At 38.4% G+C, this 72,089-nt stretch overlaps 2 protein-coding genes across 2 annotated transcripts; both read left to right on the forward strand.

Annotated features, from left to right (window-relative positions):
- Positions 1–3,466: 3,466 nt before the first annotated feature.
- On the forward strand, positions 3,467–18,949 carry LOC106545707 (vomeronasal type-2 receptor 26-like). Its single transcript, XM_087714613.1, has 3 exons — positions 3,467–3,703; positions 5,035–5,844; positions 18,881–18,949. The coding sequence occupies exons 1-3, from the start codon at positions 3,467–3,469 to the stop codon at positions 18,947–18,949; spliced, it is 1,116 nt and encodes a 371-aa protein (XP_087570739.1).
- A 4,142-nt stretch (positions 18,950–23,091) lies between these two features.
- On the forward strand, positions 23,092–41,277 carry LOC148046248 (vomeronasal type-2 receptor 26-like). Its single transcript, XM_087714615.1, has 5 exons — positions 23,092–23,331; positions 25,710–26,540; positions 27,779–27,988; positions 33,817–33,943; positions 40,379–41,277. Exons 1-5 carry the CDS (start codon positions 23,092–23,094, stop codon positions 41,275–41,277), a joined length of 2,307 nt encoding a protein of 768 aa, XP_087570741.1.
- The last annotated feature ends 30,812 nt before the right edge of the window (positions 41,278–72,089 follow it).

Raw genomic sequence — 72,089 nt, forward strand, 5'->3', positions numbered from 1 at the left:
ATAAGTCTTATCTATGGGCAATTAATCAAGCTCTACTGGCTCGCTGTGCAGCTTACGAAAAAAAATAGAAGAGTGTTAAGTCACCCCTTTTTTAGCTCTTTAGGATTTTTCAAAGGATTTCAAAAAAAAAAAGAAAAAGAAGAAAAAGCATTGTAACGAAGCAGCTCGGCATATTCAGTGCCATCTTTGACTTCTCTGTATCAGAAATAACAAAGTTGATAAGAACAAAGTCTTGTAAACTCTTCAGAGAAGTGAAACTAATTAATAAGAAACTGCTGGTTGGCTGTTCCTCCCTTTGAACTTTTATCACTGCTTTTGCAGAAGAATTAGGAATGTGGCATTGTTACAAAGAATGCACAATCGCCATTTTAGGAGCCAGTTTCTTTTAAGAAAAAAAAGCTAAGTACACGAAGGAAGCTCTTGTAAAAAATGAAGCTAGGATTTTTTTTAAAAAAACAGATAAGGTTCTCAGATACGGACTCTGCTTGTATTAAATTCAGATAAATAGTTCAAATATTGTCCTAAGTGGAGGTATCTTACTTTGAGCCGTGAAGACGACAGCTAGGAATTTCCGGCACGGAGATAATGATTCAGCCTCGGCTGGCCCCCCTTCCCTTCACAGCCGAAAAGGCTGCCAACTTCAAAGGAAAAGCTCTTGCCAGCTGGATCTTCTTTCCCCCTCTTCTTTGCCTGAAGAGTGAGGTACCTGCCAGATATCTAGGCAGATAACGCAACCAGAAACCCGGGGGCAGCTCTCTTAAGCTGCCGCCATCAGCAAGATCCCGCCCAGGGGGCGAAAGAAAGGGTGTATGGAGGGTCGAAGAGGTACATTGGGTTTCTATTTTGGGGGTATTATTGACAAGAGGAATGGCTGTGTTTATTGTTTAATGTTATATGGCCCCGATTCTGTACAGTATATGTGTGACTGTAAGAAAATGAAAATGGAAAATAAAACTATCTATGTAGAAAGAAAGAGGAAGAAGGAAAGAGAAAGAAAGAAAGAAAGAAAGAAAGAAAGAAAGAAAGAGGGAAAGACACACAAGAAAGAAAGAAAGAGAGAGAGGGTGGGAGGGAGGGAGGAAGGAAAGAAAGAAAGAAAGAAAGAAAGAAAGAAAGAAAGAAAGAAAGAAAGAAAGAAAGAAAGAAAGAAAAAGAAAGAGAACTTATGACCACAATTGAGCCCAAAATTTTGATTGCTAAGCAAGAGCATTGTTAAATGAGTTTTACCACATTTTACAAGTTGGCCATGCCCACCTGGTCACGTGACCATCAAGACATGCCAACAAAATAGGCCACACCCACAGAATAGATAGGAAAAATTTTGAAACCCACCCCTGTACATTGTGCTGTATCGTTGTGCAGCTAATTGTAGCTATTTATGAATTTTAATATCTAAACAATCTAAGAAAAATGACTATACAACTGGCTATTGATTCTGTTTTCAAGCCATTTGCTATTATTCTAAATTCAGGTAGTCTGCATGGTCTCGGACAGGGTGCAATGTGCTTTCCAGAAGATATCACCATATTTTAAAAAGCAGAAATGAAAATAAAATGAATGTGTCAACTAGCTTGAATAACACTTCCCTAAATGTGATATTGTCAAAAAAATTATTTCATTATAAGATAATTTATTGGCACATTCCACCATTAGTATTTCGTTAATCATTTGAAAGTTGCAATTTGTTCTCACCATTGTAATTACCAAAAAGACTATTATTAACTTTCCTTCTCCTCAAAGTCCTGATTAACAAATTATACTTGGAAGAATGAGGGCAAAGTACTTGTTTGTCAGCTACATAGTTGTGTGTTTAAGGGCAAATACAATTATCAGAATGTTTTTCTGAACCATTTATATTTTAAGATTCATTAAAGAATGAAAATCATGTGAGGAAGAGAGAGATTCAGTTCAAGCTTCGTCCACATTTGAGAACTCGTAACTATTATATCGAAATGAGAAATTTTTTTGAATTGGGATTATTATTAACTATAATGATATCGATTCTCTTTGTGCTACAATTGCCATGTATAGCTTGTAAAACTCAGTTAAGCAAATGCAGAATCCAAGATCCTACCCCGATTGTTCACAATTATTTACAACCAGGAGATCTTACAATTGGTGCCATTACTTCTTTTGTCTTCATAAACAGAGATATAAAAGGTTTTGAGGAAGATCCTCATCATTTGTTTGCCTTTGAATCCTTGTAAGACATTATTTTTTATATCAATCTATATAAATTCTTTGGTATAGCTATTCTAGGCATCACAATGGGTCGCTGTGATAAAAAAAAAAACTTTCCCAGCAAAAGTTTAAATGATGTTATGCTATTTTTCAGATTATAAAGTATTTTTTGTACTTGGTAAAGAAAAAAACAACAGCTAGAAACTATGTACTTAAATTACATTTTTTTAAATCAAACTAATCATTCAATTTCTCATTGCTAGTAGAGTCAGAAAAGACAGGAATCCCTCTCCCAATCCTCCAATCTCCAATCCATGGGAATTACAGCATTAGCCTTTAAAGTGGCCACAGAAGATTGTGTTGAACTATAGGAATAATAATGTACATTCGGAAATGCGTCATATTTTATATCAGTAAATAAGATTCAGTTTTCTTCATGAATAATTATCTTATGAACTGGAAGAGTTGTTTTGACAGGCAGACTCATATGCTCTCAATATACTTTTTATGGTAAAAATTTCACTTTGCTTTTGATAGTGTTTTTAATTATTTTCTTCCATTTTTTTCATTCTTATAACAATGATTATTGAGACATAAACATTAGATCAGTAACACCAATTTTACAGATGTTGTTAAGGAATAAAATTATTACAGATGTTGTTAAGGAGTTTTGACTAAATTGTGGTTCAGTTTTTTTACTCTACTGTTACAGATTTTAATTTTTTTAATAGAATAGAAAAAGCTACAGTTCACCCATTACTTAGAAAGAGTTTGTGGTACTATGAAAGCATTACTGCTTGTGCTTCAATAATATATGTATTTAATTTTCTAAATATAATGTGCTGAAGTCAGACTAAATTCTAAAAATATGGAATTTATGGTATTTTTGAAGTCACTTAAATTAAAATAAAACCATCTCTTGTGTAATAATTTTCCCCAATTTTACTTTCTAGTTTTATAATGTTATATACTAACAATTTATATCATTTTCATATAGTTAGAATTTCATAGAAATAGCAGACAGTTAAAAAATATATGTCATTATTCCCATAAAAATTAATTCCACAATATTTACACTTAATAATAATATGTAATTCAATTAATAAAAAACAATGGATTTTATTTTGATGGAGCTTAATCTATTACTTTGCAAGACACTGTTTCCCCATGATATTTAATTTTCCCTGCCACATGCAGATTTTTATTTGATACAGTAACTTATTTCCTTTCCAGAGTCTTGGTTAAATATTATCAGCATATCTTGACTATGATATTTGCCGTGAAAATGATCAATGAAAACCTCCAGCTCTTACCTAATGTCACTTTGGGAATTAATATCTATGACAGTTATGGTGGAGAGAACACATATCATGCCTCAATGGAACTTTCCTCCAGTCAGAACCGATTCATTCCCAACTACAAGTGTGGCATCCTGAATAAACTCATATCAGTTGTTGGGACTCTTGATCCTGGAATTTCCTTTGATATGGCAAATATTTTAATTCCATACAAAGTTCCACTGGTGAGATGCGTTAATGATACGTTGTTCACACTTTCCTTTGTATTTTCAGAGAGGGGGGAATTGTACGACCTTAAGATATTTTTAATTTCATGTACATTTCACTATGAAGTATACTTAAGAAAATGTATTTATATATAATAAAGCAATTTGAACTCGTTTAAGAATTTGTTATAATGATAGGGAAATTTCAAAAATTTGGATCTCTGTAGTTTCTCAAGAAAGATGCTCATGTGATGAATATATATATATATATATATATTGTGGAAGTGTGACCTTCCTCCCACACTTGGGCATACCAGGGGTTGTGACTTTAAGTATATACCTCCCACCCTGGCTGGCTGATAAAAGGAGTCGTTCTCTGTAGCTCAAATGGTTAACTCCCTGCCTGGGGAGGCAATAGAGCACAGGTTCGAATCCCAGTAAGGATATGGCTAGCTGATGAGAGCTAAATAGCTTGAAATAGATCTATACTAGTCTTCCTTTATTTATTTATCAGCACAAATAATAACATATATATATATATATATATATTTCTGAATTTTATTTATTTTATTTTCTGACATGAGATTTATATCCATCTTTGATTCAGGTATTCAAAGAGGCATAGGCACTGCCTTCTCCTACTATTGGCCCTTACTTAGTGAGTGGGATACACTATTATGTTTGTCCTTTCCCTCCAATAGCTCTTCGGAGAAAAAAAACCCAGATACTTGAAATGGATTAATAGGAGGACTTTTCTTGGAGCTATAGCACCAGGAAACCCATAAGTAATAGCAGTTCATATAAGTGTGAAATAGGATAAAGCAAAAAGTAGATTGTAAAGTTTCTTTTTTAGAAAGCAGTTAATTTTTTTAAAAAAAACAGAGAGTAAACATTTTAAAAGAGTATAGTTTCTTAACATATAATCCATGTATGTATATAAAGTTGTCATTGTTATTTGGAATTGTATTATTTATTTATCATTTCAATGTTATGCTTTATTTCAGTTTTCCAAGTAGTATGCTGACCAAGGTCTTTTGAACTTGGGCCCAAGAAAAAGTGTTCTAACTAAGCGAGTACATATAATAATAATAAGAGCAAAGCAGGGATTCAGATATTAGTCTCTTTAGTAAAATCAAGTTTAGGGAACAAAATTCAGATAGTCATAGTTTATACATTTGGAAGGAAATAAATGGAACATGTAGTCCAGTTATAGTTTTTTATCCTAAAAAATTCTGTATAAAAATTATGTGAAAAATATGCTGGCATGCTTTAGAGCTTTTAATTACAGAGAATACACATTTTCTTTGTCTTTCTATTTTTTTTAACCTATGTAACTTTTATTTCCATAGTTTCCAAAGGGCTTTTCCCCTTTCTACTACAACATGGCTCCAAGTGAAAACATATTTAATATGGGGATTATTCAACTATTATTGTATTGCAGGTGGACATGGGTTGGGATACTTACGAAAGGCTTTGAGGTATCATTTCAACGCCTAATTGTTTCAATTTTTCCTTTCTATGGCATATGCATTGCCTTCTTGGAACAATTCAGACTTCATTTTGACCAGTTTTTTGATGGTTTGAAATGGCTTGTCAAAAGCTTTCACATTTATGTTAACAGCAAAGCCAATGCTATAATAGTCAGTGATAAGTATCTTCTACATTTAAGATGGTTGTTACGTCTACCTGAAATAGAAATGATTTCTACAAAGCCTAAAGGTAAGGTGTGGATTATGGCTTTCAACGTGGATCTTGCATCATTCTTTTATCAAAAGAGCTGGGATATCCAAGTCCTTCATGGTGCATTGACATTTGCTTACTCAAAGGAAGTTGAGGGATTCCAAATTTTTCTCCAGACAAGACGCCATTTCTCCTCAAAAGAGGATGGTTTTCTCAAAAATGTGTGGGAACAAGCATTTGGCTGTGTATTTCCAAATCCATCTAAGAATGAGAAAAATGATGATGTTTGTACAGGGAACGAGAAATTGGAGAGTCTTCCTGGGGCTTTTTTTGAAATGAAAATGACCAGTCATAGTTACAGTATATACAATGCAGTATATGCTGTGGCACATGCTTTACATAACATGAAGTTGGACCATCAATGTAAGAGAAAGTCAAATGGCAGAAAACACAGTATTCAGGAGACCCAGCCATGGCAGGTAATTTGATGAATAATTAAATAAGTTGCAAAAGAAATTTGAATTGCACTGGTTTTCTATTATCTCACAGCCACTTGACCATAGACAACAGTGATATGCATATGTTGGACAGTCTTTTTTCTTTTATCTGTCCTTTTTTGAATTTTGTAATTTTAATGTTTTTTCATGCTTTGAACATCTTATCTCAATTACTCCCTAGCTGCATTCCTGGTAGGTTATAGATAGTAGGTATATTCTGTCTATGTTGCCTATATCTTTTCCCCCACCCAGATATAAGCAAGAATTATTTACTGCAGAATGTTTTTGTTTAGAATTACAAGAACTGTTTGATCAAGTTAACTTTAAAAACACACTCAGAGAATTTCCAATCAATAAGGGTATGAGTCCAAAATAATAAATACAATGAGAAATTTTTAGTCTTGGGATACATGGTTTAATATTTATTCATCTTTAGATCAGCTTTCCCCAACCTTTGGGCACCAGAGACCAGTTCCATGGAGAGAGGTTTTTCCATGGACTGGAGGGGACATGATTTTTGTGTGCTGACTGCATCCTGCAGATGGGGTTTTGCTTGTATGCGTGGCCCAATTTCTGGCATGCTGTGAACCAGGGCTGGTCCATGGACTTGAGGTTGGGACTCTCTGATTTAGATGAATCAAAGAATATTTGGCAATCCCATCCATACTATATGAGACAAGGATCATGCTTTCAAAAATCCATATTTTAAGCAGCTGTGGAATCAGAGCCTAAAAGATCAATTAAATTAGCACATGAATGAAATGCAAATATATATATATGTTTTTTTATTTGTGCTGATAAATAAATAAAGGGAGACTAGTATAGATCTATTTCAAGCTATTTAGCTCTCATCAGCTAGCCATACCCTTACTGGGATTTGAACCTGGGCTATATGGCATACTAGGCACACTAGGCAGAGATCTTAGCCATTAGGCCACAGGCTCTTATCCGTTATCAGCGAAGCCAGGGTGAAAGGTATCTATTAGATTTTTACAACCCCTGGTAAGCCCCAATTATGGGAGGAAGCTAATTGCTTCCATCATCTGTCAATCGGCTCGTCACAAGAGTATATATATATAAGGCATCTGAAAGGGCATGATATATGTCTAGAAACAATATTTATTATTCTGTTTCTAAGTCACAGTTTTTGCTCATTGTCCTCAGAAACCTAACCATGGTAGACAAGATAAACTAACCAGTCCAAATGGTATTTCTCTTTTTACACACACAAGTAAAAAACAGTCTGAAAATAGAATGAGAGCCAATGTAATACAATTGAAAAGAGATTGTTATAAGAGAATTGTGCAGAGATTAGCCCACAAAAGCAAAAAATATGTATTCAGCAGATTTTTAAAAAACATTTAGAAAAGCAGATTATGCATAAGATCTAGAAAGTGTTCTCAAATGACAAAATTTAACAAACAGATTTTGAAGGCAATAATGTGAAGCCCAACTAGTCTCTTAAACAGTCTCTTGCTGTTTAAAAGGAAAATGTGACACCAAATGTGAGCGAGGAAGAGAAAAGACGTAGAAAAAAGAGGGGGAGAAAAAAAACAAATATAACAATTGTCAACCACACTATTATTCAATCTAAATACCAGACTTGCTCAAACCATAATTGCACTATTTCTCAAAATCCATGTTCACCTATGTGGTCTCAATTTGATTTAAAATGCTTAAAAAATTGTCTTCCTTCATTTCCCATCATTACTGACTGAGTAGAAATGCATGAATTGAGCAATTTTAATACTAAAGATATTGTTGACATCCTGAAAAGTTATTTCAACTCCTTAATTTTGATATTAAACTGGTCTAATTTGCTCTACTAAATTTATCTCTAACAACAATAGAACAAAAGATTCTTAATGTTCTTGAAAACTAATGCAAGCAGATTATTTCTGGCATATTAATATATGTATTTGCTAGGGCTGGGTTACTTTTAATTATTGAAAGTTAGATTTTGGATTAAGGTTGCAAGATATACAGTAGATCCTTGAGGAAGACATTAGCATATTAGAATAGGAGCAGCCTGCCACATATGAAAAATAGTTCAAATAAAAAGATGGAAATGATATCACATATTCCTGTACCATATATAGAACTAAGAGCTTTTGCATATTTTTTCATATTTAGCTACATTTCTTTTTGAAAAGAGTATCATTTAACAACAGTGTTGGAGATGAAATTTCCTTTGACAAGAATAGAAAACTGATTACAGGATTGGAAATGGAGAACTGGGTCACATTCCCCAACCAGTCATTCCATCGAGTGAAAGTTGGGAAGCTAGATCCCAGGGCTGCTGAAGACCAAATGTTCACCATTCACGAGGAAGCCATCACCTGGTCTAGCACTTTCAACCAAGTATGTTCTGAATATGGCTGGTTTTGTTTGAAATGATTGGATATGAAAATAGCTCTATGTTGTTTAATATTTAAAGAGAAATTATCAGTAAGGTAAGAATTGAAAATTTCTGAAAAGCAAGATATCTAACTGATTACATAAAGCAGCAATGTGCTTCCTTTCAACTTCAACTTTCAACTTTAATAAGATTTGTATGCCGCCCACTCCCTTGGGACTCTGGGTGGCTCACAACAAAAGTAATAACATATAAAAAATTAAAAATACAATTATTAAAATTAATATATAATCCATTCAATCAAGTGGGGCTGGATATTAATCAACAGCCCCAGGCCTGCCGGAACAGCCAGGTCTTGGTCACTTTACGGAAGGCCAGGAGAGTGGTAAGGGTCCTGATCTCTGTGGGTAGCTCGTTCCACAAGGCTGCTGCAGCTACAGAGAAGGTCCTCCCTCGGGGAGCCGCCAGCTGGCATTGTCCGGTCGACGGCACCCGGAGGAGGCTCAACCTGTGCGATCTTATCATTGGTCATTGGGAGGTGAATGGCAGGAGGCGGTCTCTCAGGTAACTAGGTCCAATACCATGTAGGGCTTTAAAAGTAACGACTAGCACCTTGAAGCGGGTCCGGAGACCAATGGGGAGCCAGTGCAGCTCGCGGAGGATAGGTGTAACATGGGTATATCTAAGTACACCCATTATCGCTCGCGCAGCTGCATTCTGGAGCAGCTGCAGTCTTTGAACACTCTTCAGGGGCAGCCCCATGTAGAGTGTGTTACAGTAATCCAGTCTTGAGGTGACGAGGGCATGAGTGACCATTCAAAGTGCCTCCCGGTCCAGATAGGGCCGCAACTGGTGCACCAGGTGAACCTGGGCAAAGGCCCCCCTGGTCACAGCTGACAAATGGTGTTCTAACGTCAGCTGTGGATCCAGGAGGACACCCAAATTGCGGGCCCTCTCCGAGGGGTGTATAACTTCACCCCCCAGGCTAAGAGGTGGAATGTCTGGACCATCCTTGGGAGGCAACATCAATAGCCACTCGGTCTTGTCTGGATTGAGTGCAAGCTTGTTTGCTCCCATCCAGACCCTGACAGCCTCCAGGCACTGGCACATCACTTCAACTGCTTCGCTGAGTTGGCACGGGGTGGACAGATACAATTGAGTATCGTCTGCATATTAATGATATTTAATCCCATGCTGGCGTATGATCTCACCCAGTGGCTTCATGTAGATATTGAATAGGAGGGGGGACAGGACCGAACCCTGCAGCACCCCATATATGAGGGGCCTAGGGGTCGATCTCTGTCCCCCAACCAACACTGACTGCGACCTGTCCGAGAGGTAGAAAGAGAACCACCTTAAGACGGTGCCTCCCACTCCCACCTCTCGTAACCGTCGCAGAAGGATATCATGGTCGATGGTATCAAAGGCCACTGAGAGGTCAAGAAGCACTAGGATAGAGGAATGTCCTCTATCCCTGGCCCGCCAGAGATCATCGATCAGCGCGACCAAAGCAGTTTCGGTGCCGTAACCAGGCCTGAAACCCGACTGAAAGGGATCCAGATAATCTGTTTCATCCAAGGTCTGTCGGAGTTGAAAGGCCACCACCTTCTCGACAATCTTCCCCACGAAGGGAAGGTTGGAGACTGGGCGATAGTTGTTCAAAATGGCTGGATCCAACAGTATGTGCTATCAAGCTTAAAAAAAACAAAGAATATGTATGAAGTTTTCACACCTACATTATTGTAGAGAAGCCATTTTGGTGAAAACAGTTAAGACAGAAGTCAAGAGTCCTATTTGAGAAATGAAGCCAATGGGTGATGTTGGATCAGTAACTTTACAGTATGCGTATATTACCAAGTATACTAAGATTTTTGTTATCATGACCTATTTGTGAGGCAAAACAGAACATCGTAGTGCAACAATTTTTGAACCAAGCTACCACAAAAGAGGTAAGTTACAGAACATGTGCAAAACCTGGGAACCATGTGTCCAGAGCAATTGAAATTTGGGGAAGTTGTGGCAGCTTTGGTCCTACTGGCTGCTGCTATATTGCTGAATTACTGCTGCATTCACATGATCCTCATCTTCAAATGTTCAGTGACACTTTCCCAGCCAGTTTCACAATTAGTCATTCCTTTCATAGCCCAGCAGCAGCCACTTACTTGCCTGCTGGGAAGGGAATGAAAGGGGAGGGGAGGGGAAGGAGGGAGGGAGATTTTTGGTGTTCCCTGCCAGTTTCCACACAGAAAAAGCAATCACTCCCACTGCTTTCTGCCCTTTGATGCCCTTTTTGTGGTCATTCTTTGACCACAGAAATGGTCAATGAAATATATCTGAAATGAAATTAAATATATCTGAATAATGACTCAATGGGCTACTGGCTGTCTAATTCTTGTTTTGTTTTATATAAAATTTTTGCATTGTCCAACAATAAGAGTATATTTGCTTCAGTGTCTTCAAAAAGTTTTCACTGTTTCTGGAGTTCTGTTGAAATACTTTCACCTTTGGAAAATAGTCTTATGTAATATAATCTATCTTCCAATTTGGAATACATAAGAATACCTTTAAAACTGGTAAAATATAAAAAGGTATTCAATATTCAGTAGTTTTGATGATGAAGTTGATGGGGGAGAATCCCAGATCCTTACGATTTGCATTCTTTATTTGCAAAATATTGGTCAACCATGATTTTCCTTTTTTGTTTCACAATCCATGACTAACTTTTCTTTTTTTCATTTATTGGGCAGACCCTACCCATTTCAGTGTGTACTGACAGCTGCCCCCCTGGTTATTTCAAGAGAAAGCAGGAGGAGAAACCATTCTGCTGCTATGATTGCCTTCGATGTCCCAAAGAGAAAATGTCAAGCGAGAAGGGTAAGAGACCTTGTGAACCAAATTGACTGATAGTTCCGCAGATCCCCCTGGACAGATCCATGAGCAAATAATTATGGCATCTGACTTATTTTCTTTATTGGTTAATAGATTTCAAACCTTTCAATAAAGAAGGATTTCTCAACACATTGAAAGGAAGAATTCTGACATAGTTAAGGGTTTTAAAAGATCTTAAATGCAATGATTGATCACAAAGTTGCATTTTCATTATCATTACTGTTATAACTGTGAACAATTGTTAAAGTTGGCAGTCACTAAAAAAGGTTTACATGTGGCCCCTTTTCTCCATTTCCCCTCTCTTTGGAATGCTTATCCAAGTGCAAAATAAAGACATACACAAGGACTCTCCATTGGTCTGCATATATTCCCCAAAATGTTACATAAATTTCCCCAATGTAATGCACAGATTATAAATAAACAACTTGAAATGAAGGCATGAATAATCCATTAACATAGAATTCCCATATAACCATGTGTTGCCTTATGTACCAAACACAATAATAGAAAGTCAGATGGATATCAGAGCCAGTCTTGTTTCCAAAAACAAACAATGTAGTCATTCTAAGAGTACTATCAATATATAACAAATATATAAATATATAAATGTATATATTTAATTTTTAGACATGGCTGACTGTTCAAAGTGCCCAGAAGATCAATATCCAAGTAAGATCCAAAATTCATGTCTTCCAAAGAAAGTGTCTTTTTTGTCCTATGAAGAACCAATGGGAATTGCTTTAGTCACTCTCGTACTTTTTCTCTCTGTATGCACACTTATGGTGCTGGCAATATTTTTGAAGTATCACCATACTCCAATAATCAAGGCTAATAATCGAAATCTCTCCTATGTTTTACTCATCTCCCTCCTTCTCTGCTTCCTTTGTTCACTTCAGTTCATGGTTGCACCTGGTAATATAATATGTCTATTTCGACAAATTAGCTTTGGCATAATCTTCTCAGTAGCCGTGTCTTCTGTACTGGCAAAAACCATCACTGTGATTTTAGCTTTCATGGCCAACAAGCCAGGATCCAGGATGAGGAAATGGGTGGGAAGAGGACTAGCCACCTCCATTGTTCTTTCTGGTTCTCTGATTCAAGTAGCCATCTGCATTATATGGCTCTTCATATTTCCTCCTTTCCTTGACACTGACACTCATTCAGAAATTGAGGAAATCATACTCCAGTGCAATGAAGGTTCAGTTATTATGTTCTACTGTGTCCTAAGCTACATGGGCTTTCTGGCAGCTGCCAGTTTCACAGTAGCATTTTTCTCCAGAAATCTTCCCAGTAGTTTCAATGAGGCCAAATGTCTCACTTTCAGCATGGTGATATTTTGCAGTGTGTGGCTCTCCTTTGTTCCATCCTACCTGAGCACCAAAGGCAAATACATGGTGGCTGTGGAGGTTTTCTCCATTTTGGCTTCCAGTGCAGGGTTGCTTGTCTGCATATATTTCCCCAAATGTTACATAATTATTGTTAGGCCAGAGTTGAACAACAAAGAAGAATTAATAAAGAGGAGATAATAAGAAACAAAAAATATTTTCCTTTATTTTTTACAGATGATAATGAGATAGATAGACAGTCACAGTGAGATAGATAGATGATAGATAGATAGATGGATGGATGGATGGATGGATGGATGGATGGATGGATGGATGGATGGATGGATGGATAGATAGATAGATAGATAGATAGATAGATAGATAGATAGATAGATAGATAGGAGAGAGGGGGGAGGGAGAGGGAGAGAGATATGTAGCTTGGATTATGAACAAAATTGGATTGGATTCACATTACTTAAAAATCAAGATTGAATCCCAAAGAATCCCGGTCCTTCCGACGTGTCCTAAAAAGTTGGCTTTTCCAGCAAGCCAGCCTGGCCTGAACAAAACAAAAGAAATTATTGATTACTGTTAATTTTAATTTTAATTCTTTTAAAGAAATGTCATTGTCAATTTTAATTGGGTTTGGGATATCTTATTTAATTTCTTTTTAACTTTTGTATTATGTGTTTCTTTTAATGTTGTACGCCGCCCTGAGTCCTTGGGAGAAGGGCGGCATATAAATCAAATAAACCTAAACCGAATAAATCTAAAAGGAAAAAAAAGTTGTTTGTAGTCTATAATGGGATGATATGATAATGCCTGTATATGTATCATCAAAATATGACAATTATGCATATACCAACATACATGCACATATATGACACAAAGAAATATCTCAATCTAGTCTGAATGTATACATGTACAACGGAAAAAAATTACTGTGAATTTACAAGACGGAAGGAACAAAGCTGTTACAGAATATAGCAGTTCTGCTATAAATACTTTGAAACCTTCTCCCAGAGGGGAGCAACAGAAAAAGATCATAGAATGGGTGTGTGGGGTCTCTAACAATATTTCAAGCTCTAAGCACCTAGTGCTTATAAGCAGTATTCTGAGTAACAGGAAATGAACTTCCTATAGTCTTCTCAGCTGTCCAAACCAGTATTTATATGGACCTTCTATCTGAGGCACTGCTACCACCAAACCAAACAATAATGCCGTTTGTTAAAATGCTCTCAGTCATGCCTCTGTAAAAAGTCACCAAGACAGAAGGAGAAATATATGCTCTCCTCATCTGATGCAGCAAATGAAAATGCTGGTTTTCATGCTTCATTAAAGATAATGTATGAAAAAAACAAGTCAAGATTGATCACCTCCATAATTGCAAGCTTGATACAAAGTGGAATATGACTATGCAGGCTCTTTCTAAAATCAACAATGATCTCCTTTGTTTTGTTAACATTTAAAACTAGGTTATTTTTATTGCACCAGTCCACCAGAAACGGTGATAGGACTTGAATAACTTAACAACCAGTTCTCTGACTGGGTAGGAATATATCTATCCAGTCATGTGACTGGGTTGGTGACATCACTCATCACACCCAGCTCTGCCTCCCAGCCACTCGCTTCAAAGGCAGAGATAGGATTCAGCTGGTTGGGACTAATCCCACCACTGGCTTCCTCCTGCCCTCCCCTACCTTTCAGGCTGTTTTTGGCCATTTTTGTGGCCATCTTCAGGGGATTTGGGGGGGCATTTTCAGGCAATGTTTCAGACCATTTTCAGGCCACTTTTTCGACCATTTTCAGGCCATTTTTGGCTTGAAAGACAGCCTGGAAAATGGCCTGGAAAACAACCCCAAAAATGAATGGGACCAGCCAGTAGTGGCATTTGCCAATTTGTTACACGGAATCTTAACTACCAGTTCACCCAAATTAGTGTAAACCAGAAACAGCCCACCTATGACCAGAGCCTTCACCTCCTCCTTATAAGAATCTTCATTGTCATTCCCAATAAGCCCTACCATTGCCATGTCATCTGCATACTTCTGTAGCAGACTTACCACAACAGTTACACATCCCAGTGGGAAATCGGTACTCAAATAGATGGAATTGGAAACTTTCCTTCTAACCTGCAAAAACTGTGGCCTATCAGTAAGGAAATCAAGTATCCAGTTACATAAAATACTATTAAAACCTAATAGACCCAGTTTGTTCACCCAATGCTGAGGAATAATTGTGTTCAATGCCAAACTAAAATCAACAACAGCATTTGCACATGAGCATTCATCACCTCCAGTTGTGTCAAATTAAGATGAAACATATAAGAAAGTGAACCATCTATAGAGCAGTTATTATAAAGAAATAATAAACAATTAAGTGATAAATTATAAACAAATAAATCAATTCATGTCATGCGAAAGCTTGAACATGCTTGACATGCTTTATAAATGGGTACAATGAAAATAGCAACATAGGAACAAATGATAAATTCTTTAAATAATATTAACTTTGTTAGCTCTTAGATTGAGAGAATTTTGGTGCAAAAAGAATGAAAAAATCTTAAAGCAAAATGGGGTTTCCCTCCCTAAATTGGCATGTGGCCATTTCCAGAGGTTTGGCCTTTGAGTTTGCATAGTGGGGGTGCGAACTCCCACTATGTAGTAGTCCTCAGATGTCTGCCCATCAGCAGCTCTGCTGAACTTTTATTTGCAGTGGGGCACAGAGTGGAATGCTGTCCCAAGAGATAGGCTGCCACCTTGTCCAGCCATCCCTCTTGGTCCATCCACCACCTTGGTTGAGCAAACAGCCCATTCAGCCCGGCCATTGCAAGCAGGATGGTATAGGACAGTAAGGGCATGGTGGATCCCTAGGCCAGCTAGGAACCCCTGGAACCCTGCAGCCGTAAACTGGGGTCCATTATTTGACCCAGTCAACCCATGAGTTTGAATAGTCACCACAGACCCCAGATAGTGGTCTTGGTAGTGGTGGACTGCATAAGAAGAAATTCTACACACTTAGAATAAGCGTCCACCACCACCAGGAAGCTTTGGCTATGGAAAGGTTCTGTGAAATCCACATGCAGCCTGGACCAGGGACCTCTAGGCAGTTTCTGACTGGTGCAGCAGGGGCAGGCAGGTCGAGATTCCTGGCAGGGGAGGCAGCTAGCTACCCATGTCGTGATAGCCTCATCCATCTTGGGCTACCAAACATAGTTTTGGCTGAGGGCCTTCATGCGAGCTATGCCTCGGTGGCCCAAATGGAGGCGGTCAAGCACCTGGGCTCACAGGCTGGGAGGAATCACCACCCTATCCCCCCAGAGGAGGTACCTGCCCTGGAGCAAGAGTTCCAGTTGCCACAGCTTGTAAGGGCAGAACTTGTCTGAGACCTTTCCTAAGGGCCACCGCCTGTATACCCAGTTAATGACTTGGGAGAGGAGGGTCAGCCTTGGAATGATGGGTGACATCCATAGCAGATGTTGGTAGGTCAAGGTCTTCAACTGACAAGACCTTGAGGCCTGGGGGTGGGTCAGGGCCATCTGAAGGGAGGGGGCAGCAGCTGAGGGCATCAGCATGCCACAGCTGCTTTCCAGGCTATATTGCAAGGAGTACTGGTAAACCACCATAAATTCAGTTCACTGAGACATGTACGGTGACAAGATGGGAGGGGTGGGGCAATCACTGGCAGAAGCCCAAGGAGAGGATTGTGGTTGGTAAACAAGGTGAAGTGGCAGCTGTACAGATATTCATGGAACCTTTTGATCACAGATACTGCTGCCAGAGATTCCTTGTTGATCTGGCTGTAGTTTCTCTCCATTGCAGTGGCGGTGGGAGACTAGCATATGCCAGCTTGTAGGAAAGCCGCAAGCTGGCATACTCCACATGGATCAAAGGGGGTGGGAACCTAACATATGCCAGCTGGTGACTTCCATGAGGGAAGGCCTTCAGAACTTCCCTTGCAAAAGCTGTCAGCTGGCATATGTCACGTGGCCGAAAGGGGGTGGGTGGCAGCAGCGGCAGGAGGCTAGCATACGCCTGCTCATGGCTGAAAGTGGGTGGGCGGTGGTGGCTCCAGGAGGCTAGCATATGCCAACTCATGGCTTTCACGAGGGAAGGCCTTAAAAGGAGGTAAGCGGCGGTGGCGGCAGGAGGCTAGAGTACGCCATCTTGTGGATGGAAGGGGGTGGCAGTGACGGTGACGCGACATGTCCGAAAGGAGGTTTCCTGCTTCCCCCTCCATTCCCCAGCCTCGCCTGTGGCGGGCCTAGCTGGCCCGGTTGCCCTTTGTCCCTTCAGTCCAGCTTACCTGCTGTCTTGTCGCCTGCCTGCTCCCTGCTGCATCTAACGCATCGGAGAGCTGCTGATTCTGCCTGCTGGTAAGTGACCCATTATTTTTTATGCTTTTAATGTTTTTTTAAAGAATATTTTATTTTTTGTGTATAGAATTTTTAAAAATCATTTTATTTAAAAGTGTTTAGTATAGAATTTTTTAAAAATGGTTTATTTTAGTTTAATGTTGATAGAATCTTTTTTTAAATTGTCTTAGACTATTTAAAAAAAGATTCTATCACCAATAAATTAAAATAAACCATTTTAAAAAATTCTATACTTGATAGTTTTAAATGTATTGTGTATATAATTTTTTTAATCGTTTTATTTCAAAGTATTGAGTACAGAGTTTTTTAAAATGGTTTATTTTAATTTATTGTGTGTAGAATATGTTTAACTGGTTTTCTTTTAAATTATTGGGTATGGAATACTTTAAAATGGTTTTATTTTAAATTATTGTGTATAGAATATTTTTAAGTGGTTTTTAAGGATTTTTTTTATTATTTATAGAAAATATTTTTAGGGAATTTTTATTTATTTACTGTTTATAGAGTATATTTATTACAAGAAATGTTATTCCTTTTTGCAAATGTTTTATTTGTGATGCAATATTTTGCTTTTAAGTTTGCAAGTTGGTGCATGGTTTTTGTGTCTCAAAGTGGCTGCTTTTCTACAGCCCGGGCAGGTTGGTGCAAGGCAGCTTTGGCAGATTTTGTGTGTTTCTGTGTGATACCTCGTTGTTTAGGTAATTGTGAGATGATTGCTGGTTCTGTGAGCTTCCTGGCATTGTCCTTTATAATTTCCCACAATGTCTTGATGGTTTTTATTCCAGTGGCTTTGTCTTTCCTGTCCTTAAGGTTAGGGGGGAAAGACTGGTTTCGTCTGCAGTCTTTTGGGGAGAAATTGTTATTTTTTGGTGTTTTCCTGGCACTGTCATAGTTTGTGCATGTGGGTGTGTAATGTCCCACATTTATCTACACATTAATAATGATCAAGTACTAATAATATTTCGTTATACATTTTAGTGACTTTTCCCTACATAATTGGTGTTTTCTTTCATACTTTTAGATTTCTAATTTCTGTTTCTGTTAGTTAGCAATTGATAAAACAAATCTCATGTGAAAAAGTATTCGAAGCCTTCTTGATTTTAATTGTCAATTTAGTCACTCCTGCACATACTAATATTTATTCATTTTCATATCTTTGTTTTTCCACTGTTTTGCAAACACAATTCCAGTAGCTGTTAACATGTGTAAAATTAAATATGTATTGTATTCCCTTTGGAATGCCCAACCAAATATTACTGGTTTTAAATCCATATCTTGCTTTACCATTGCTTCTTACCATGACACCACTAACTCTTGAATAGCTACATGGTCTGTCCTAAGTACTGAACCTAATTCATACATTCCTGTTTTTTGAACTGAGAAATAAATTTCAGAAAAAGAAATCTGTATTGCTCTGTGAATCTACCTATGACATTCATTCTTGATCTAACTTCTTAGATGAAAAACTATATCTTTCCTGTTTGTTGGTGGGACATCCTTCCTGAAAAGACTGTACATTGTTGGGTGAAAACAGAGGTCCCTTCTGTTACCTGTTGTAGTCCTCAGTTTACAACCACAATCAAGTCCAATATTGTTTTATTTCTTCTACAGTTAGTATTATTTAACAGGATGAAGAAGCAACAGAGTATGACTATTAGGACAGTTATCTTTCCTTTGTAAGTAGCTGTTTTACTGCTTTGTGTGCTTGTTTCATTGTTAATATAGCAGTGCAAGCAATTAAAATCTTCCTTTCTGTATCTCTTTGTGCAGGCCATTCAGTGGAGCAAGGTGGTCAGTGGGTGACTTCAGCAGACAAAAGGACAGTCATCTTCCTTTTCTATTATTTTGTGTGCTGATTTCATCCTAATGCAGTGCATGAAATGAAAGAGTTCATTTCTGTGTCTCTTCTTTGTGCAGGCCATTCATTTGAGTCAGTGATATTGAAGACTGGCAAGGACAGTCATCTTCCTTCTGTAAGTAGCTATTTTATTGTTTTGTGTACTTATTTTAATCCTTTTTAAGTAGTAAGTACACAAAATAAAACATTTCCTTTTTTATATCTTCTTTTTGTAGATCATTCATTGGGGTAAAGAATTAATTGACATCGTCTTGGCCACTCCCATGCAGTCACATGACTGTTAAGCCATTCCCATCTGATCACATGACTGTCAAGCCACTCCCACCCAGTCACATGGCCATCAGGTTCCCAAAAATTTTGAAACCCACCACTGCCCCCAATCCATATGGGAAGGTGTCACATGTTAACATCAGTGGCAGCCGGTCACTATATTATACTAGGACAGCTGCTAGTATGGATTTGACAGCTGTGAGCACATGTACTTCATTCAGGCCCCAGTGCCAAGGAGCTGCTCTATCAAGCAATCAATGGAGCGGCTTGACTAGTGATGCCTTGTGGGAAGTAAACATTTGAAAGGCCAAGGAACGCCTGCAATTCTGCCTTGGAAGTGGAGGTGGGGACATTCTACACAGCCTTGAGTTTTTCATGAGTGGGGTGGAGACCTTGGGTGTCAATGAGGAAGCCCAAGAATTCCATCTGGGACATTCCTATGTAGCATTTGCTGCACTTCAATTTCAATCTTGCATGCCTAAAGCAGGATAGGATGTTCCTTAAAATTTCAATGAGTTCTGATCGACTGCCAGCAGCAATCAGAACATCATTGAAATAAGGAACGACTCCGGGAAGGTGTTGGAGCAAGTGCTCCATGAGGCTCTGAAAAAGGCCTGGAGCCACGGAAATGCTGGATTGCAAATGGCAGCAGTGGAAAGCTTCCCGGTGGGTGACAATGGTCTGGGTGGCTTTGGCCTCATCATCCACTGGGAGCTGCTGGTAGGCCTGGACCATATCCAGTTTTGTCAATAAGTAGTCCTGCCCCAAAGAGTGAAGCAAGTGCTGCACAACCAGAACTGGATATGGGTTTGCCTGGAGACCTTGTTTATGTTCAACTTATAGTTGGCACAAATCCTTTCGGCCTTATGGGGACCACAACTGGAGTGGTCGATGGGCTCCAGGACTCCTTAAGCCTAATGGCGGTCGAGGTTGAGACTGATGGGAGAGCTCTTGTATTTACTAAGGACCCATCAAAGACATTGGCAAACTCCCTGATGATATCTTTGCTGGCAAGTTGGCTCGGCGAATGTGCCACAGGTGGCCCTTCTTCTGGAAGTGGCAATAGACAAATTTTTTAAAAGGCCAATCTGCGTGGGAATGATTTCCCCTGCAGCTGAGGCAGCCGCTCTGAGAGGGTGTTGGTTGACCAGCTGGTCGCTTACTTGACAGTGACCACAGGAGATCCACCTGGACTTCTTCCACAGGGAATGGCTCCTCTAGCAGGGTGATTTCATCAATGAGGCAAGTTTTAGGTGAAGAATTGTAGCACTGCTGGCACTTTTGGAGCTCATCTGTGGACTGTTCGGACATTTCACCTACCTTGGCCTTGTCCATGGCTGCTTGCAATGTCACCTCCAAGCATGCCAGAAGGCACCACTTCAAATGTCCCTCACTCTGCAGATGAATTGATCCATCAGGGAGTCATCTAAATCTGGGAATTCACACTGAATGGTCGCAGTCCAGAGTGACGCGAGGAATTGACTTACCGATTCCCCTTCCTTCTGCACACATTGCCTAAAAGTGTAGCGATGGGCAATGTGTGAGTGAGTGGGTGCATAGTGGTTTTTAAGTTTGGTTATTAAGGTGCCCCAACCAAGTGAATGGGGCTGGCGCTGGGGCTGACAGGGCACATGTGGTCACAAACATTTCTGGACTGCAGGAGCTGAGGAAAACTCCAGTCTTCCTATCTGCAGGCAGCTCATGGAAGTTGTTTGCTATGAGGAAGCACTCAAAGCATTCAAGGAACCCATTCTGCAGGATTCTTCAGTTGACCCAAAAGGGGCGAATTGAGGAAAAGCAGCCCTCTCTTACAGCTGAGAAAAGCTGAGAAGAGTGGTGAAAGAAAAAAAATCCTTTACTTCTAATGTTGTCAGCACTTCAGGATTCCACTTTCATCACCAGTATTGAAGATTAGATTGAACATAAGCATCAGAGTCACTGAGGTACTTTAACAGGCTTTATTTAACAGAGAACACAAGCTCAGAACAAGAACAGCAATTTCAGCACTTTGCCCTGCTATTTATACAGAAGCTGTCAAGCAGGGCAGCCAAGAGAATCCCGCTTTCAGCCCAGTGCATCTAAACAAATAGGTGTGAGCCTTTGGTTGCCGGGCTGTCAGTGTAAGTCAAGGACTTATGGCTGATCATAAGTCGAGGACCTAAGACCCATCATAAGTCGAGGACTTGTGACTGGTTGTAAGGCAAGGATATAAGACCGGTCAAAAGTCGAGAACTTCACACTGTCAAGCAGCAGATGGTAGTAGACACTGGGAGAGGGGGAGGCCACATAGGCCACAGGGAAGCCAAGAGACAGTAGGATGGATTGGGCAGTTGGACCCGGGAAGCTCATCTTCACATCTATCAGCTTGTCTGTGGCTTTTGCAGAGCATTAGGATCACATGCCTTACCCCTACACTTCTCCCTCTGTCTGCTGCTGGTGCCACTTCCTAAAGAAGAGCCTCCTGTGGCTGTCTACCTGCTCTGACGCTTAGCTTTCCCACAGCCCACACAGCTCATCTGAATCCCATGCCTTCCCCCGCCTTTTCCTCCTGCTGCTGCTTGGACAAGTAATCAACTCACCTGTACTGTGCCATCAGGCTCTGTACCCTTGCCATCTGTGGTGATGGCCATGTCCCCTCCCTAGGCTGTTGATGATTTTCACTAGGTCTTATTTTTGGGATAGGACTTTATTAGGTCCATGTTTAAAAATCAGTCTATGGTTTGTTTTCGGGATAGGTCTTATTTTTGGGGAAACATAGTTCTTGCTTTAAGGTCATGTTTGTATAACAATATTTAAAAATATTTGCATTTAACCTTATGGTAATAGGCAATTACCTTTTAAGTGAAAGAGAACTTTTCCTAGGATTTCATTGTAGCTGTTGAGGTAACTACAAGGGAAAAATTGCACCTTGTTGCCAAGAAGTGCAGATATATGTCTCTATATATTCTGGGAAAAAATTGCTAAAGTTTTTGGCTGACTGAAGTACACTATATGAATTTTCCCGCATAAAACTTTCACTTTGAGATTTTATCTCAAAATCTTTTCCTTTATTATATAATGGTTCATTCCATCACTACTATTCCATTAATAATTTGAAGGTTGCAATTTTCTCTTCTCATAATTATGAAAAAGGCTATAATTACTTTGCTATTCCTCAGTCTCTACAATTACTATCCTTTGAAGCATGAGGAATAAGTTATGTATACATTTAAATATTTTAGAATTTAGAGACAGGGAGAACAATCAGAATTATTGCTCTGATCCATTTGCACTCTAAGATTTGCTACATAAATCTTGTGAAGAACAGAAAGAGACCCAGTTCAAGTTTGTCACATTTTGGGAACTCATGAAAATGAGAGAAACTGTCAACTTGAGATTAATATTTATTACAATGATATTGATTCTTCTACTGCTATTGCCATTTAGAGCCTCCAAGACGGAACCAATAAAATGTAGCATCCAAGATCCTATCCCAATCGTTCACAAATATTTCCAGCAAGGTGACCTAGTCATTGGCGACATTATTTCTCTTGTCTTCCCAACTAGAGATGCAGAAAGGTTTGAGCAGGATCCCCATCATTCTCTTATTAGTGAATCTTTGTAAGATACTGTTTTCTTTCCATAGTCTGTATCAATCTAGATCAAATTCTTAAGTATGGTTTTTTATGTGTCATTATTAGCTTTGTGATTAAAAACAATCTTTCCCAGCTATGTTTAAATGGGATGTTTTTTCCAGTTTATAAATTATTTGTACTTAGAAATACACTTTGTACTAAGTTCTCTATAGTCTTCATATACCTTGTTTATACCTTATTTAAGCCAGACAAAATTGTAAATATATGCAATTTGCCACTTTTTGTAATCACATTAAATTGAAACCACCATGTGTGTAAGAAAAAGTGATTAAACTAATTTTACATCATAGTGACACAATGCTAATGTCCATATTACATGCTTGGTAATTATTCTGGTCAGCAACTTCACATAATCAGAATTGATTAGCAATAAAAAAAAATATTCAGTTAATATGAAAAAGTGATTATCTCTTTGTAAAACATTTTTCTTCAAGGAGCATCATTTGTAGAGAATTTTCTTTGATACAGCATCTAGTTCTCTTTACAGAGTCCTGACTAAGTATTATCAGCATCTCTTGGCCATGATATTTACTATTAAGAAGATCAATGAAGAGCTTCAACTCTTACCTAATATTACCTTGGGCTTCAGAATCTGTGATAGGTATGGTGGCTATCATGCCAAAATGGATTTTTTCTCCAGTCAGAACAGATTCATTCCCAATTACAAGTGTGGCAACTTGAACAAACTTATATCGGTTGTTGGAAATATTGATCCAGGAATCTCTTTGGTAGATATTTTAGACACTTACAAAGTTCCACAGGTAAGATCAATTTGATCCCCCACCCCAGACTGTAGTATACATTGCATATTAATATACAATTAACTTTCATGTACATTTCTCCATGGAGCTTGTTTAAGAAAATATATTTAATATATCATGAAATAAAACAAACCGAATTTTATAATGTGTTGTAGCTATTATTGAGTTGCAAAGATTAATCACTGATAATAAGTGTTGCATGAAAGTTGCTAATGTGATGAGAAAAAACCTTCAATATTTCTAAAGTTTAATTATTCATATTTTATTCCATTATTAGATATATTTCCTCCCTTTCATCCAAGTGCTCAAAGAGGCATAAATAGCGCTTTCTCCTCCTTCTGACAATCCTCATTTACAGATCACAATTGGGATTAGCAACTGCACTTAAGTGCCTCAGTCACTAATTGAAACAATAACATGACTGTGACAATCTTAAACGTCATTTTAATTTCCATTATTAAGTGAATCACCATGTGCATAAAGAAAGACTTCACATCACATCGAGATTAATTGTGATTTACCTTCTATGTTCTCCATTAAATCTTCTTACTGGGATCTGGTTGTGAAGCCTTTATAATAGGAATCATGTGGTTTTTGTATGCCTTGATGATCGTAAATGCATACTGGTTGTGAAATGCTCAAATCATTGATTACATGATTATGGACACTGCAACATTCATTAATCCACAGCAAAGTTTTTTTTTCAAAACCAATTTAATGCCAAATAGTAGTTATATGAGACAGTTAGTAAGTGAGAGCTACATTTACATTCTTCTATAACTGTCAGATGAGGTAGGCTTAATTAAGAAAGAGGGACTGGCCCTAAATTAACGTGAGAAATCATGGCTCTTGAATTGGGATCTTCTCACTGTTTATCCAGAGCTTATTCATAATATTGTTTTGAACTTCGATCATCATGATCAAAGTTAAGAAAGAGTAAACCTATCAATATAGGAAGAAGATTGTTGTGAAATATGAACAAGAAAAGAATACATACTGGAAAGATATTCAAACATTAAGTCTTAGTGAACAATATATTTTAATGAATGGAAAAAATATCCTTGAATTTAGAACAATACTAAGTCATTACAGCAGATGCCATATAAGCAGAATCAGAAGCCTCATTACCATGAATAATATTTCCTCCCCTTTTATGACCCTGTAATCTCTTAATTATGTTTAGAGTCAAGATAGCTGAACGGAGCTTAGTATTTACAGGCCAGATGCCATTTCTGATGCCTACATGGAGTTTGCAGCAGATATTTTCTCTTTGCACCCTGAGAGAGAAATGTCTGTTGCTACCTAGGATTGAACTGTCAACCTTCTTGGGTGGCAACATCTTCAACACTAGAACACCATGCCACTTATTATCATTAGCAATGCAGAACAAAAATGCTTCCTGGCCCTAATAAGTTCCCATTGATGTCTCGCCTCTTTTCCTCAATATCTTAACTTAAACTGAACAGATACTTGGACAATTTACAGGACTACCCTTTGAGATACAGCTGGCTGAGTTAACATTCTCCATCAAGAAGTACATAAGAAATAGAAGTTCATATCAGTCTGAAATAGGGTAAAGCAAATTTAGGTTTGATTTTTTTTTAGAAATGGAGTTCGAAAACTAAAAATAAGAGAGACATTTCTTAGTGTATTATTTAATATATGTACAAAAACCTCTCATGGAATTTTGTAATTTCTTACTTGTTATTGCATTATTTATTATTTCATTTTATATACCAAGATATTATGTTGCGAGAAGTCCTTTGAACCTGGGGCAAGCTAACTGGGAGGGAGGGAGGGAGGGAGGGAGGGAGGGAGGGAAGGAAGGAAGGAAGGAAGGAAGGAAGGAAGGAAGGAAGGAAGGAAGGACATATATAACAATAGGACAAACCAAGGATTCAGATATCAGGCTCTTTATCAAAGTTAATTCAGTGCTCCTGAATTCAGATAATCATAATATTGTAGATTTTGAAGGGAACATAAGTATTCTTTAGTCCCACAATACTATCCTAAGTAACTAAGCCATGCTGGCATAGTGGTTGGACTGCAGTATTGCAGGCTAACTTTGCCCACTGTCTGGAGTTTGATCCTAACTGGTTTAAGATTGACCCAACTTTCCATCCTTCTGATTCTGAGTCAGACTCAGATTATTGACAGTAATATACTGACTCTCTAAACTTCTTAGAGAGTGCTGTAAAGCACCGTGAAATGGTATGTTAGTCTAAGTGCTATTGCCATTGTTATTACTAAATTGGTAGATATGTTGACATATTTCAAAACTTTTAATTTAGAGTGGATACACATTTTCTTTTCTCAATCATATTTTCACTATGTTTTTCTGTTATTTCTATGTTCTTTCCTTATTTTTATTTCCATAGTTTTCAACAAGGTCTTCTCCTAATGAAAGTCCTTTCTACTACCACATGGTTCCAGGTGAACAACTTTATTACAAGGGAATTATTCAACTACTTTTACACTTCAGGTGGACTTGGGTTGGAATTCTTGTGAAAGGACTTGGTGGAAAAACTTTTGAGTACCTAATATTTTCAATATTTGCAGTCCATAGAATCTGTATTGCTTTCTTGGAACAATTCAAACCAGTATATTTCACAAATTATGTTGCTAGTTTGAAATTGCTACTAAAAACATTTCATCTTCTTGTTAGCAGCAAAGCCAAAGCTGTCATAATCAATGATAATGATCTTGCAAATTTACGATGGTTGTTATATCTACCTGAAATGGAAATGGCTTCTATCAAGCCTAAAGGTAAAGTGTGGATCATGGCTTCCCAAATGGGTCTTGCATCATACTTTTATCAGAAAAGCTGGGATATCCAAGTCCTTCATGGTGCTCTAAGCTTTGCACCTTACTCAAATGAAGTTGCAGGATTCCAACATTTTATCCAGACAAGAAACCATTTCTCAGCAAAAGAAGATGGTTTCCTGAAGGAAGTATGGGAGCATGCATTTGGTTGTGTGTTTCCAAATCCACCTGTGAATGAGGAAATGGAAGATGTCTGTACAGGGATGGAGAAACTGGAGACTCTTCCTGGAACTTTTTTTGAAATGAGGATGACCAGTCATAGTTATAGTATATACAATGCTGTGTACACTGTGGCACATGCTTTGCATGCCATGAAGTTGGACCAGCAATACTGGCCAAAGTTGAGTGACAAAAAGTTTGGTCTTCAGGATCTCCAGCCATGGCAGGTAATTTTTATGAATAATCAAATATATTGGTAATCAAATTTGAATTGCACTGATTTTCTGGCATCTCACAGCCTTTTGGCCACAAAGAGCAGTGGGATGTCGATAGTTAGTAATGCCTTCTAGGTTTGCTCTTTATCATTTTCTCTTTTTTGTGTGAAATTAATTATCTCAAATTTCTTTGTACTTCAATTTTTCCCAGCTCACTTACTTTCAATCTCTCTTCCTGATAGCTGTAACAGTTATATATGCTTTACCTGTCCCTTTCCCACATATGTGATATATATTTCCTGTAATATGTCATTGAAGATTCTCAGTAATCTAGGTAAAATTGTCTGGAAGTTGAGTCATGGTAGAGGCTTCAGACACAACCTGTCTTCCATTTGTTAGGTTGTTCTTTCATCAGCCCCCAGGAAAATTAAAGACCACTTCAAAAGTCTACAAAGGTGGCCACACTTAACATAAGGAAAGAGACATTCACATTCCAATGACTTTTTGTCTACTCACCTACAGAGCCTATTAAGATTAAGTGAGAAATAAAATCACTCTGGAGAACATGTATTGGATTCCCCCAACCAACTCATACTGAAGAAGCTACTTAGATAAGCATTTTGAACCAAATGGAAAAGATAATGACTCTATTTTCTATAAGAAGCTTTAATACATTTAGAGTCACAAGAACTGTTTGTTCAAGTTGACCGCCCCTTTTAAGCAACATCCTCAAAAGCATTTTAGTCAATAAAGGTATGGGCCTGAAATAGTGAATACTTTAATATACCTAGGAGATGGAAGAAATTTCTAATTGATTTTTTAAGATGAAAATATTTCCAAAGCCACCAGCTATTGCCTTTGTGCTTGAAAAGGAAAGAATAATGAATGCAGAGTGGAGTCAAATAACTGTGGACACACTACAAATGACTGTGCAGCAGAAATTATGTGCCTGTGGTTTCATGACATATCTAGAAGTGAGAGATGCAGAACTTTTGTACATTATCTTCAGAAGACAATGGAAGAGAAGATAGCAGAAACTAACCAGCTTCCATCCAAATTGTATTTCTTTCCTGCATACATGGAAAGATAAGCAGAAAATAGAATAGGAAATAATAAAATATAGTGAAGAGTAAACTGTTGTGCCTTATACTGAGAATAACACCAAGAAGCAACAACTGTTACTATACACATAGTAACCATGGCTTGTTTTTGAATGTTGGTTTCTTATTCAGCTTCACTTCTTTTTGAAGAGAGTTTCATTTAACAATAGCATTGGGAATGAAATTTCCTTTGACCAGAATGGCAAACTTATTACAGGATTAGAGATTGAGAACTGGATCACATTCCACAACCAGTCTTTCCATCGAGTGAAAGTTGGAAAGCTGGATCCCTGGGCTGTTGAAGATAAGATGTTCACCATTCATGAGGAAGCCATCACCTGGTCCAGCACTTTCAGCCAAGTAAGTTCTTGATGTAGGTGATATTGTTTAAATGTTTGGGATAATTTCCTAAAACTAATTCTATGTAATTAAAGATAGAAAGAATTGTCCACATTAAAAATTAAATTTTCTGAACAGCAGTTATATCTAAACATCCCAAATATTAGTATAGATTTTCATGCCCTATCTTGCTGTCAGATTTTTAAAAAACAAAGGAGATATATAAAGTTCTTACACCAACATAATTGTAATGGATAAGGGCCAGTTTGTTGCTGTGGTTAAGCTGTAAACCCAAAGTGTAACCTTAGCAATTACTTTCACTTTCACTTTCTCTGGGTCCTAGGAAAAAGGCTATGGCAAAATATTTCCAAAAATATTTGCAACAGAACTTCAGGGACTAGTCTCAGCAGCTGTTGGGATTCTCTGATTAGAAGTCACAGTGTCTCACTTTAAGAGTGATTAGAAAGCGCACTCTCTCACAGATAAATATACATACATTTTCTACAAACAGTACATTTGACTTCTAAGTTTATGCATCTACTATGCATTACAAATAAACAATATTATCTTCTCATCCTTATGGGTAGCATTTGTCTTCCTCAAACTTGAATTATCTCCTAAATGTCGGGAGTCTGAGGGTTCTACACTGTATATTAGCTGATCTTAACACTGTACTCTTTTAGAAAGAGAATTGATATTAAAAAGAGATTTGATATTGTTCTTGGGTTCTGTTGGAGCTATTCTTCCACCTCTTGCTGGGCATTCCTGCCACCACTGGGCCACTTTGGCTTTTATTTGTACATCCTCTTGAGTTCTTTCTTTAAGCCCTGGTACTTCTCCAGAATCTCATAGTCCTTTTTAACTAATGTGTCTGTCACTTAAAACTGCTATATCTATCACCACTACTATCTTCTGATTCCTGGAGATACTTCACACACACACACACACACACACACACACACACACACACACACGGGGGGGAGGGGAGAAGGGAGGGAGGGAGGGAGGGAGGGAGGGAGAGAGAGAGAGAGAGAGAGAGAGAGAGAGAGAGAGAGAGAGAGAGAGAGAGAGAGAGAGAATCTACTTCAGAAATTGGAGTCACTCAAAACTTAATAAGAACAAAGCAAGCTTTTAAGCTTTTCTTTTTAATATGTATGTGGAATAAAAATTAACAAATATTTTTAACATATACAGTACATGAAATATTGTTTTTTATTTCTCCAACTTTGTTTTATTCTTAAGTTGTGAATGAGTCCAATTTCTGAAATATATTCATGCATCATAATTAACCCTTCTTATTTTTTTAACATCTAATAATATATCAAAGTTTCAAAATGCTTCATCTATTCAATTTTTTGAATACTATTTCTAGAGTTATTATATGAAGTTGAAATTTTAATCCATTTATGGGGAATGGAGTTTGTATGTACATTTATGTTACATGATATAGATTGTTAAAACAACTAAAAAGTGGAAAAAGTTAGGAAATCTTTGTTCACTGCTTTTTGGAATATGTTTTATTAGCAGAATAATAGAATAGAAAGAATTTTTTATTGGCCGAGTGTGATTAGACACACAAGTAATTTGTTTCCAGTGAGTAAGCTCTCAAAGTATATACAACAATAGTGATAAGAAACAAAGTTATAGTCATAAGAAGAGAAGGAGATAAGTAATAGGAAAGATGAGAATAATGATGGTAATACCGCTTTTTTAGATAGTTTGACAGTGTTGTAGGAATTAGTTGTTTAGCAGAGGGATGGCATGGGGGGAAATGTCCTTGTGTCTAGTTGTTCTGATGTGCAGTGCCCTGTAGCAACATTTTGAGGGTAGAAGTTGAACCTGTTTGTGTGCAGGCTATGAGAGACCTCTGGAGACATTTTCACAGGCCTCTACTAGTTCATGCAGTATACAGGTCCTCAACAGAAGGCAACCTGGTAGCAATTGCTTTTTCAGCAGTTCTAATTATGCACTGAAGTCATTGTGGTCTTGATTGGTTGCACAACCAAGCCAGACAGTTATAGAGGTGCAAATGACCAACTCAATAATTCCTCTGTAGCACTGTGTCAATTTTGTCATTTAAAAAAACATCAAAAAGGTTTATTCTTCTTTATTTTTTAATTATTATTTTTTTGCATTACACATTAGATACTTTATTCATTAAACATGAAACTCAGTCAATTGAACATTCAAAAATGCATCACATAGTTTTTAGTTTTTTTTTTAGTTTATTAACATTTATAGGCCGCCCTTTTCCCTGAGGGGACTCAGGGCGGCTCACATAAAATCAGGAAGGGGAATACAAACAATAACGTAGACACACATAAGTAAAAATAATAGGCAACATTCATTCATCATTCGGGAGGGGCGGCTATCTTTGTCCCCAGGCCTGACGGGCTAGCCAGGTCTTAAGGGCTATGCGGAAGGCCTGGACGGTGGTGAGAGTACGAATCTCCACGGGGAGCTCGTTCCAAAGGGTCAGAGCTACTACTGAAAAGGCCCTCCTCCTTGTAGTTGCCAGCCGGCACTGGCTGGCAGATGGAATTCGGAGGAGGCCCAATCTATGAGATCTAATTGGTCGCAGGGAGGTAATTGGCAGAAGGCGGTCTCTCAAGTACGCAGATCCACTACCATGGAGGGCTTTATGGGTGACTAATAGCACCTTGAAGCGCACCCGGAGATCGACAGGTAGCCAGCGCAGCTCGCGGAGGATAGGTGTTATGTGGGTGAACCGAGGTGCACCCACAATCACTCGCGCAGCCGCGTTCTGGACTAGCTGAAGTCGCCGGATGCTCTTCAAGGGCAGCCCCATGTAGAGCACATTGCAGTATTCCAGCCTAGAGGTCACAAGGGCCCGAGTGACTGTTGTGAGAGCCTCCCGATTCAGGTAGGGTCGCAACTGGCGCACCAGGCGAACCTGGGCAAATGCCCCCCTGGTCACAGCCGTCAGGTGGTGGTCAAAGGATAGCTGTGGATCCAGGAGGACTCCCAAGTTGCGAACCCTCTCTGAGGGGTGTAAAATTTGACCCCCCAGCCTGAGTGATGGAATATTGGTCGAATCTTTGGGAGGGAAGCACAACAGCCACTCGGTCTTTTCTGGGTTGAGTACAAGCTTGTTAGCCCTCATCCAGTCCATAACGGCCTCAAGGCCTCGGTTCATCACGTCTGCCGCTTCATTGAGTTGGCACGGGGTGGACAGATACAACTGGGTATCATCCGCATATTGATGGTATCTTATCCCATGCCTGCGGATGATCTCTCCCAGCGGTTTCATGTAGATGTTGAATAGTAGGGGGGATAAGACCGAACCCTGAGGCACCCCATATGTTAGGGGCCTAGGGGTCGATCTCTGCCCCCCCACTAACACCGACTGTGACCTGTCCGAGAGGTAGGAGGAGAACCACCGCAACACGGTGCCTCCCACTCCCACCTCCCGCAGTTGTCGCAGAAGGATACCATAGTCGATGGTATCGAAAGCCGCTGAGAGGTCAAGGAGAACCAGGATGGAGGGATGTCCTCCATCTCTGGCTCTCCAAAGATCATCGGTCAATGCGACCAAAGCGGTTTCTGTGCTGTAACCGGGTCTGAAGCCTGACTGGAAGGGGTCAAGATAGCTTCAAGATAACCAGTCAACATATACCATTGACTGGTGCTAATGATTGATACAGATTGCTGCCAGCATCCTAAGTATTAACCAAGTACATTCAAAAGAGGTACAATGTTCTGAATAGTGCAGTTTTTTGCAGTTCTGCTGATTATTGCAGAAAGCTGCAATTTCTTGATGTATTTTATAAAATCCTTGGACATGGTATCAAGTGCCCCAATGACAATGGTATCACTGTTTTATTATTATTATTCGCAACAACAGAATTGTATCAGAGTGGCCAGTTGTTTCGCTGGATTTGGCATTGATTACTAGTCGGGCCACACCCAGGGGTCTAGGACTTTGTAATGTATTTTCGTAATATGCGTGCAGATCCAAGCAGTGCGGCCTTTTGCATTTGACTGAAAAGGTCACCAAAAATCAGATGGTAAAGATCTTGTGGGATTTTTGCATACAAACGGACAAAATACTGGCACATAATACACCAGACATCACACCGGTTGAGAAAAACAAGGTTACAATCATAGACATTGCAATACCAGGTGATAGCAGGGTTGATGAGAAGGAATATGAAAAAATCGCGAAATACCAGGACTTAAAAATCAAAATTCAACGATTATGGCACAAACCAGCAGTGCTAATTCCAGTGGTAATCAGCACACTGGGTGCTATTTCAAAAGCACTGGAATTACATTTAAAACAGTTAAAAATGGACAAAATCACCATCAATCAAATGCAAAAAGCCACACTGCTTGGATCTGCACACATATTATGAAAATACGTTACGACGTCCTAGGCCCCTGGGTGGGGCCCGACTAGTAATCAATGCCAAATCCAGCGAAACAAGTGGCCGCTGTGATACAATTCTGTTGTTGCAATAATAATAATAATAATAATAATAATAATAATAATAATAATAATAATAATAATAATAATAATAATAATAAACAGTTGAAGAAGAAAAACATGCACTGGCTGATTATTTAAAAGAAACTCAAGAACATCTATTAATCGAAGTAAAGAACAAAAATCTACTGAAGGCCCAACAGACAAAACAAGAATACAGAAAAGATGTGATAAAATCAAGAATGGAGAGTTGGCAGAACAAAGCACTGCATGGTCAATTTCTGGAAAAAATAAAAGATAAAGTGGACAGTGAACAAACTTGGTTATGGTTAAAAACAGGTACATTAAAGAAAGAAACAGAGTCACTAATCCTGGCTGCGCAAGAACAAGCTATCCGCACAAATGCCATTAAGGCCAAAATCGAAAAATCCTCTGATGATGCCAAATGCAGACTTTGCAAAGAAGCTGATGAAACTGTTGATCACATACTCAGCTGCTGTAAAAAAATCGCGCAGACTGATTATAAATTGCGGCACAATTCAGTAGCACAAATGATCCATTGGAATTTGTGCAAAAATTATAATATTAAAACAGCAACAAACTGGTGGGAACATCAGCCTGAAAAAGTCACAGAAAATCAGATGGTCAAGATCTTGTGGGATTTCCGTATACAAACCGACAAAATACTGGCGCATAATACGCCAGACATCACACTGGTTGAGAAAAATAAGGTCACAATCATAGACATCGCAATACCAGGTGATAGCAGGGTCGCCGAGAAGGAACATGAAAAAATCGCAAGATACCAGGACTTAAAAATCGAAATTCAACGACTAAAGCACAAACCAGCAGTGGTAATTCCAGTGGTAATTGGCACACTGGGTGCTATTCCAAAAGCACTGGAATTACATTTAAAACAGTTAAAAATTTACAAAATCACCATCAGTCAAATGCAAAAAGCCGCACTGCTTGGATCTGCACGCATATTACGAAAATACGTTACGACGTCCTAGGCCCCTGGGTGGGGCCCGACTAGTAACCAATGCCAAATCCGGCGAAACAACTGGCCGCTGTGATACAATTGTGTAATAATAATATCTATATGTGGATGCTTCCTAGTGTCTTGAAAAGTGAATACCGTTCTACTGAAAAAAATCACCCCTTAGAAATGACCTGAGTATAAAGTATTTCCTAGTATAGAAGGAACAAATTTACCTATATACTTGGTAGAATTGAAAAAAATAATTCACTCTTGAACAATTTTAATGATGAGGTTGAAGAGTAAAACAATTCAAATCCTTAAATTAGCACTCTTTATTTTCAGAATTTGAGTCAGTCATGATTTTTCCATTTTTTCCCAACTGCATGAGTGATTGTTTTTCTTTTTTCATATATTGGGCAGACCATACCTGATTCGGTGTGTACTGAGAGTTGTCTCCCTGGTTATTTCAAGAAAAAGCAGGAGGAGAAGCCATTTTGTTGCTATGATTGCCTTCCATGTCCTAAAGAGAAAATGTCAAGCCAGAAGGGTAAGAGATAATGTAAACCAAATTGACTTGTAATTCTGTAGATCATCCAAGGCAGATCTATGAACATAAGTGTTGTGGCCCAGCAGGAGCCATTGGAGCTACCGATGGACTCCGATAGCGAGGAACCCTATGAGTCTGCTATGAAAGATGTGGAGGACTCTGGGCAGGGTTTAGACTGAGAGCAGGGACCAGAAAGGCTGGTTGGCCACCAGGAGGCACCTGAGGCATGGAGCAGTGGGGAAGATCAAAGGGAGTTTGTCCTGTTGCCAGGCAACAAAAGGTGGAGAAACGAGGCAGCAGTTACAGAGACAGACTCATAAGAGATAATCAAACCCAGGTTGTTGTGGCTTGGCCCCTCCCAAGAGAGTATATAAGAAGAGACTTTGGGAAGTGTCCTTTTGCAAGACACAACAATTCGTAGTAATCTGGAGAACTCCTCGTCTGGTCTGTTTTGTGTTCCTGTGTCTGTTGGAATCTGGGTTGCCAGTGAGTCGTTTGTGGGCTTTCAGTATTATAATTGCTGTAAATAAAGAGTGGCAAACAGCTAAACCTTTGTCTTTGTTCATTACCGGACAGAGGGGGAGGGCAGAACACATAAGTATGAGGTTTGAATTATAGTTTATCAATTAATAGATTTCCCCTTTGCATAAAGAAAGATTCCCCAACCAATTGAAAGGAAAGCTTCAGGCAGAGTTAAGAGTTTAAACCTGGTGGCATGAACTGGGCAGTCTTCATCTGAACTGAGTACCTAAATGACTTAGCATATACAACAATAACATTTAGACTTATATGCCGCTTCACACCACTATTTTTGTAAAACGTTTTCTATTTTTCCTTTCAAATTCACTCTTAGATGTACATTCTTATAATTGTTATTTAATATCTGTCAATTCATATCATTTTCCCCTGTATATTTACATTTTAATTTTTCTTATTTCCCCTATTATATATTAATCATGTGTCATCTGAGATACTTATTTCATCCTTTGTTCTTTTCTTTCTATTTATATCTTTTTTCAAGCCAATCATAAAATCATCCCAATGTCCTGTAGTACACTAATTCCTCTTTGTCCTTTGTTCTTAATGTCAACCTGTTCATTTCTGTGCAATCTAATATCTTTATTACTTCCCATTCCGATGAGATTTTTGTCTGCTTTCTAGTTTTTTACGAATCTAATTCTGTCTGCTGTTATTATTTGTACAATCAAATATGAATCTTATTTACTGTATTTCTCTGGTAGAATACTCAATAAGAATATCTCTGGCTTAAACTCTACGGGTTTATGTATCATTTTCTCTAACCATGTTTGTATTTTTAACCCAATACCTTTTTGCATCCCTACACGTCCGCCACATATAATAGTATGTTCCTGGCAATTGGTGACATTTCCAACATTTAACTGATTTATCCTTAAACATTTTTGCTAATCTTTCAGGTGTCATGTGCCATCTATAAACATTTTATATAAATTCTCTTTATATGCTGCCACCATTGTCAGATTATAATTCCTTTCCCAATGCTGTTGCTATTTTTCTAGTTCTATTGTATATCCAAAGTTTTTTGCCCATCTTATCATTGTTTCTTTGACCTCTTCTTCTTCTAGGTATATTCTAAGTAAATAACTGTACAATTTTTTTTATCATTTTTTCATCTGTTCCTATGTAATTCTGAGTTTTCCATATTACAACCATACTCTTTCACATCTTTTTTCATATCTTGTTTGTATTTGCATTTGGTTAAACCATCTTATATCAATCCCTTGTTCTAATTCTCTTCTGTTTTAGTTTTCTCTGCATTGTTAAATATCTTTGTATCTTATAACCTTTTTCATACTACTATGAAATGTAGTATGTGCCCAAGCCTCTACTGTTGAAAGCCACATTGGTATTTCCATATAGTGTTTTTCTTTTACTTTTTCCTATACTGCGTACAAATCATTTCTTACATAGTGTCTCTGAAAGTAACCATGTATTCTATTTTTCCTATATCACAAAAATTTGTGCCAATCCAGTTGCATATTGGTTGTTCCTCCAAGGATAGCAACCTTGCATTTCTTAGTAATATCCATTCTTTTATCCATGTTAGAGCTGCCGCTTGATAGTATAATTCACAGTTCAGTACACCAAATCCACCTCTAGAATTCTAGAATCTTGTAGCATTCTTATATTAATTTTCACTTTCTTTCCTTGCCAATCATATTTTCTTATTATTTTATTTAATTTTTTGAAGTATTTTTTTCAAGTTTTATCAGTATTGTTTGGAATAAAAATAATATTCTTGGTAGTATATTCATCTTAATTATTGCTATTCTACCCATTAGAGATAGCTCTAAATTTTTCCATTTCTTTATATCCATTTCAATTTGGTTTCTTAGTTTATAATAATTATCTTTCTTAATAGTTACACATCTCAAGGTCAACTGTATTCCCAAATATTTCACTTTTTTACTATTTGAATATCTAATTTCTCCATTATTTTGTTTTTCTGTTATATTTTTCGCTAATTTTTTTTTGTTTTATCTTTATTAATTTTTAATCCTGCCACATCCTGAGGATGTGGTGTGGTCAGGAAAAATTTGATGGCTCATTGGCTAAGACACTGAGCTTATCAATCAGAAAGGTTGGCAGTTCAGTAGTATGAATCCCTAGCACCACATAACAGAGTGAACTCCCATTACTTGTCCCAGCTTCTGCCAACCTAGCAGTTTCAAAGCACATAAAAATGCAAGTAGAAAAATAGGAGCCACCTTTGGTGGTAAGGTAACAGCATTCCATATGCATTTGGCATTTAGTCATGCCGTCCACATGACCATGGAGACATCTTCGGACAGTTCTGACTTTTCAGCTTTGAAACAGAGATGAGCACTGCCCCCTAGAATCGGGAATAACTAGCACGTATGTGTGAGGGGAACCTTTACCTTTCATTACTTCATAGTTCTTTACAGCCTTCTGTAATCATATTACAGAATCAAAAATGTGGGTCTTCATTTTACCCACCTTGGAAGGCTGGAAGGCTGAGTCAACCTTGAGCCTGCTGAGATTTGAACAGCCAAATTGCATGCAGCTGGCAGGCAGCAGAAGTAGCCTGCAGTACTGCACTCTAACCACTTGCACCACCTCAGCTCAATATATCATTTGTAGGGCATATTAATTATTATTTTTGGAGTTATCTAAAACTTTTTGATGCTATTTTTATTTATTTAAAAAAAATATTTACAAAATCCCAAACAATTAATTGAGATGATAATTTTTTTTGATTCTCACTTAGAGGAGAATAAAAAGGAATTTGAGCATGGAGTCACTTTGTGGAAGGAAACAACAGATGCCAGGCTATGAAAGCCTTTATCTTCAGTTTCTTAAGGAAATTCACTCATTTTGGTGAGATTCTTATAAATAGGTGACCATCAATAAAGAAGCAGCTTTGCTCTATTTCCTGAGTTGTATTGGTTCCTTGCATCTGACATCACAATTGAACCCCCCCCTTCTGCTATTAAGAGATGGAGTTGCTAAGTGAGACTGCAGCTATGCTTATAATGTTATTTCAGTTTTTTCTTTTCCCTATACACTTGAAAAGGTGTTAAATACGAGGATTGGTCACAACCTTTAATTACTATTGTAACTGTGAATGGTTTTCCAAAGAAGGCAGGCATTAGACAAAAGATACCTGGGCAGGCATATTTTCTCCACTCCCCCACACTTTGGAATGCTGGAGCTGCAATAATTCAGCAAGAAGAGAATTGATGTTTATATTTATTTTAATTGGAGAGGAAAGGATTGCAAGAAAGCAAGCAGACACAATGTAGAACATGTCATAAAATGAAGAAAGTAGCACTGGCTATTTGCTTGGTGCATAGGTTGGTGTGAGCCAGAGGCCACAACCAAAGGAAGCAACCAAATGCCTTTAAAACACTGATTAGGTTTTGCCAGTGACACCCAGCAATGTCAGCCTTGTAGATATTTCTAATCAACTATTTAAGGCCACAGAGCTCAGCTTTTTAAATTCTGGTTAGCACTTTTTAGGGAATTGCTCACTGTGGAGAATTGATTTCACCTATTTAAAATTGTTTGATTTTGTTTTGATTTTGTGCAAATTATAATATTTTAAGTATACTAAATGAACAACATTAAACAAAAAATGATCACACACACGCACACACACACACACCACACACTTTATATATACACTTTTCCTGTGTAAGATTGAGATTGTCTTGGCAACGTTTCAGTGAGGTCTCATTTGCCATCTTCAGGCTGGGTTTTGGGCTTAAAATGTGATCGGAGCTGCCGTCTTTCTATAAATCTTGGTGGGTGGGTGTGAAGTGCTGGCGTTGTTTCAGTAAGTGGATTGATTGGATGTGTGTCTGTAACATGATTGGTAGATTGGTGCTGGCTGTGTGTCCATTGTTGTTTTGTGTTGTAATGGCCTGGGTTGTGGCTGGGGCTCGTTCGTTGACTATGGCTGGTTTTCAGATGTCTGCTAGGAGGGAGGTATCGTCACATTTATTTATGTTGTGGGGATGTTTCTCTATTTCAATAGCTTCCATAATTATTCTCTTGTTGAAGTGTTCTGTTTTGGAGATTAACCTGGTTCCTTCAAAATTAATTTCATGTCCTGTAGCTTTAAGGTGCTGGAAAAGGGAGGAAGTTTTTTTTTCTTTTTTTCATACTGCATTCTTGTGTTCTGTGATGTGTGCATTTATTTTCTTATTCATTTGTCCTATGTATATTGCAGGGCAGATTTTGCATGTTATTTTGTAAACTCCTTGGTTTTCTAGCTGGATTTTGTCTTTGGGGTTTCTTAAGATGTTGACTATTTTTTAGTCAGTGTTGAAGGCTGTCTTGATATTGTGTTTGTGGAGAATTTTGCTGATTTTATCTGTGGTGGCTTTGATGTAAGGGAAGAGGGTGATGCTGTTGTCCTGTTCTGTGTCTCGGTTTTTGGGGGGAGTCTCCCTTTGGATTAGGTTGGTAATTGTTTTTGTTTGGAAACCATTGAAGATTAATACATTTGTGAGAGTGTGTAATTCAGTTTTCAGATGGTCTTTGTTGGCTAGGCATTTGGTTCTGGAGATTAGGGTCTTGGCTACAGAGTTGATCTGTGCAGGGTGGTGATGGGATTGTGCATTTAAGTAGTGGTTGGTGTGTGTGTTTTTTTTCTGGTAGATGGTATGTTCGAGGGAGCCATTGTTTTTTTTTGTAGATTAGGATGTCCAGAAAGGAAAGTTGGCCAAATCACAAAAGTGTCATCAACATATCTAAGCCAGAGTTTGGGTTTGTGTTCAGATTTATCTAAGACGTTAGTTTCAAAATGTTCCATGTATAAGTTTGCGATGACAGGTGAGAGGGGTGCTCCTTCTATCTACAGATAGAATCTACAGATTCACAGGTGTAGGTATGCTGGTCTTGTTATATTCAAGTCTTTTTCCATGTAAGATTGAGGTTGTCTTGGCAACGTTTCAGCAAGGTCTCACTTACCATCTTCAGGCTGGTGTTTTGGGCACACACACAAAAACACAAGCACAAACACACACACACACACACACACACACACACACACACACACTACTTTTAATAATGCTTTCTAGAGGATCTTGTTGAAGATTGATGTAACAATAAAACCAAAATAAAGTAAGTTCAAACAATGTAAAGCACAAATAATAAATGAGAAACTTGAGATGAACTCATAAGTAACTTATGATTTTTCACTTAGCAAAGAATTTCCATTATTTTTTTCATGTACATTGTATCCCTGGTATAACAGAAGGAAGTCAAATGGATAATATAAAGGTCCATATAATGTAATCTTGTATGCAGAGGAAAAATATGACACTAAGAATTGATACAAAGAATAGTATGATTATCAAATGTATATACATATATTAAATATTGATACTTACATTCCAGACATGAATGACTGTTTCAAATGCCCAGAAGATGAATACAAAAAAAGAAACAAGATTCTTGTCTTCCAAAGAAAGTATCTTTTTGATCTATGAAGAATAATGAGAATAGGTTTAGTCACTCTGGTACTTTCATTTTCTCTCTGCACAATTTTGGTGCTGACAACATTTTTGAAGTATCACCATACTCCCATTGTCAAGGCCAATAACCAAAATCTCACCTATGTTCTACTTGTTTCCCTCCTCTTCTGCTTTCTTTGTTCACTGCAGTTCCTCATTGCATAGATATATGTGTAATACATAGAATAGATAAAAGGCAGTAATAACATTATAAATATTAAGTAGAATCCTTTGGAGAGAATTACCTTGTTAAAATCCAAGTATGATAGGTCTGATGGATTTTGCTATTTTTGCTGTTAAGAAATTTGATAGGCCATAATAATATTCATAGAATAATCACAGGATTAAAATAGAAATTTGAAAATAGAAACACATACATGTATATATATTTAATACATTTAAATTTAAATTTCAGACATGGATGACTGTTCCAAATGCCCAGAAGGTCAATATCCAAATAAGGATCAAGATTCATGTCTTCCCAAAAGATTATCATTCTTATCCTATGAGGAACCAATGGGAATATGTCTACTGATTCTGGCACTTTTCTTTTCTGCTTGCACAGTTGTGGTTCTGGCAACATTTTTGAAATATCACCATACTCCCATTGTCAAGGCCAATAACAGAAATCTCACCTATCTTCTACTTATTTCCCTTTTCCTCTGTTTCCTTTGCTCACTGCAGTTCCTCATTGCACCTGGAAATATAATATGTCTCCTCCGACAAATTAGCTTTGGCATCATCTTCTCAGTGGCTGTGTCTTCTGTGCTGGCAAAAACCATCACTGTGGTTCTGGCTTTCATGGCTACCAAGCCAGGGTCCCGGATGAGGAACTGGGTGGGAAGACGACTAGCCATTTCCATTGTTTTTTCTAGTTCTCTGATTCAAGTAGGCATCTGTACAGTGTGGCTGTTCACATTTCCTCCTTTCCCTGACATTGACACCCATTCAGAAATTGAGGAAATCATACTTCAGTGCAATGAAGGCTCAGCTACCATGTTCTATTGTGTCCTGGGCTATATGGGCTTTCTGGCAGCTGCTAGTTTCACAGTAGCTTTTTTCTCCAGGAATCTTCCCAGCAGTTTCAATGAAGCCAAATGCCTCACTTTCAGCATGCTGATCTTCTGCAGTGTCTGGATCTCCTTTGTTCCTTCCTACCTGAGCACAAAAGGCAAATATATGGTGGCTGTGGAGGTTTTTTCCATTTTGGCTTCTAGTGCTGGATTGCTGGCCTGCATTTATTTCCCCAAATGCTGTATAATCATTATTAAGCCAGAACTAAACAACAGGGAACAGTTAATAAAGAAAAAATAATAATATAAATTAAAAATTCTATTTCCAAATTTGCTCTTTTAGTATCCAATGGGAACCTGACTATTAGCAAACATCTGTGTGAATATATGTACATATAGTGCTTTGTCATTGTACAGACAATTATTGCCATTTGTTAAGGTTAAAATCCAATTGGGGTAAGGCTAAGAATAATCAGCACAGAACCTGATGGTGGTTTAGTTTTCAAGCAATCCAGAATGGGACAAGGCATTAGGCCCACACGACCCTGCTTTCCTAGACCGTCTGAACAATCACAGACCTTTGTCCATGGCTGGTCCTCCACCAGTGATACACCATCACCATTACTACTCCATTATTTCTCTGAGGCTCCATAATTATAGCCAATGCATCATGACCAAAGTCTTCACAGCCAATTCCCCCTGTGGGATGATTAAACTTGCACTTTTAGTGCTTCTGGTTTCTGGTGAGCTTTTGGTGCATGCCCAATGGCAAGAACAGAGGGTGCATCAACAACAAAGAATAATTAATAAAGAAACAATACTAATAATACTCACACTGGCCTATTTCTATTAATTTTCCCTTACAGCCTTTTCCCAAACTTTAAATGTTATTAATATATTTATTTATTAATTTAGTTATTTATTCACTACTTTATTTATTTATCTGTGTAATTAAATACACAAAGAATTTGTCTCAGGTGCAGAGGGCCTCAGTGTGTAAAACAAAATCATCATCATCATCATCATCATCATCATCATCATCTATCCCAAAAAGGCAAGGGAGTGAAGAAAATGATAAGGAGAAATAATGATACTACAGCCATACTACATGGATAATAGACATTAGGCAGCTCTTTGGGAATTAGGTGTACAGCAGATTGATGGCACAACTGTCCCCATGTCTAGTTGTTTTAGTATGCAATGCTCTATAACAGAGTTCACCAACCTTTCAGGGTTGATAGCCCAGAGAGGGGGGAGGGCATGATTTTGTGAGAGGGACAGGTGTGTGTCTGTGTGTATGAGCACCTATTGCTTGTGCAAGTGGGATCATGAGCAATTGTGGGGTCATGAGCACCCGTGATGCTCATGTGAGTAGGGCCATGAGTGGGGATGGAAATACCCATGACATTTGTGCAAGTGAGGATCCAAATGCCTGCACTGCGAATAGGCTGTGGACTGGTAGTGGGTTGCAGCCCACAGGTTGGGAACCCCTACTCTATAGTTCTTTCCCAAGGGAAAGAATGGAAATGTGTCCAAGATATGAAGGGTTTGTAGATTATCATTTCTCTTTTTTAGTATCTTCTTTTTTCTCTCTCCACATTTTAAAATCATTGACTTTAGAGAGGGGGAGAGCAGAATTTTTAGGAGTGTTTTTTTTTCTTAAACAAGCAAAGACTGGTAATTGTTGCATTAAAATTGAAAATCTGAAAAACGAGGGCAAGGATCTATATAAGGATGCAGTACAGATTTTGCCTACAAAAATCAATACTGAATTCCAGAAATAAAATGTTGCTAGTATAAACACAAAGGTTTGTATATCCATTATTTCTCTTGCATAGTATTTCTTCTTTAAAATTTCCATTATTTTCAAATATTGATATTTATATTCTATAAATTATTTTATGGATTATTTTGTGATGTATGTATTGAAGAAAAATATTGGAAGTATTCTATCTTAAAATAAATATAACAGTGTGAGGACAGAGGACAGACTACTTCCCTTTTCCAGACTTTCTGAATTGGGACTAGTTCTATTGTTATGCTAGCCAGAATGCCAGCTGCCACAAGATTGCTTTCACAGGATTGGTTGAGAGGGACCCCCACAGTCATCCCACACAGCAACCACTGCATCCCCAGCCTCCCTGACACCCAAGGCCTCTGCCCATATCACTCAGTGGCACCATTTTCAATCAGAAGACAGTGGCCCACCCCTCAGCATGACAATTTCTGCTGAGATCCACAGCTATTTGTCCCATGCAGCCAATTGTTGGGGACAAGTGTCTCTCTGTGAATCACCTGGGACCAGTGGCAAGCAACCAGTGTGCATGGAGGATAAATGCCAGCAGAGAGTCAGCTAAGGATAAATATCCTTGATTGGTCAACTGCAGTGGGAGTCCATGGTGAAGTGGGCATAGCCATGTGCCTACTGTTAAATCTCCTAATTCTCTTTGTAGCTCCTGGGGTGTATTTGTCCATTGTACTGATGAAGTGGATGCAGGCCAGGTTCCATCTTTTCAATGTTGTTGTACAACAGGCAGCATACCTTCTGGGTAGCAGCCATACCCTTTGGCATGCCCTTTCCCAGTTCTATACCCTTGGGACTTCCAAAGAACTAGATGACTTCTGGCTTTTCCTACAAGCCTTGGAATATTCTGGGGCTGAAACACTGTACAATTCAAAAGTTATTTTTGAATGTGTATGGAAATGTTAGTTCTGTGGCAAAAGGGGATTCTTAGCATTTTTGAAACTCTACTGGTTTTTTGTTATTATTAGTGACAATAAATGACTGAGGTGATGCTGCATAATATAACTTGGGTAGTTATACAATTCCAATACACACATGGAGTGGAAGTGATGCATCCATCATTTGGCTCCTTGATTTTTCTACGGCCTTTGCTACTATCAACCAGCATATTCCTCTGAATTGGCTGCTGGAGTTGGGAACTGGGATCAGAATTTATTGTGGTTCTTATTTTTCCAGTTAGTGGTGAAGTGGAGGGAGAAGTCATTCCCAAAACTCCTTTATTTGTTACACTATAGGGTTTGATATGTTCCTCTCCCTTCTTTATCAATCACATGGATCCAGAGGTGGGTTCCTATTAGTTCAGACCAGGTTGGCCTAACCGGTAGTGATATACCAGCCTGGATTGCAGAACCGTTAGTGACTGCTTCCAGGCCATGCCCATGAACTGGTCCACCCACTCGGATGCTCGCCCTGCCTCACCTTCACCACATGCATACAATGCCTCCTCCTGCCTACACACACAGATAAATATTGCAGTGGAAATGTGGGCAGAGAGTGGCAGTGAAAGAAGAGGGCAGCAGTAGTAGAGGGCAGTGGCAGCTGAAGGAGCAGCTGTACTGGTGGCAGTGCCGCTTACCCATCCCAGCTGCAGAGGCAATGGCAGCTGCAGTGGCGGGGCATCCCAGAACTCCTGGGGAGTTTTCCCATGCAGCTTTGGCCAGGATATGGTGAGCAACAGCCCTACTGGCATGTTCCCCAGCTCCACAGAGCAGAGTCACACTGCCTCTGCCAAATACTGCCTGCCCTTAAAATTTAGTGACTGCACTGGCTGCCTCTAATCTGCAGTTTACTCATGAGCACCATGCTCATGAGTAAACATGCTCATGAGTAAACTGCAGATTAGAGGCAGCCAGCAGATCCTGGCTTGTTCGCTCAGTTGCTTGCCCCCCAGAGCTCACAGGCAGAAAACAGGCCGCTTCCTGCCTCCATGCATCAAGGAAGCCAAGCAGCAGTGGGAAGAGAACAGACTTCATGAAGTGGCTACCAGTGATGCCCTCAGGTGAAGATGTGAGCGGGGAGGCCCAATCCCACTTAGGAGTCTCAGTTTGCTCATGAGCATCATTAGCTTTCCTCCCTGCCTCTCCCAGCCAATATTACTCACGAGTAAACTGCAATTAGGATTTCCCACATGTTGCATGGAGAGCAAGGTTAGCACATTCGCAGACACACCCTGCAGTACCTCTGCCGGCTCAGGGAAGATAGAAAGCCAAAAAGTGCTTTGTTCTCACATTGTTGCCAAACACCTGGAGAGCCACACTCATGGTAGTGATCTGAAGGGCAGGGGAAATTGGCCGCTGCCTCCTAGCTCGGGAGCCAGTTGGCATAAGATGGGGAAGGGGCGATGGCAATGGCAGAGTCTGGTGCTCAGGGAGGGCAAAGTTCACACCCTCAAAACCATGCTCAGGGCAGTGGCAGGGATGGAAGATTCCCAGCAAGCTGGGCACCCAAAAAAGACATGTAGGTACGGACGAAGGCTGGGAGGGGGAGGCAACATACGGTGGACTCCCTGCAGCCTCAGTTCATCAGGGCTGCAGCTGAGTTGACTGCCTGAGTCAGTGAAGGCACAGCTGGGAGGAAATACAAGGCATTCGCATGTGCAAAGATATTGGCAGTTTTTGGCCCTCACATGGTGGCATTCGGCCCTCACCACACTCCCGGGGGTTGCTAGCTTATCTAGGGGTTGTGCAGCACCTGAGAAGTGAACCAGACACCATACCACATGCACACTATAAGACAGCTGCAGGAACCTGAGTGGCAGGGAGGAAAGAATGGCCATTCAGGTGGTCCCACCTGGCATCCCTACCAACCAGAGACCGACCCAGGAGCCTTCAGAGGCAAGAGACCCAACTAAGGCAAGCATTCCTCTCAGTGGAGCGGCCATGCTCGTGACTTGCCCGCTCACAGCCCAAAGTATCACAACCCTTCCACAGCTCACCTGTCCTTGGAGGCACCTGCTCCTAGCCCAGAATCTTGTGATCAGCCTCACCCAGCCAAGCATGGCTCCCCTGCACTGGGAAGCACCTGGCAGCACCAGCAGTTCTCCATGCCAAAGGGCAGTCAGATGTGGCAGTGCCTCCTCCAGCCCATGTTCATGCCTTCAAGCCGAGGCTTTGGGGCTCCAGGAGCAACCCATGTGCAGAGGCCACTTGGCTGGCTCCAGTTGCACCTGGGCTGGAGGCAGCAGCACCAAATACAGCCACCCTTTGGCATAGAGAACTGCTGGCACTGCCAGGTCCCTCCAGGGGCAGGTGAGCCACACTTGCCTAGGTGAGGTAGGTTGCAAGGCTTCAGGTCAGAACCACAAGCATGGCCACCCCACCAAGAGAAGCACTTGCCTCCATTGGGGCCATTGCCTCCAAAGGGCTCTTTCTCTGATTGGAAGGGAGGCTGAGAAGGACCACCTGAATGATTGTTTCCTTCCATTTCCCAAGCAGACGCAGCAGATGGAGCATCTCAGGCAGATGGAGTGAGAGCCCAGGGCCAAGCCCATTGGCCACAACTGCCACTTCAAGAAAAGGCTGCTCAGCCCACAACCCATTGTGTTCAGGGAGGTAACAAAGAGCCCCAGCCTGGCACCACCCCCCACTTGTCAAAAATTTCACCACCATTTTGGTGGATGTGGCTTGCTGGGGGTCATGTGACTAAATGTGCATGAGTGACATCAAGTTGGCAGATCCATTGAGTGAGTTTAATCACCAGTTTGGGGTTTGATAGCTTCAATTATAAATTTTATACCCTAATAATATTGGAAGCCCTAACCATCCAAGTGAGGCTCTTGAAGTCTTGATCCAAAGCCATGGAACCATTGACCTTTCTGGGGAGGAACTATCTCTGCCTAAAGGCTAATAAGGCTCTAATTTGTGTTTTAGGCATTGGATCCTTTGCCCTTACAGAACTGAAGATTTTCCATCCACATTCTTGGATGTGGCTCTTCCTATTTATGATGGGGGGGGGCTCTTGGACTCACAACTCCTGTTTAAATAGATGGTGATAGCTGTGGTCAAAGATGGAACTTTGCCCCATTTCATATGATGTGACAATTGCATCTTTTCCTAAAATGAGAGACCCAACTGATGTCTACTCATACCCTAAAGGTGTCAAGGTATCCTGGAAATACTCTGAGATATATAAAAAATCTAGCATTGAAATAAATTACCATGAACTACTGCTACTAATCCATGAGTTCATTATCAGAAAATAAACAATGGAATTGCTAATGCTGTGTTCAGCATTGAGAAGTATATCCTTAGTTCCATAGAGAAATGGAAATGTAAAGGCTGCACTTTTCTTTCCCCGTCCTTTATAATTATCAAAAAGGTTATTATTAACTTTGCTGCTTCTCCAAGCTCTGATCAGAAACTATATTTACTTGGAAGAATGAGCGGTAAGAGCTTACAGATGGTTTATATTCTTCATATGTTTCAAAAAGTTGTTCATTTACTTTAGCAAGTAAGCTCATTGTCAGAACGATTCAGAACAGAATGATAAAGAAAAGAAACAGATTAATTTAAGCTTGCCTATTCTTGGAGACTTGTAAGCATTACATGACAGAAACCTTATCAACTGTGTCATGATGATACTGATTCTTCTATTATTGTCACATACAGCTTGCAAGGCTCAACCAATGACATGCAGAATCCAAGAACCTATCCCAATTGCTCACAAATATTTTCAAGCAAGTGACCTCATTATTGGTGGTATTACTTCATTTGTCTTCATAAGTAAAGAGGTAGAAAGCTTTGAGGAAGTTCCAAAGCATTCTGCTGGTGGTGAACCACTGTAAGGCATTATTATTATTTTCTTTATTGATATTATTATACTTTATCAACCTATATTGGGACTCAAATGTAATTCCAAAATTGAACATATAACTATCAAAATCTAAAAAAATAACATTTTTTCTACTTATGCATGTCTTCAATGTACTTTCTAAAGGAAACATAGTAAGATTCTGTGATCCTTAAAATAAAGAGTAGAGAATCAATATAATTATTCAATCCTTAGTGATTAAGAGATTCTACATACTTCTGAGTATTATAGCATCATCTTCTTAAACTGATTCTGAAAAAAAAAGTTATATTAACCATGAAAATAATACCACTCAATCAGAGATGTAACATATTTTATTTCAATAAACAAAACATTTAATAAATAAATCTGCCTTTTGAAGATGTATTACAGGTTCTTGGAGTGGGGCAGGGATAAACAAATGTCCTTGGGGTAACTTAATTAGCACAATCTTATTCTATTTTTGCATTATTTTCAGAAATTCCGATTTAATTATTATATGAAGTTCTTACAGCCACATTAAGAAAAGTATTGCATCAAACCCACATTTTGTTACTATTGTTTTAGGTTTGTTAACTGGCTTTGGGAATAATCCGGGATTTTTCAGTGGTTTATTAAGATGTTATAATCAGCTATAACTTCTGTAATACACAATAAACATGGTGCTGTTAAAATAATATTTTGTTAGTTCTGAAATAGGACTTAGAAAGATAAAGGAACCCAAAATCAAAATCCATGTCCCTTCTTTACTATCATTTTAATTAAAATGAAATCTTCTACAGCCAAAGACAAAGGAATTTCATTCCATAATTTAATGTTTAAGTTTAATGTCTATTTTATATGCAGGACAAATGCTTTACTCAGTTCAAAATTGTTTAACAAAAAATTCATGAAAAGCTAGCAATGATTTTACTGAAACCAAATGATAACCAATTTATCAGTGAACATCAGTCTTACAGAGCTTAGGTTGACTGCCCTTTTTAGTTGCAGAATTTCATTTAATACAGCATCTAATTCCCGTTGCAGAATCCTGATCAAGTATTATCAACATATTTTGACTATGATATTTGCTGTGAGGAGGATCAATGAAGATCTCCAGCTCTTACCAAATATCACTGTGGGCTTCAGAATCTATGACAGTTATGGTGGGGAGAACACATATCATGCGACAATGGAACTTTTCTCCAGTCAGAACCGATTCATTCCCAACTACAAATGTGGTATCCTGAACAAACTTGTATCCATCATTGGGACTCTTGATCCTTCAATTTCTTTTGATATGGAAGATATTTTAGGCATTTTCAAAGTCCCACAGGTAAGATGCATTAAGGATAAATTGTCTTTGCTTTGTATTCTCAGATAGAGGGCATTGTAAGTCATTAAAATATATTTAATTTCATATACATTTCTGTATGAATGATATTTAAGAAGATGCATTTATTAAAACATAAAGGAATATGAATTCATTTTCAGAAGTTGATATAATGATAGTTCAGTTTTAAAAATTTATCATTAGTAATATTAAACATTCCCTATTGGGCAAGAGTTTTTAATTTGTGTACTTCTTCCATGCAAGTTGGTATTGTGATGAGCAGTACATAATATAATATTTCTGGAATTTATTTATTTGCATTTGTTGATTAGATGTACATACTGTCTTCCATTCAGATTTTAAAGATATCATACCCCATGCTTTCACTTCCTATATTTCTCTCCAACTACTAGATGAGGTAGGTTGGGCTATGACACAAAATGAGGGCTCCAAAGTTACTCACTGAATTGCTTTGGATAAATGTGGACTTCAATTGTGCTATCCACTCCTCATGCACCTCTTAAACATTGTAGTACTTCAAAGCAAGACTAATCATGATAGAGTTTTAAGAATGGTATATGTGGAAATAAGAAATAAATTTGTTGTAATATATGATGAGAAAAGGATCCATTCCAGAATTGTAATAAAGACCCAAATATTGGGAAACAATATATCTTGGAAATATTAATCCTTGAGGGTGAAGGATTAGTCTCTGAGCTTACATTTTGTTACCAGGCTCAGTAACATCTTCAGCAGAGTTTAGGGGATATTAGTGTCAGTGTTCATCTGTTCGTAAGTGCTTCATGTGGTTAGTATGACTTATGATGGATCGGGTGTGGTTGTCAAGTGAAGGTCTTGTAATGGGTTTTATGATTGGTCTTGCAATGGGTCAGCTGTGAGACAGTAAAGGTCTGTTATGGGTCTTGTGATTAGGGAGGTTACATCATGTGAGGGTCATTGGAAGATGAAGTGCTGGTGTGTGTGTGACTTGCATAGGTTTCTTGAGGCTGTCTGTGGTTGGCTGTGTGATTTGGTTTTGAAGGGTTTGTAGACTGGTTGTAGGTCAAAGTTTATAGAATTTCTTGTAGAGTGCCAGGGCTCTGATGAACTCACAAACATGGCAAGTGGTAGTGTGGCTAATGACTTTTGTGTTGCTTCAAACAAACTAGTGCTGTTTGGTCGCCATGTGGGTACAGTAAAAAGCAAAACAACCTTTGGCGCAAAACCAAAACTAGCTATATAGCTAATTTCAAAAGTTGCTACAAAACCATATGCTGACAGATAAAGGCAAAATGCATCTGTTTTCACAGCAAACAAGAGGAAACCCTAGTACAGACATGATCCACCTGGGCCTTCTGTAATTTTGTAAACCACAAACTTAAAGACTCAACATCCATCCCACCACTAAAAGGGCCAAATGGAAAAGACTGTAATGATGAAACAATTAAGGCCAACCTCTTCAACATATTCTTTGGTTTAGCCTTTGTAAACAGCAATGGCTCATGCCCCATATTTCCCAATTGTACCACAACTAATTAAAAGGTTCTATTAGATGTCCATTTGACAGAGGATTCCATTCAAAAGGCACCATGCAGCCTAAAACCATCTCCATCTATTGGCCCTGATGGATTATGTGCCTACTTCTTTAAAAAGCTCTCAACCACCATAACAGAACCTCTTATCATTATCTATGAAATATCCTTGCCTAACTTATGATCACTAATCATGGTCACTCCTATATTCAAAAAGAGTGAGCCCAACCTAGTTGAAAATTACATACCAATCTCATTATGTTGCATCAACTGCAAAGTCATGGAATCAATCAAAAACCAATACATTACCCTCTACTTAGACACAAACAACTTACACTCTAACAAGCAGTTTGGCTTCAGAAAAAAATCTGTCCAGCAATCTGCAACTCTTACATTGCAAAAACATATAGACTTCACAATTCTACCAAGGTAAAGCAATAGATGGAATTTATATAGATTTCTATAAAGCCTTTGATTCATTAGTACATGACAAACTACTTCTAAAACTAAAATCTTCTGGCATCTCTGGTTCCCTGCATAACTGAATAGATGTATTCCTATCAAACAGGCAACAAGTAGTCAAAATAGGAAATGCCCTATCAAACCCTGTACCTGTTAAAAGTGGTGTCCCCCAAAATAGCGTTTTAGGATCCACACTCTCTATATGTTACATAAATGACCTTTGCAATCATATTATAAGCAACTGTGTTCTCTTTGCTGATGCTGATGCTTTGCTGATGATATAAAATTATTCAACACCGACAATGCTGCTACCTTACAAAAAGACCTTGACTATGTGTCAGAATGGTGAAACAATTGGCAATTCCAAATCTAAACCAACAATGCTCTGTCTTATACATTGGCAAAAAAAATCAGAACTCAAAATACAAGTTGGATGGATATGACCTCGTAGATGACCCCCACACTGTCAAGGACCTTGGAGTACTCATATCAAATGATCTAAGTGCCAGAGCTCACTGTAACAGCATTGCCAAAAAGGCATTAAGAGTTGTTAACCTAATCTTGCATAGCTTCTTTTCCGGTAATATTGAACTGCAAACTAGGGCATACAAAACTTTTGTTAGACCAATTCTTGAATACAGCCCATCTGTCTGGAATCTGTACTGCATATCAGACATAAATACAATCAAATGAGTCCAGAGATATTTCACAAGAAGAGTCCTCCACTCCTCTGCTCACAACAGAATACTTTATGCCACCAAACTTGAAATTTTGGGCTAAAATTATCTGCCACAATGTCTTACCTGTCAATGAATACATTAGCTTCAACAACAAAAACACATGAGCTCACAATAAATACAAACTTATGGTAAACCATTCCAAACTTAATTGCAGAAAATACAACTTCAGTAAGATTTATCAATGCCTCGAATGACATCTGACACTGAGGTTTCTTCCCCAAACCACCAAAAAATTAACCTTAGACTATCTACCATTGACCTCACCCCATTCCTAAGAGGTCTTTACGGGCTGTGTGTAAGCACACTAGTGTGCCTACCGTCCCTGTCCTAATATTCCCTTGTATTCGTGTTCATTTATCTATTCATAATCATGTTTATACTTATATGTTACCTAATTCATGCTTGATGAAATAAAATAAAAAAAATAAAGATTAAGGATTTGGGATCTTGGAGTTTGACTGAAAAGTTTAATAAGAATTCAAAGTTACAAAAGTAATATTTTCACATGAAACTTACTAAGTTCTTCCCTTCCTCTCTCCCTCTTTACCTTTTATTTTTTTCTTTCCTCTCTCTTTACTTTTTGGCTTATATATTATTATACTATTTTATCTCATGTTGTATGCTGCCCACAATCCATTGGTATTGGAGAACCTAAAATATTTTGTTAGCTAACAAATAAAAAATGAGCTTCTCAAGGCTATGTCTAAAATGTCAGAGTTTAATGGAATCAAGTTTTTAATTATTATGGTATTAATGAAAGCTGTTATTAAAATATTTCATCCTCATAGATGATATTCACTAAAGAAAACATTCAGTGTAATCAAAATCCTTCAATACTTTGAAATACTCTGAGAAAATACATTTTAAAATTAAAAGTATTCAGAGACTATGAAAAGAAAACAAGATTAATAAATTTGCCATACTGTTTGTTATAAACTGCTTTCATGAAAACATTGTTTTCATTGTAGAAAAAAATAAAACAAATTTTCCAAATGAACCAGAAAGAGAAAGGGAAATGATGAAGTTGTATCAAGCTCAAGTTTCATCTATTCCAATCATAGTCTCATAAATATCTTTTGTAAGGGAATAACATGAAGACACACATTAAGATATTTCTGAACTAAACATATGAAGAATGGTTGCAGGAATTGGGTATGTCTAGTTTAATGAAAAGAAGGACTTGGGGCAGGGGTGGGTTTCAAAAATTGTTCGAACCTACTCTGTGGGTGTGGCCTCCTTTGTGGGAGTGGCTTGCTGCCCATGTGACATGGTGGGAGTGGCTTGCCACCCATGTGACCTGGTGGGAGTGGCCAAGACGATGTTATTACTAGATATTACTAATTACTAGATATTATTAATATTACTAGATCATTATTAATGCATAGATAACTGTGGGACATTACACACCCACCCACACCCACAAACTATGACAGTGCTAGGAAAACACCAAAAAAATACCCCCCCCAAAAAAAGACTGCCAATGAAACCAGTTTTTTTTTCCTAAGCCTAAGAACAGGGAAGACAAAGTCACTGGAATAAAAACCATCAAGGCAACGTGGAAAATTATAAAGGACAGGCACTCACAGAACCATCAACCACCTCAGAATTACCTAAACAAGGAGTGTCAGCCTCTGCTTCACTGTTGCTTCAGCTGCCATGAAACGGGGAGGGAGGGCATGGAAGAGTTCTGGAATTCAAGCTTCTGCAGAGGGGTTTTTAAAAAGAAAACAGTCTTCTTGAGAGGGGGAATGGGCTGTGCTCCTGGTTTTGGGGATTCCCCCCCACCAAAGACCAGTTGCAAATCTCTCCAAATCCTTTTCAGGATTTTCTTTTTAAAAAATGCCTCTCTGCAGACGATCTTGAAAACCCCCACCCATCTCTGCTTGCCTACAGCCTTGGAAGCTTCCACAGAGAAGCTTCTGCAGAGGGGTTTTTAAAAAGAAAACAGTCTTCTTGGGAGGGGGAATGGGCTGTGCTCCTGGTTTTGGGGATTCCCCTCCACCAAAGACCAGTTGCAAATCTCTCCAAATCCTTTTCAGGATTTTCTTTTTAAAAAATGCCTCTCTGCAGATGATCTTGAAAACCCCCACCCCATCTCTGCTTGCCTACAGCCTTGGAAGCTTCCGCAACTTCACAGTAAAAGCAAGTAAGAACTTCTCTCGCTCGTGAGATTTTCTTTACTGTGCAAAGGCTTGCTTTAAAACTGCAGGCTCCCGGGGAGGGGGGCAGGGGAAAACGCTGCCCATATGTCCCCTTCCAAAGCAACCTTGCAGGTTTTCAAAATCATCCGGAGAGGCGTTTTTTAAAAAGAAAAACCCTGCAGGCACCCAGCGACAGGGGCTAGGAGCTAGGAACCCGGAAGTTAATTACTTCCGGGTTCACTGACGAACCGGATCGCAAGAACCGGTGCGAACCGGCAGGAACCCACCCCTGACTTGGGGTGACATGATAACAGTGTTCCAATATCTCAGGGGCTGCCACAAAGAAGAGGAGTCAAGCTATTCTCCAAAGCATCTGAGGGTAGGGCAGGAAGCAATGGGTGGAAACTAATCAAGGAGAGAGGCAACTTAGAACTAAGGAGAAATTTCTTGACAGTTAGAACAATTAATCAGTGGAACAACCTGCCTCCAAAAGTTGTGAATGCTTCAACACTGGAAATTTTAAAGAAGATGTTGGATAACTATTTGTCTGAAGTGGTGTAGGGTATCCTGCCTAAGCAGGGGATTGGACTAGAAGACAACCAAGGTCCCTTCCAACTCTGTTATTATATTCTATTTCAGAAGAGAAATTAGACACTTTCTTTTGTCTATTTGTTTCTCTCTGCAAAACAAGGAATTTACAAATAGCAATAACACTTAGATTTATATTACACCCATAGTGCTTTACAAAACTCTGGGTGACTTACAATCAGATGTCGTATTCAATAAGTTCTGATCAGTTCTGGAGAACCAGTAGTGGAAATTTTGAGAAGTTCAGAGAACTGGTAAATATCACCTCTGACTGGCCCTGCCTTCATCTATTCTCTGCCTCCCATGTCCCAACTGATCAGGAGGAAATTTTGCAGTATCCTTCACCTGGAGCAGGGAGGGAATCGGGATTTTTCAGTATCTTTCCCCTGGAGTGGGATGGGAATGGATATTTTACAGTATCCTTCCCCTGGAGCGGGGAGTAGTAAAAAAATTTCAATCCCACCACTGGTTTACAATGTTAGCATTTTGCCTCAATCTGAGTCTTTATTGAAAGATGGAAGGCTGCATCAATATTGAGCCCCATCAAAATTAAACTCTAGGTTGTGGCCAGGTTTGTCTGAAATATTGCATTCTAACCACTGTATCATCAGTATAAAGAATTTACAAATACTCAATGGTTCTACAATATATTATGAACCACCTTCATAGAGAAAAATATTTTCATTGTTGAAAAAACAGAGGTAATATGTAAATTAGGTAAAAAGAGGAAGAAATTCAGAGAATGATAAAACTGAGTAGTTGGAAAAGACTTTAGAAAAACTGCAGAGAAGAACAGCAAAGATGATTAAGGGACTGGAGGCTAAAAGAATGGCTGCTGGAATTGGGTATATCTACCCTATCCCTATCCCTAACCCTACCTCCAAGGTCCCTTCAACTCTGTTATTCTACTCTACTCTACTCTGCTCTGCTCTGCTCTGCTCTGCTCTGCTCTGCTCTGCTCTGCTCTGCTCTGCTCTGCTCTGCTCTGTTCTGTTCTGTTCTTTTTCCCAAACCTAGCCTCAAAAATATTTTATGTGCATAAATAATGTGAAAGTATATTCTGAAACATTTCAGAACTCTTTATCTGCAAAAGATAGATATTTCCTTTGTCAAACATTTTCTTATCTTTTTTTATTTTTTATAGTTCCTATATGGACCTCCTCCAAGTCCTGAAGGTAAAACCAAAGTCCCCTTCTACTACCACATGGTTCCAGATGAAGAATTCCATTTCAGGGGGATTCTTCAGCTTCTTTTGCACTTCAGGTGGACCTGGGTTGGGATACTTGTGAAAGGATATGGTGGAGCAAAATTTGAACAACTGATTTTTTTGTGGTTTTCTCTCCATGGAATCTGTATTGCCTTCTTAGAGCAGCTCAGGACAATTTATATCAATAATGTAGATGATGGACTGAAACTACTTGTGGAAACATTTCAACTTTATAGTAACAGCAATGCTAAAATTGTGATAATCAAAGATAAATATGTTTTAGAATTAAGATGGTTGCTATATCTCCCTGAAATGGAAATAGTTTCTATAAAGCCAAAAGGTAAGGTGTGGATCATTGCTTCCCAAATGGGTCTTGCATCATTCTTTTATCAGAAGAACTGGGACATCCAAGTCCTCCATGGTGCTCTGACTTTTGCAGCTTCTTCAAATGACATTAAAGGATTCCATCATTTTCTTGAGACAAGAAAGCATTTTTCATTCTTTCCACAAGATGGTTTCATAAAAGATGTGTGGGAGCATGCATTTGGCTGTGCATTTCCAGACCCAAGTGTAAAGGAGGATTCTGAGGGTATCTGCACTGGGAAGGAGAAACTGGACAGCCTTCCTGGGGCATTTTTTGAAACGAGGATGACCAGTCCCAGTTACAGTATATATAATGCAGTGTATGCTGTGACACATGCTTTACATGCCATGCAGGTAGCTCAACAACCACATAGGAGAGTGTTGAGTGGCAGGAAAACTAATCTTCAGGATGTACAGCCATGGCAGGTAATTTTTTCAGGAGTCAAATATGTTGGAAATGAGACTTCAATTGTAGATCAGAAGGGACAGTGTTCTGAAATATTTTTCTTATGTTTTATATTTATCCTTTATTCCTATGGGATTGCCAGTCTTAAGGTACTGTCTTCTTCCCTTGGTCTTTCAAACTCACTTGTTCTCTAACTCTTTTCCTGATAGGATGCAGCTAACTTGAGCTGTAGCTTTTGTCTGTACCTTCTCTTCTTATGATGAGCAAAGTCTACAGGACCCTTAGTACAATCTCAGAGTTAAATAGAAACAATTACCAGAAATCATATATAGGAAAAGTCCCAAATGTTCCTGTGAATTTTTTAAAAAGAGATTGTCCAGTGCTGCTCCTTCTTTATCAGACACTTTGTGCTTTATTTTAATGACTAGTCCACACCACTCCCCTGCATTGTACTCCACTCTCTTGCTTGGTTGCTAATAATACTCTGCTACCCCACCTTCAAAGGGAGACATAATGATATTAGATTCACTAATCTTTATGTGTGTCAAGGCCAGACTTTGTCTAAACCAGTGGTGGGATTCAAATAATTTAACAACCGGTTCTCTGCCCTAATGACCATCTGGGTAGGTAGGGCTCAGTGGTCATGTGACTGGGTGGGCGTGGTCAACTCAAGGTCACTCAGGTTGATGGGCACTTCGCCTTAGCTGTTACAAGGGTTAACCAGAGAGGCAGTTTCTGTAAGCAGGTCAATAAAGATTAGGCTAGAAACAGCACTAGAATGTTTCCTTCCTGCCTTCCTTACAGGATTAGCCCTGTAAAGTGGAAAAATCAAAAGGAGATTTCTTCCAACACTCAGTTCTCTGAACTTCTTAGAAAGTTACCAACCGGTTCTCCCGAATAGGTGCAAACTGGCTGAATCCCACCACTGGTCTAAACCCAACTCATTATATCACAGGCAATTCAGTATTCTTTTTTTCTTTTAGGGTTGCCAAAGATCTTTTCTGCATCTCTATATCTCTATACCACCAAGCGACTGGCTAGACATCCATTATAGTTGCAATAATTGTACATATTATATTATTTCTATATGTGTAGATTTATATCTGAATCTTCTCTGATCTATATATAATAGTAGCTTAGCAGAATATTTATTTTGGTTCTTGCCAAAAATAGAGCAATCTATCTCATATTTATTCATAAAATAACACTCCCCCCAAATTATGTATTTTTCAGAATTAAAATCCTCTAGATGTATAGATTTTTTGTAGGGTGAGGCAGGACTATTATTATTACTGTTTGTTGCTGTTGCTGTTATTATTATTGTTCTTGTTGTTCTTGTTATTATTTAACAATGACAACAACAATGGTATAATAATTCTTCATCAATGGTGGCATAGAAAATATACATGGAAGACCACTAAAACACTGCACATTAAGAAGTATTTCCCTCATGTGTAAATTGTTTTGAGCTGTCACATAATAAAAGTATATACATTAACCATGCTCTCTCTCTCTCTTTCCCATTTCATTTTACAAATATATTCAATTGTTTCTAAATCCAGCTTCATTCATTTCTTAAAAGAATCGCATTTAATAACAGTGTTGGGGATGAAATTTCTTTTGATGAGAAAGGAGAATTGGTTACAGGACTGGATCTTGAGAACTGGGTCACATTCCCCAACCAGTCTATCCATCGAGTGAAAGTTGGGAAGCTGGATCCCTGGGCTGCAGAAAACAAAATGTTCACCATTCATGAGGAAGCCATCACTTGGCCCAGCACTTTCAACCACGTAGGTTCTGAATGTACATGATTTCATTTGGATGACTAAAATGATACAGGTAGTCATTGTACAAACACATATTTTATCTCTAAACTTATACATATGGGTTTGAGTGCAAAGATATATGTTGGAGAGGTGTTAAATGGAACTCAATCCCTAAACTAAATTCATAACTAAAACAAAATCCAGAATCTGGTTAATCAGATCTGGTGATTGCAAAACTCTTCACATATTGGATTATTCTGGTATTTTCTGTAGCATTATTAGAGAAATTAATTACTGTATTTCTTATTGAAGCACATGTGACAGTGTGTGTGCTTGTGTTATCATTGGTACATTGGTACTCTGAGATTGTAAAGGCAGCCCTTTACTTATGACCACAACTGAGTCCAAAATTTCTATTTGTTGTTGATCAGGAATTACCTGTATATTAGTACTACAAGATCTATAGGGAAAAGTCATAAAGATTTTGGACCAAGTTACTTCAAAAATTAAAAGCTTGGATTTTTTTTAAAAAATGAATAAAACTCTATAATTCTAATCAATTTATATAATTAATTTTGAAACAATCTAGCTCAGCGATGGCAAACCTTTTTTGGCTCGCATGCCAAAAGAGAGTGCAGGGGGAGTCATACACAGGTGTGCTGCACCCATAATGCAATGCATGACCCCCCCCCCAGTGTCCATATGTGCACTACAGGCATGTCCCCCCATTTTTTGCATCCTTTTTTCACCCTCCCCAGGCTCCAGAGGCTTGGGAATGGTGAAAAAGCCCCCCTGGAGGCCCTCCGGAAGCATCAGGGACCTTCAGGAGGCTTCCCTGAAGCCCTTGGAGGGCAAAAAAAGACCCTATGAGCAAACTTGAAGTGACTTCCAGTTTGCTTGGAGGGTCGTTTTGAGCACTCTGGAGGCTTCAGGGACCTTCAGGAGGCTTCCCTGAAGCCTCTGGAGCACTTAAAATGACCCTCTGAGCAAATCGGAAGTTCGTTCCCAAACTTATAAACCTATAAAACCTCTGGAGCCTGGGGAGGGTGAAAAATGTCTTTTAAAAAGGGTGAACTCAGCTGGCCAGCACCGCACATGCCCTGACAAATGGCTCCGCGTGCCACCTGTGGCACACTTGCCATAGGTTCGCCATCCTGGATCTAGCTAATAAAATAAAACAAAGAATGAAGATTGATTTTTTTGATGATAATGATGATGAAAAAGAAAAAAAAGTTGAAGGTAGAATTAGCATGCATTATTTGCCAAATATCAAAATGCCATGATTTTTCTATCTTCTTTTCCAAGTACCAGAGTGAATGCTAACATTTTCTTTTTTATTTCATTTATTGAGTAGATATTACCTGTTTCAGTATGTACTGAGAGCTGCCTCCCTGGATATTTCAAAAGAAAGCAGGAGGGAAAGCCATTTTGCTGTTATGATTGTTATCCATGCCCCAAAGAGAAAATATCAAGCCAGAAAGGTAAAAAACTTCATGAATCAAGTTATTTTATGATTCTACAGGAAGCTTTCTATTTGTTGCAATTGTATTCTTTCATCTTTTGGCATAATTGAAAGACAGCCAAAGAATTAAGAATTTAAAATTGGCTCTGGTTTAACAAACCTTCCCAAGTAATAAATATAATTAATAAAAATAATATTGAAACTCCCAATTTCTGTTACATTGAGGTAAGCTCCTCATTTATAGAAATGTGCATTATTCTATCTCTCATAATATCTGTACCAATTAATAGATGGAAATATGTTAATGAGCTCATTCTTTAACACACTGTGCATTTCTTAAACTGGAGAAATATAGTTAAAAGAACACAGTTAAACATTAATAAATCACTAATATGAAATATAAATCCTTAAAAGAGAATTTTAATGTTAAAATACAAACATAACAAGTCAGATTGGCAGTGCCAGTGACAATCTAGCTTTTAAGAAGGGCAAATCAAAAGCCTTTGTCCTATTAATACTCATAAAATAATGACACAACTCACATAGAAATTTAAATATAGATACACATGCATGTATATGTATTTAATATACATATATTTAAATTCCAGACATGGATGACTGTTTCAAATGCCCAGAAGATCAATATCCAAACAAGGTTCAGGACTCGTGTCTTTCAAAAAGAAAATCATTCTTATCCTATGAGGAACCAATGGGAATAAGTCTACTCATTCTGACAATTTTCTTTTTTCTTTGCACAACTTTGGTGCTGGCAACATTTTTGAAGTATCACCATACGCCCATTGTCAAGGCCAATAACCGAAATCTTACCTATGTTCTACTCATCTCCCTGCTCCTCTGCTTCCTTTGTTCAATGCAGTTCCTTGTTGTACCAGGTGATATAATATGTCTCCTCCGACAAATTAGCTTTGGCATCATCTTCTCAGTGGCAGTATCTTCTGTGCTAGCAAAAACCATCATTGTGGTTCTGGCTTTTATGGCTACCAAGCCAGGATCCAGAATGAGGAACTGGGTGGGAAGAGGACTGGCCACTTCGATTGTTCTTTCTGGCTCCCTGATTCAAGTAGGCATCTGTACAGTGTGGCTGTTCACATTTCCCCCTTTCCCTGACATTGACACCCATTCAGAAATTGAGGAAATGATACTGCAATGCAATGAAGGCTCAGCTATCATGTTCTACTGCGTCTTGGGCTACATGGGCTTTCTGGCAGCTGCAAGTTTCACAGTAGCATTTTTCTCCAGGAATCTTCCCAGCAGTTTCAATGAGGCCAAATGTATCACGTTCAGCATGTTGATCTTCTGCAGTGTGTGGATCTCTTTTGTTCCATCCTACTTGAGCACCAAAGGCAAATACATGGTGGCTGTGGAGGTTTTCTCCATTTTGGCTTCCAGTGCAGGGTTGCTTGTCTGTATATATTTCCCCAAATGTTACATAATTATTTGTAGACCACAGCTAAACAGCAGGGAGCAACTCATTAAGAGAAGTTTGTAGCATATAACCTAAACTCTCCTATAATTATTTCCTTATTGTAGAAGTGTTTGTTTACAGCTCTAGTAAATTTATCAATGATTATGAAGAGATGAAAATGTTCTGGTAGGTTTCTGATACAGGAGCAAAGCTCAGTGAAATTATCCCTCATTTAGCTTTACCTGAAAATCTGAGATATTATGAGGCCATGATTCTCTTTAATTTTGCAGATTTGAATTTTAGGATTACTTGGTTTGTTTCATGCTGCTGAAATAATTACAGTTTAATTTGAAACACACAGGAGGGAGGGAGAGAGAGGGGAGAGGGAGGGGAGGGAGTAAGGGAGAGAGGGCGGGAAAGAGAGAAAGAGAGAGGGAGGGAGGGAGGGAGGGAGGGAGAGAAGATAACAAATTATACCCATATTTTCCATAGCCTAAAGTAACAAAGCATTTAAATGCATAGCTCTATGTCATCTTTTGAAAGGAAGTAGGTTTTTTTAATAAAAGAAAGGAGTGGTGGACTGTCCTTTAAATAATATAACCCTACTAGGTTCAATGTCATATTGAAGCATTCACCCCTTACACTAAGAATGACAGATAAGACATCACCAATTTCAGCTGAAATGAACTGTCATTGTACTGGACAAATGCAGCAAACCTTGTAATTCCAATGTTAATTGAAATTAGAAATAATTTGGTGAGTTTTCATTATAGAAGGAAAGCCTGGTAAAATTAATCTTCATTTATTAAAATGGAGAAACCAACCTATTAAGAAAGGATTAGTCTATTTAAGATTGTAACTTGGATTTTCAGAAAAAAATGATTCAAGCTTTTTATTTTTTAAGAAAACATGTGTTTTTTCCTGGTCTATACTATTAAAGCATGAAAATGTGCTTTCTTTTCTAGTACAAAAATGAATAGTGGAAACTCCTCTAAAGTACATTAATTTTTCAGGGTTTTAAATGAGAGCATCAATATTCTCACTCAAAAACATATTTCAAATACAATCAAGTGGTTTGTTTACTACTTGTCATCTTTAGTACTCATTGCATTTCCCAGAATCAATTAATGATGAGTACTGATATACCATTGCATTAAACAGAAATAGCAGGGAGATAATACAGCATCACCAAACTGTATTGCAGAAATTAACTTAAATTGTGTTGAACAATTGCATCCTAATATAATTTTATTTTGGGGGGACTGATCCTCATTTTTTCAGAACGGTTCTGCAGTAAGGAATAATGATTAGAAGCAAATATGATTTCACATATAACACTAACCAATCATATTAACCAGATACTTAAGTGAACTGTATTGGTGAAGTGACCTTCTATTTTTGAGAGATGGGATTCTTAGATTATCTCAATATACTCTTCATGGACCAGCCCTTAAGATCATTCATAAATTTCATTTGGTCCAGAATATAGCTGGATGAGCAATTTTGGGTGTCATAGTTTTCTCATGTTGCACTATTGCTGTGTGAGCTGCACTGGCATGCAATTTCTTTCTGGGTACAGATCAAGGTTGCTAGTTATCATTACACATGTCTGCAACTAAAGAGCTGTTTGATTATTTTCATCTAATTTTCATGTATTTTGGTTGCTGAAAACAAATAAAATATTGAAAAAACTCCTAGACGTCATGATTTGCCATAACATGCAAAATTGTCTTCAAATTTATCATTTTATATTTTTTTTGGTATTTTTTATATTATGGGTTTTTAACCAAATTTAAATTCCAAATTACTATTAATTAACTCACATAAGTGCATTTAAGATATAAAATGCCAAAAAAAACCTTAAAGGGTTTGCCCAAGTTATGTTAAAAAAAATATAGCACTGTAAATCTGTTTGTCAGCAATATATACATAAGCTAAGCAAGTTTTAAGTCTGTGTTTCTAATGGTAGAAGGGATTAATCTTTCCTGAAGAATCCAGTGGAAGGAAGACACAGGGCAGATAGCAGCATCTCTGGTCAGTGCAGGGGGTGTGGCCAGCATTGTGACATCTCGTGTACAGACACAGAGCTGCTCTCTCCTGCATAATACACTTGTGCACGAATCATCATCAGGTTCTTAGTTCTAGTTTGTTCACACTTTTTCATCGCAATTCATGTTAGCTCATCATTCTTCAACCGTTATGTTATGGCTCCACAAAAGTGTATTAATTTGCCAGACAGTTTCTGTTTCATCGGTAGTGAATATACAGTGTTGAATCAACAGCAGAATATTACACACTTTGTGAAAAAAAGTATACTTTGCATACTTTGGATTAAAAATTGGAGATCAAGATAAAGTTTGGGCACCTCATGAAGTGTGCAAACGGTGTGTTGAGGACCTCTGCAACTGGTTCAAGGGTAAGAAAAAAATCTTTCAGTTATGGGATTCCTATGGTATGACAAGAGCAAAAGAACCATAGTGATGATTGTTACTTTTATTCATGCGAAAGGGCTTAATTCCAAATGGAAGCATTCTGTTTCATACCCCAATCTTCACTCAGCAATTTGTCCCATCCCCCATGGCACAGATATACCAGTACCCAAGCCTCCTGCTACATTGAAAGAGATACCTAGCTCTGATGAAGATGAAGTCATATCTGAACCAGATGATGAATCAAGTTCTGACTTTGAAGATGATACAAGACCAAAATTGTTTTCTCAGGAGGAGATGAATGATTTGGTAAGAGAATTGAATCTTCCCAAAGATGCCGCTGAGTTACTTGGATCAAGGCTGAAAAGCAGGAATGTATTGTTGCCAGGAGTGTCATCTTCATGGTTCAGACATCGTGAAAAGGAGTCTTTTGCTTACTTCGCCCAGGAAGACAAGTTTGTTTATTGCATCGATGTCAAAGATCTGATGGGTCAATTTAAAATCCAATATGATTCAGAGCAATGGCATCTTTTTATAGATTCTTCAAAAAGAAATCTCAAAGCAGTTTTACTCTACAACGTTTTTTACGCTTCCATACCTGTAGGTCATTCCGTACACTTGAAGGAAACCTACGAGAACTTGGAATTGGTTCTTCGTAAACTTAAATATGAAGACCATGGTTGGCAAGTGTGTGGGACTTGAAGGTCTTGTGCATGCTGCTCGAGCAACAAGCTGGGTATACCAAATACCCTTGTTTTTTGTGTCTACGGAATAGTCGAGACCAACAAAATCACTGGACCAAGAAGAGTTGGCAGCCGAGGGTGCTAACAGTCGGTGAAAAAATGTCCTCCGAGAAACTTTGGTACCTTCCCATAAAGTTCTTCTACCACCTCTCCACATAAAATTGGGATTGATGAAGCAATTTGTAAAATCACTTCCAAGAGATGGAGAATGCTTCAAATACTTGGTCACCAAGTTTCCATGCCTGTCGGAGGCAAAATTGAAGGAAGGTGTGTTCATCAGACCAGATATTAGAAGGCTTATAGTTGATCAAGAGTTTGTCAATACCATGATGGATCCTCAAAAAGAAGGGTGGATTTCATTTTAAAAAGTTGTATAGAAATTTTAAGATCCTCACTACAAAATGATCGTCGGAAGAATGCTGAAAGTATTTCAAGCTTTAGGTTGCCTGATGAGTTTGAAAGTGCATTTCCTCCAGTCCCACCTTGACTACTTTACTGAAAATTTGGGAGGTGTGAGTGAAGAACAAGGTGAACGATTCCACCAAGACATTAAAGAAATGGAAAGGAGATATCAGGGAAAATGGAGCATTTCAATGATGGCAGACTACTGTTGGATGCTTCAGAGAGACATTCCAGATGCTACTCACAAGCCTAAATGCACCAAGAGGAGCCTCACAAGGAAGAAGAATTGAGTTTAGTGTGTGTAGGTGAGCTCATTTCAGTTAAAAAAGGATTTTCATGAAAATATTGTAATAAAACTTTTATTACAATAAAAAAATTATAAGTCTATTTCCATTTATTTTGAGGTATTGCCTTATTTAACATAGTTACCTAAATTGACAGGAAACATGATGTCGTATGACAAAATGGAGGTCATTTTCGGATTCAGTGCACCAAGAAACATAAGAGTACATGGAATAACCAAAACACCTCTCGAATTTTTTTTTTTGCAGACCTGTGTTATGTTTATTTCTTTTTCCAAGAACCTCTGCCCAATCTACTGTCAGAATGGATCCATCCATTTTCCATCTCTTAATTGTCATTATGTAAAAGAACCTAGGCATCAAATATCTCAGTACTAATTTCATAATTTGGAATGTGATCTATCAGTACCCTTTTCCTGAGCCTTCTACAAATCTAAGTGACCCAACCTTTCCAAAGAGCTCTGTGAAGTTTTGAAGTTCATTTTTAATGTGTGTAGTTTTTTTTTTGTGTGTGTGGCACCAGGATTATTAGGTTTATGAAATTGTGTTTATTGTTTTGAATGTGAACACTAGGCTATATAAATTCCTAAATGTAAAAATTCACCACTCTACCACACACACATTCACAATTTCAACAGGCACAATTACATTAGCTTCAAATGAACCAAGAGTCTTTAGGATAGCTGAAAAACTATATCCGCAGGATCTTCCCAAAAATATGGCCTTTTGAACCAACCAAAGCAGATATTCTTCAGGGTCAGCTCCATGTAGAATGCATTATAGTAATCCACAGAAGAGGAGGCTAGGATGTGGGTGGCTATAAGAAAGAAAAGAAGGGACATAATGAGTGGACAGCTCACATTTATTCAGAGGCTCTTCTGAGCATAACAATTATTGGTTCCTCTAGCAGAAATCACAGGTCAAAGAGAATTACCCCTATCACGCATCAGGTCTGTCTATGCAATGCAACCTTATACAGAACCAATAATTCTCCAAGAACTAAGGACCTCTGAACTTAAAACAATTCACTCTTGCTTGGCTACAACTTTAATTTGTTGCTCCCCATCCAGATTTCTGTAACCCACAAGCACAAAGAGAGGGTGATCGTGGTTAGGCTTAACACAGATTGGTAGAGATGTACTACAGAATATAATCACCATACAGATGATACCTCAATCCATAATGATGGATGATATCACCCAATGATTTCATATAGATGTTTAACAGGAGGGAGAAAGCACTGACCCGTGGGAACCTGCATAGCAGGACGAGGAGTTTCATAGGAAGTAAATGACCAGAACAGTACAGTGTTCCCCTTTCACAATCCTCAGAGCTACTCCATGGATACCAAGAACAGAAGCCCTACCCATTTTCTGCTTCTACAAGTGATTACCAATAAGGCCATTTCCATTTCAATCATTGATTTAGGACAGAATCCCAACTGAAAGGAGAATAGATAACCTATTTCATGCATAACCCTTTGGGAGGGAAGAGAAGGTTAGAGACAGGTTCACAAATCTTCGAAGCTGGAGAATGATTGTTACAGAGGGGCAAAGCATAACAACATTATATGTGTCTAATTTTCAACCTTATTGAGACAAGTGAGGCTGTTAAGGTCCTGTTCTAAGTCAGGCAGTTTAGTTCCTCTAGTGCTTGGAATCTCAATGGGACAGGCTGAAGAGGAATAAACTTTGACACAAGGCCAATGAGGCTCTGATTCATGACTGTGGACATCTGAGGAGTTTTCATCCATAATCCTGTATTAGGCTGCATTCAATTATCCCTCTTGTGTAGTATTTCTTCTTTAAAATTTCCATTATTTTCATATATTGATATTTATATTCTATGGATTATTTTATGTTGTATGTATTGAAGAAGTATTCTATCTTAAAATAAACGTAACAGTGTGTGGACAGAGGCCGGACTGCTTCCCTTCTCCAGACTTTCTGAATTGGGGCTAATTCTATTGTTATGCTAGCCACAATGCCAGCTGCCTCACCCCGTCAAGATTACTTGTACATGGGAGACAGGCGCTGACGTCGCAACGATACAATTTTGCTGCTGGATGGTACTTTTGGACCTAAACTGCCCTGAAGAGATGGTGACAGGGAAGAGTACATCTTGCTGATCTCAGGGACATTGCAAAGTCCCTGATTGATCCAAGAGAATCTCTTCTTGCCGGCGACAGAAGTGCAGCTAAAAGCTGCTGAAGTTGGGACAGATCCACAATGGGAGGAAAGCGGAAAGAGAAAGTGTGTCCATCTGGTGAGGAAATTTTATTGTTATAAAAAAGACTGCCCCCCCCCCAAAAAAAGCTAAATTAAACTTGCAAAGAAAAGAAAATAAGCGGCGAAATTAAGCTATATTGCACAGTGTATTATCCTTTTTTTATAGATGGAAGTTTTGCAAATATTTCCTACTTTTTAAAGTGAAAGTATTGGTTTTTCTTCTTGCATTTCTTTTTTATCTATGGATTAAATCTTTTTCTTTATTTTTATAATATTGGTTTGAATGGGTTTTTTCTCTTTATTTTGCTCCATTTAAGAATTTTGTTTCTTTTAGCCTGGAATATAAGAAGATATAAGAGGAATATAAGAGGGTACTAATATCAGAGGGAAAATAAGTTGCACTTCCACTTGGAGGTTGGAGGTTGAGTCCTGGAACTATTGCTTTCTCTTTTTTCTCTTTAATCATTTTGACTTTGCACTTCAAAAGCTTCAGCTTGAGATAAGAGAAGAAATAAGGAGAAGAGCATGGGTTGTTTAGGCAGGTGATCTTTGGATGCTTCTTTGGCAGCTGGAGAGGTTAAAACATATAACTTGATATCAATTGTGGGTGATGACTGTGGAAGGGATGCACGAAAGCACTTTGTAACCAGTTGACACACTTTGTAATGGAAGATATTTTTGTGGTGTTTGTTGTGTTTTGTCTGTTTGTGTTTATTCAAAAATAAAAAAAAATATTTTAAAAAAGACTGCTTGCATGCAATTGGTAGAGCTTGAGGGAGACCCTACAGTCATTCACACAGAAACCACTGCATCCTCAGCCTTTCTGGCACCCAAGGCCTCTGCCCACCTTACTCAGTGACACAATTTTCAATCAGAAGGCAGTGGTCCACCCCTCAGCATGTCAATTTCTGGTGAGATCCACAGCTATTTGTCCCATGCAGCCAATTGCTGGAGACAAGTTTCTCTCTTTGAATTGCCTGGGACCAGTGGCAGGCAACCAGTGTGTGTGGAGGACAAATGCCTGCCAAGGGTCAGCTAAGGATAAATAGCCTTATAAGAGCTAGATTTGGATTACCAAATTGGGGACTGTATTATCAAGCAGAGGTATTAATTTGGTGAAGGAATGGATTGTATTGAGAAATGCAAGACTTCTGACATTAGAAGGATATGATTTGCAACTAGGTTGGTGTGCTTTTTTGTGGTATGGTAAAAGTAAGATACATGGTTACTTCCAAAGACATTACATAAGGAATGGATTATCAATAACATGGAAAGGAATAAAAGGGAAAATTATTTAGAAATACCAATGTGGTGTTCAACAATGGAAGCATTGAGCTATCCAAATATTAGTAACATGAAGAATATTATTAGTTATAAAGGTATCTTAACAGAAAAAGGGGAACTAATACAAAAGCAAGAATTGGAAGAACAAGGGATTGATATAGGTTGGTTTTAACAACTGCAAATAAAAGCAAAGTATGAAAAAGATAAGGAATATGGTTTTAACTTGGGAAGCTCAGAGCTGGATAAGATACCGATGAGAATGGAAGAAAAAATAATTAAGAAATTGTATAAGTATTTATTAAGAATTAGACTAGAATAAGAAGTGGCCAAGGACACCATGCTAACCTGGGCAAATATTTTTTATATATATGATTGAGCTAGAAAAATGGCAGCAACTCTGGGAAAGAAAATATAAACTAACCATGACAACAGTCTATAAAGAAAACTTGTATAAAATGTTTTACAGATGGCACATGACACCCAAGAAACTAGCTAAGATTTTTAAAGATAAATCAGTGAAATATTGGAAGTGTCAACAAGCAACAGGGTCATAATATCATATGTGGTGGACATGTGCAGAAGCAAGGAACTATTGGACTAAAATAAGACCATGGTTAGAAGAAATATTACAACAAAAGATAGCTTCTAGACCCGAGACATTTTTATTGGGTATCCTTCCAGAGAAATATAAGAAAGATGATACCTATTTGATTAGACTACAGCAGCGAGAATTGTATTTGCAGAAATGAACTTATTGACTTTAAAAATAAAGGCTAAGGATGAATCATTGTACTTTAAGACATGAGAAAGATTTTATGAATTGTTAGAGAAAGACATACAAAAAACAAAGTAAGGGAAGATATGGAACCCAGACGATAATTTAAATGATTGAGGTGATGCTGCATAATATAACAGGTAGTTATACAATTCCAATACATATATATGTATGTACAGCTTCAAGAAAAAGTATCCCTTGGGATTGCGTGGAGTTTTGCATGAATTGGTCATAAAATGTGCTCTGAACTCCATCTAAGTCACAACAATAGAAAAACACAGTCTGCTGAAAATAATATTACACAAACATTAGATGTTGACATGGTTTAATTGCACATAACATATAAACATTTACAGTGCAGGGAGGAAAAAGTATGTGAACACTTGGACTTAATAACTGGTTGACCCTCCTTTGGCAGCAATAACCTCAACCAAACGTTTCTTGTAGTTGCAGATCAGACCTGCACAATGATCTGGAGTAATTTTGGACCGCTCCTCTTCACAAAACTGTTTCAGTGTAGCAATATTCTTGGGATGTCTGGTGTGAATCGCTCTCTTAAGGTCATGCCACAGCATTTCAATCGGGTTGAGGTCAGGACTCTGACTGGGCCACTCCAGAGGGCGTATTCTGTGCTGTTGAAGCTATTTTTGTGTTGACTTAATTGTATGCTTTGGGTCATTGTCCTGTTGCATCACCCATCCTCTGCGGAGCTTAAGTTGGCGGACAGATGGTTGTACATTTTCCTGCAAAATGTCTTGATAAACTCTGGAATTCATTTTCCCATCAATGACAACAATCCGTCCAGGCCCTGAGACAGCAAAGTAGCCCCAAACCATGATGCTCCCTCTGCCATGTTTTACAGTGGGGATGAGGTTTTGATGTTGGTGTCCTGTGCCTTTTTTTCTCCACACATAGTATTGTGTGTTTTTCCCAAACAACTCAATTTTGGTTTCATCTGTCCACAGTGTATTTTGCCAATAGTGCTGTGGAACATCCAGGTGCTCTTTTGCAAACTTCAAACGTGCTGCAATATTTTTTTTTGACAGCAATGGCTTCCTCCGTGGTATCCTCCCATTTACTCCATTCTTGTTTAATGTTTTCCTTATTGTAGATGTGTCAGCAAAAATGTTAGCATGTGCCAGAGATTTCTATAGGTCTTTAGCTGACACTCTAGGATTTTTCTTTACCTCATGAAGCATTCTGCACTGTGCTCTTGCAGTCATTTTTACAAGACGGCCACACCTAGGGAGAGTAGCAAGAGTGCTAAACTTTCTCAATTTGTAGACTGTCTGTCTTACTGTGGACACATGAACATCAAGGCTTTTGGAGATACTTTTGTAACCCTTTCCAGCTTCACGCAAGTCAACAATTCTTGATCGTAGGTCTTCTGAGAGCTCTTTTCTGAGAGGCATGATTCACATCAGACAGTGCTTCTTGAAACCAGTAAACGCACAAAAAGTGTGTGTTTTTAAAGGGCAGAACAGCTGTCAGCAACACATCCAATATAATCACACTGATTGGAGTCAAGGTTGGCTCCCTCCTGGCTCCAATTAACTCTTGGAGACGTCAGTACTTGAGAGACTGCCTCCTGCCAATTACCTCCTTGTGACCTATTAGATCGCACAGATTAGGCCTCCTCCGAGTTCCATCCGCCAGTCAGTGTCGACTGGCAACTACACGGAGGAGAGCCTTTTCAGTAGTAGCTCCGACCCTTTGGAACGATCTCCCCGTGGAGATTCGTACCCTCACCACCATCCAGACCTTCCGCACAGCCCTCAAGACCTGGCTATCCCATCAGGCCTGGGGATAAAGATCGTAATCCGTCCCCACCCGAATGATGAATGTTGTGTACTATTTTTACTTATGTATTGTTTTATGTCTTACTGTCTTGTACTCCCTTCCCTATATATTGTAAGCCGCCCTGAGTCCCCTCAGGGAAAAGGGCAGCCTATAAATAATAAAACCATAAAAAACCATAAAACCATTAGGCTAGGGGCTCACATACTTTTTCTGCACTGTGAATGTTTACATGTTATGTGCAATTAAACCATGGCAACATCTAATGTTTGTGTAGCATTATTTTCAGCAGACTGTGTTTGTCTATTGTTGTGACTTAGATGAAGATCAGAGCACATTTTATGACCAATTCATGCAAAACTCTATGTAATCCCAAGGGTTTCACATACTATTTCTTGCAACTGTACAAATGTATAGTATATCATGTTAGGTGCAATTTATTAATTTCTTTATAGGATGCTAATTAATGTTTTTGAAAAATACAATGAGATATTAAATCCTCAGGTTTCCATCTTTTGCTAAAATGTTAAAATAAGGTCTGCATTACTTCATTTCATGCATTAGATCTTTGAAGGCGAAAGATTTATATGATCTGAAGATGTTAGTATTTTTAGTATTTTTTAATATAGTGTAAAAACTAATGTGTATTGCTGGTCTTTGACCGTAATAAAGGTTTTAATTACTTAATTTGAAGAGTTACGATCAATATGACTCAACAATATGACTCAAATGTGAACACCACAGATACCCAATACTCATTTGTAAGTAAACCTACTGTATGAACAGTGAATCAAATAGAGTATATATTTGTTTAGCTAAGTATATGTATATGCATTTCTGTGTATACATGCCTTTTTAAGAATGTCTTCATTGTACTTGTTCTTAATCAGTGTTGGAGCTGGAATGGAAGAGATGCATCCATCACTTGGCTCCATGATTTCTATATGGCCTTTGCTAATATCAACCAACATATCCTTCTGAATTGGCTTCTGGAGTTGGGAACTGGGATCAGAATTTATTGTGGTTCTTATTCTTCCAGTTAGTGGTAAAGTGGAGGGAGAAGTCATTCCCAAAACTCCTTTATTTGTAGCACTATAGGGTTTGATATATTCCTCTCCCTTGGTTATCAATCACATGGATCCATTGAGTAAGTTTA

The sequence above is a fragment of the Thamnophis sirtalis genome, unplaced genomic scaffold (assembly GCF_051295495.1).
Source record: "Thamnophis sirtalis isolate CommonGarterSnake01/CBP01778 unplaced genomic scaffold, rThaSir2_p1.2 scaffold_4, whole genome shotgun sequence".
In the NCBI taxonomy this organism is placed as follows: domain Eukaryota; kingdom Metazoa; phylum Chordata; class Lepidosauria; order Squamata; family Natricidae; genus Thamnophis; species Thamnophis sirtalis.

Excerpts from the sequence above, each read along its gene's own strand:
- LOC106545707 (XM_087714613.1), top strand. The coding sequence starts at position 3,467 with ATGATCAATGAAAACCTCCAGCTCTTACCTAATGTCACTTTGGGAATT. Across the intron at positions 3,704-5,034 it reads TTCCATACAAAGTTCCACTG|TTTCCAAAGGGCTTTTCCCC; the intron begins GTGAGATGCGTT and ends TTATTTCCATAG. Across the intron at positions 5,845-18,880 it reads AGGAGACCCAGCCATGGCAG|ATCATTCATTGGGGTAAAGA; the intron begins GTAATTTGATGA and ends TTCTTTTTGTAG.
- LOC148046248 (XM_087714615.1), top strand. The coding sequence starts at position 23,092 with ATGATATTTACTATTAAGAAGATCAATGAAGAGCTTCAACTCTTACCT. Across the intron at positions 27,989-33,816 it reads GGTCCAGCACTTTCAGCCAA|ACCATACCTGATTCGGTGTG; the intron begins GTAAGTTCTTGA and ends TATATTGGGCAG. Across the intron at positions 33,944-40,378 it reads GAAAATGTCAAGCCAGAAGG|ACATGGATGACTGTTCCAAA; the intron begins GTAAGAGATAAT and ends TTTAAATTTCAG.